We start from the raw sequence: 72,089 nt of genomic DNA, 5'->3' as shown, positions 1-72,089 counted from the left end.
ACAGTATACCTTTAAGGTACACCCAGTGGCTACCGAATACTGATTACTCTAAACTATTTCCCATTCTACTGTACACTTCAATTTACTTGATTTTTCCTCTTGCCTATGAAAGCTTTGCTGTAAATGGTGGTGTAAATCAAAACTTCTGATATAATTAATTAATTTTGCAAGCCACACAAACCTACTTAGAATTTGTAATTTTTTCATCAGAAAAAAAACAACTTTTAGAATCTGGCTGTCTTAGATAACATCGGCCATGGCACATGAAGTGCTTTGACATTGTTCTTCAGATCCAAACCAACCAACTAAAGATAGGTTCTAGCCATTGTCATTTGCCAGAAACTACTCAACAATAGTTGGATGTTTTATACCTCTCAAATTTTAGATTTTTTGTTCATACTGAGTGTTTACATTTCTTGCATATTTCATTCACAGAATGCCAGCACACACGGGTGACTGTGATTGAATGCCGTTATCTGGTACAAAAACGATAAATCTTTTTTCACTATTTAACACGATTGGAACTAATTTGGGATAATTGGATAGTGAAGTAATGTCTCTTTAATGTAATGTAATGTCTCTTTAATGTAAAGTCGGTTTTGAGGTAATTTCTTTCTAGATTCTGTTGAAATCTGAACATCATTGAGTTTGCTAACCAATTTTCTCAATGCCGTTTTATAGAAGTCAAAGTCTTATAAATTTTCTAACTTGCAGCATTGAGATCGCCAGGAGGTCAGACCAGGAAAATTCTTCATATTCTGACCATGGCAAATTATAGCACGCCAAGGAAATTCCGAGATGACTGTCATGAAGGGCACGCTCAGACAAATTAGATATAAAATTAGTATATTGTTCTAGCTGTCACATACTGACACGAAATATGTTTTATGGGGTTATTATATAAATAAAATACTTAAATAAGCTAAGAACTTCTGACCGTTTTCGATGTATAAAACTGGGTATCGTAAGGCTTTCAATAGGAACAATATTCTTATGTTCCCGTAAAAGTTGTTACATTTAACCAACAAGCCAACGGACGATGTACAGTGTTGTAATGAAATTCCTTCCCATATTGGCTGGCGGTAGGCATCCCCGGTGAAAAGCTGAGCAGAAAATGATGATTGATGTGAGATAATGGTTGACACTTCATCTCACTTTTCTTTTTCTTTGCACTACTGCCTAAATCCAAGCACATTTGTTAAAACTTTAGCCGGGAGAATCGAAGCAATATTACTCGCGTCAACATTGATAGAAAACAAGATCTGAGCATTAGCGCAGGCTATGATTAAAGTAACTGAATATATTCAATCAACTGCGCAGATGTCTAAGTTACTTGAGCTGACCACAGTCTCTCTATCCACTGACCTTTAGGCTGTGCTAACCAAGCATTCACACACAGTCCCTCTATAAACAGACTGTGATTCAAAATATGAAGAAAGCACCTCTTGGATAAACAAACTGATAACAAAACGTACTGACAGTTTCTTTTGAGTTTTTTCGCCTCTCCCCAAGGACGGAATCAACAGAGTTATGCGTTATTGTGAAGACTGAACTAAACTTCTTGGGCTTACTTTTTCACAAGTAATACCTCGACTATACGTCTTGGTTATAGGTGTACATGTTTGCATTGCTTCCTTTCACAAAACGAAGTTGCTACTGTTGAGCATTGTAAGTAACGTGTACATCTGTTGGTTTGATTATTTGGTCCAATATGTTTCATCCAAGTTACTTCAAGGATTTTGATTATTATTATCAAATTTTTCTAGTGTTGGAACTGTCTTGAAACAATTTAACTAAGGTCGGCTTCAGAACAATGGTTCTGATAACTAACTATTAAGTTTACAGTAACCTTGACATGTATTTCCTGGACATCGCTCTTCAGTATACAAGTTAGACAGTTGAAGCCCTCCAATCATTCAAACGTTCTTATATCAATGTGAATGATTCTAAAAGCAATATGTTTTCGATACTGCAAAGGCGTTCTGAAGCAATCTTTAAATGCAACTTTGAACAGCTTGCCCCTACAAACATCAAAAGATGTTAAATTGACAGTTAAAACCAAAATAAGGTGTTGCGCAATGCTCAGTTAATTACACTATTTACTTTAAACAGTTATTTCAACTTTCTTATGGCCTAAACTTGTAAACCTTTAAGTTGAGCGTGTCTATTTTAAATAAACGTGTTTGAAAAGAAAATTACAGACATCACTATTTTTTCTTACATGTAACTCTTTCGCAACACGACGTGCCAATATTTGGTCAAAATACATCCCGCACATTATTGCGATGCACGTATGTGTGTAAATATACATGTGTGTGTGTGGTGTGTGTGTGTGTGTGTGTGTGTGTGTGTGTGTGTATGTATGTATGTATGTATGTATGTATGTATGTATGTATGTATGTATGTATGTATGTGTGTTCATATGATTGATCCTCATTACCAAAAACCGATCCTAACTTGGTTGCCTGTGCGCGAGACCCTGTTGAATCCAGTAGTGGATCCTTAGGCTGAAAGGTTAGGCGATGAGTTTAGCCGTCTTAATCACCATGCACCATCCATGCACAACAGAATGAAAAATGTTCTCCAGAGGGGAATGTGGATCGCCCACATTGAGCCTGCTGATCCATTAGCTCAGTTGGTAGAGCAACCGAAATGTATTCGGGGGTGTGGGTTCGAGTCCCGACATTCGTCACTTTTCATTCGTCAAGGTATTTCATATATATACATATATATATATATATATATATATATATATATATATATATATATATATATATATATATATATATATATATAGATAGATAGATAGATAGATAGATAGATAGATAGATACGCTTATAGTTCAAGATCACGTGGAGTAGAGTGCTCGATACCGAATTCGAAGCAAAGCTAGATAAATTATTACTTTTAACAGTATAAACCAGTTTACATTCCCACCACAAATTTGTTTCGTATAGTCAGCAAAGGCTGGCCATACTCGTCAGGTGGTTGTATCAGACTGATGAATTCAAGGTACTAACTTGCATATGTTGTCTTGAGATATTTGATCCTTTAAATATGACGATATCAGTATATCAGTCTAGTATATACAACCTCCAATTGAAATCCAAGCAAGTGTCAAAAGCGTTAAACAAAAGGGGTATTGTTAAGGATCCATTTCCCTGCTGCATGGACCTGTCCATAATTTGAAAATCAACGAATTCCTGGTATTTGCTCAGTAGGAACTGGGTATCCTGATGCCTTCGAAAACTTCAAAAATCTTTCGTCACAGGTTATAGGTCATGTGTTGTTACAGTAAAAGCTTCTACTAGTAGGCATTGGCAGGTGGGTCTGGGGCATCGATGGATTGAAAATTACATGTGAAAATGATGGAATTGCAGACTGAACATAACCTAAATATATTTCCTCGGGCATATCTTTTCAAATCCTTGTACATTTGATGAAATATCGGACTTTCAATGAGCCTAACATGACATGGATGGTGACATTCCTTCCGCGCTGCTCGAGGTACGATTAAAATAACTGAACATCAATAAAGATTAACAATACCGAATATAAAAAGATATCCTAAAGATCCGACACTGATTACACCTTGCGTGTTTTACACCATAGTAAGATTTTAGAACGGTAAATCTATTCCCCTTTTAGTAGAAGTTCACAAAGCCATCATGGATTTTTGTAACAATACGTTTAAGTTGCATTTAGCGTTTCTTTCAAATTATTAATCGCTTTTAAGAGTAGCTGAAAAAGAAACTCTGTAATCTTCACGGTACATTGGATATTTTCAGTTGTCCTAACATGTTTACCTAAAATCCCCGGGGAAAGAAAAAAAGGCCTGTAAATTAATCAAAACCTCCTACCACTGCGATCAGTTGGTCGATAACATTCTGATGATGGCCTCCACCGTGCATCCCGCAAAGAGCGAAGATACAGAGGTAGGAATATCCTACTTTTATAATTGTGGTATTTCTAATCGTTTAGAACTTAGAAGATACACAAGAAGGTTGCAGTGTATTAATGATTAAAAAACTGCACGTTTCGAAAATAGCCGTCTAGATGCGCAATTTTTCATCATGTCGACCGACCGCTTTCGTCAAAATGAATTAAATTTGATTTATTACAGAATATATAAGGTCCGTGAGACAGGTTGGTTTCAAGATAAATGATTTATTATTTTTTCAAATTAAAAAAGTTGAAAATATGTCTTGTAAATGTTGACGTAATACTTGACAGAAATTAATTCTGTGATTTCCTGAACCAAAAATGCATTTCTAAGTTAACATACAAAGACAAGCACATCTTTAATAACTGAACCACAAACCAATGGCGTTAAAACGTGGCTCTTAGAGAACACATGAACATATTTTGTTCCGTATAGGAAGTTCAAAAACAAGCTCAATGTTCAATGTTATCAATCTTTGGTCTCTCATTTTAAGTTGTTAACATCGTATTGTAACATAAAACCAGACCTTTGCACTTTCGAGGGAAGGCCAATGTGTTGATGGTTAAGTTTCATGATTTTAGCGAAATTTGGAATACATTTAGATTACTTAATCGCAAATATAGAAGTGATCTTCATAATTGAATAAGTGAACAGGCTGGGAGACTGCTGGAAACTTAATTTGGTCAGTTTTTAAATTGAAGACATCTTATATTGGATAAATATACTCAGAGATATACATTGAAAATCAAGGATCCAATAAGAGATAAAGTTATGTAAGCAATGGGATTACTTTTAACTGCAACTTGAAGATTTTCCGTATTAAACGAAAGAGGGAAGAAAACGAAGGAAACATAACAATGTTGGATATACGCTTGAGCAGGAGTTGGTAACTAGACAAATTCATTCTCGTAGACATTGCGCAGTAGATAAATTACTTGACTAGTTGGCTCGATCTCTCATGGAAATTGTACACTAGGATTAAGATATGCTATTTAACAGATTTCAACATGTTTATAACGTATTTTACATATATTAAACATACATACTCACGCCACTATTAAATTCTTTTTCTCTTCATCTTCTGCTTTGAGACGCCTGATGAAGACAAGAAACGAAGGAGAAAGTTCGCATTTATACTAGGATCAGTGGGTCTGATCAGCGCCGTCGCAGCCATTGCAAGTGCCTCATCTTTAGCGACACACAAGGGTGACACACCGACTGAGCCTGGTAGCCTCTTTCTGAAAAATATATTAACCACCAACGCAGGTAAAGATGTCCGAAATATATTGGTACCGTCCTTTTTAGCAGGTTTATTTCAACAAGAGAAATTTCAGCAGGAAGGACAAAATTGACATTTAAGATATAATGATGTCATCGGACAAGATTGCAGATACTGTATTTTAAAATTACAAAAACATTCCACCCTTGTGCAGTTTTTATATATATTTAGCTTAATATTGTTACAGAATAGGATTCCTCTGCCGTGAGAATTCCTAATTACTTACTTTTAGCGAATTTGAATTATTGCTGTATTCCATCGGAAGTATAACTGTTCCTGTCGAGCCGGACATACCAACATTCAAAACGGACATTTTTGACCACAGGAAATTAGAAAACTTGACAATGTACAGTTTGTTCAATATGGTCACATATTTTCAGTAACGATAAAGGTTTAGTGAAAAAGTATCAGATAAATCACTTTCTGCATATTACTGACTCTTTCATGCACGGACACACGTACATACATACATACATACATACATACATACATACATACATACATACATACATACATACATACATACATACATACATACATACATACATACATACATACATACATGCATACATACATACATACATACATACATACATACATACATACATACATACATACATACATACATACATACATACATACATACATACATACATACATACATACATGCATACATACATACATACATGGTCAAGTCTATCAAGATATATATCCCAAATTACAAATTAAAGTTCGTTTAATATGCAAATTAGCAATTATCGTTCTTGCCATCCGCTTAATATCTTTTACGGCGGATATATCCTGGTATTATCTACATTTATATCAAATCTCATCAAATTGTGAGCCGTCTTTGTCAATGTATATCCGTTTTTTTCCAAAATCATTAATTATGCAAATGTGCAAAATGTATGCAAGCCACATCCACCAAAAACTAATCAGTTCTTGCCATTTGCAAACTTAATCTATGGGCCGAATTTGATTCTGATCTGATGAGCGTTTTTGAGATATCGGGCCAGCACACAGACAGACAGACAGACAGACAGACAGACAGACAGACAGACAGACAGACAGACAGACATCGCTGCGACATCAGCTCACGTGTGTGAACACGCGAGCTAACAAGACGAATGTAAATGCTGCCTTCTCTGTTAACAACAAAATCCAGATCACAATTTATGGTGAATTCTCGTTGTTCTACCTACCATAAATGTTTGGTATCCGGTTTTCTCCTTGATCAGTCCTGCTTAATTGCTTTAAATATGGGAGATATAAAGACTTGGCGATATATATCATATTATGCATGTTTTTTTTGTTTTTTGCCGAAGCTCCAGCTCCGTATTCCTGTGATATTGACAATGGAGGATGTGAACAGATTTGTGTCCAAGAGAGTCATCATGAAAACACTTGTTCTTGTCACGAAAATTATGAATTAAACGAAGACGGTAGAACTTGCAGGCTCATTTGCCAAATATTGGAAGGTGCGGCCAATAATGATTCGAATGAATGACTTTGATTGACGTTTTATAATTTCTTAAATAACAGTGTACCATATTGTGTGACTGTTTCAACCTCCAAGCATTTACGCACATTCTCAATGAAACACTTGACTTTCTCTTAGTCACTATTCATGTCTCAAATAATCAAAGATTATAAACTGGATTAAATGTTCTTGCTTATGCAGTCAGGTTTGAAAGTGCGAATCAAGAAGTGTTAGTCAATTGTAGTTTCTTGCGGTCGGGCGTACACATAGATTAACGACTTTTGATAATGCATGATTGAATCGAACAGAGTTTGCGCACGAGATGGAGTTTGAATGAAAGTGTCATTGTTTTTCATGTTGGACGCTCAACATTTTGAATTCAGTCAAGGTTTCACATTCATCATCACGTTCTACTGACACAAATTTTCGTTTACTAGTAAGTACATGGAAAGCTTATTTCTATAACAGTATCTTTTATCTTTAATAGTAAATGTTCGGTACATATGAAGTGGTGTCAAAGCAAAATGTTATACCAATTTGTTGACAAACGGGCTGATATAACGTTATACTGAGCAGATTTTAGCTTTAAAAATTTGTTCCTATGTACATTTAGATGCATTGCTCATGGATATGTCACCCCAACTGGTTTAAATTGGTAAAGGCGCCACGAATATTTCTTGTCAGCCGTAAATTTCCACAAATGCATTTATAAAGGCATCCTGACGATTCCCTCTATCAGCGTGTATGATGTTCAGCACTGTGAACAGTAATTTGCCTAATGTCAATCATAGTTCAAAATGTTTAGCAATTTACATGTAATTGCCCAGTGTCAGAATTTCGTTGAATACTCGTAAATCTGCATGGAATTCCATCTTGCAACTTGACTTCACTGCACACATTTATCAAAAAACAATAACTTGACAAACACGCTTTTGTGTTCACCACAAGCATAGTTGGTCTAAATCGCCTCTCGCAATTTCATTGGCTAATTTGTATGACATATATGTAACGTAGCTGAATAGATAATTACCTTGAATAAAGGAAAACATAAACAAATTAGCATAGAGCGTGTGCTTCATACCCGGGATATAGATGACACAAGTTTACCTAAAACCAACTCCACTACCTCGTCCCACTTGTATGTTTACAGGTCAGCCGCCGGCTGCCGTTGTAAACTGTAGACGGTATGTGTTCTTCGAGCACTTTGCATCCTGGTCAATGGCAGTATCGAATTGCCAAGGTTCAGGTGGCGTTCTCTGGAGCATTATGGACGAGGTAACCGCTCAATGCGTCACTGCCTTGATCGACCGTGCAGGAACAAGTGATGTCTGGGTTGGATTAAAGTCGAATGGCACCGTATACATTCCCACAAGTTATGTATGGCTAGCAAACGGGCAAAATCTACAGAATGACAGCTATCAGAACTGGGCACCCGATGAGCCTAACCCTGGCGAACAATACTGTATGCAACTGTGGCAAGTACATATATTTCGTAAAACATGAACACAACTAAGCGTCATCATCATATTATTTGTGTCCGATGTCGTATAAATCGATTGGGGTTTTTTCCCGGTCTAAGTGATATAGTTATTGTGAGGTTTGTAAATATGGCTGCTGCATCTACAACGCAAAAGTACATTATAATGGAAGTGATTTCAGGTTGTTTCGGGGGTAACGCCTATTAATGATATGTGTAGAGGTATATCAACTTGTCTCCCTAGGCCCTGTGCTCCATCATGGAAAAGATTACACCTATTGCATGCATCTAAATCTACAAAATACTTCATCTTACATGTAGGTAGATTACTCCACAGTTGTTACGGGCTTCCCACCCGTTAATAATGTTTGTAGAGCTGTATCGACTTGAACGACGAAGAAATGACGTTTAAAACGAAAGTTTTCTTTCAATTTGCACGGTACTGATATGAGATTTCAGGTGATGACAGCAACTGGAACAGCTGCCGTATGTTGACATATTTATCTTATACGCAATTGCCTTCACTTCAACCTGTCCTTACAGCAGTAGGCCTACGTACTTATTGTAAAAGTGATTTGGACGACGGTGATTAAACTGTCGACTCTAAGAAATAACCCCTGTAAACAATAGACAAGTGGAAGTACAAATAGAGAGGGTTACGCGGTTTTGTTTGTTTTTTCGGGGTTGCTATCGTCTTTTCGTACCAAAGTTCAAAACAAGCATTATTGAACCCTATGCCGAACAAACCATGGAAGATATACTTGTATTTCACTGAAACGACAATTTATTCATTGGTTGTGTACACTGGTCTAACGACTTAAATAACATTTTGCAGGGCGTATATGAATCATCAATGGGACAATGATAATTGCTTCAAGACTAAAAAGTACTTGTGTGAATACCAAGGTATGATTGGCTTGTTTTACCTTAAAGGATTTTGTTCAAATACACCTTAGGACGACCAAGACCTAATCGAGATTTTTACTATTGACGTTACTATATTGTTCTTTACACTATTCTCAAAGCCGCTCTTTTTTACCTTTTGTGACATAAAAAACATGGATGTCTAATTGATCTATGCGTTGTGCAACATGATGTTATACGGGTTCATGGGCGGACAGCAAAATGGCGTCCCTCACTGAATCGGATGTTTGAAAGGCATACTTGTGCATTTCGTTCACTATTAAAGGTATACTGTCACCTGCTCCAATTTTGCCACAGTTACCATGAACAGAGAATTAAAATCTAACCAATCACAGATTTTAAGCGGATGGCCGCTTTTTAAAAACAGCGCCCTCAAATGGGCATTTTGAATACCAAGGAACCCCCTTGGACCATATATTGGCATATTTAGATTACAAGTTACTGTATACCTTTAAGCATTGCTTGTTTAGCTAATAACCCTAAAGAAAGTATGAACATGCATTGTTGCATACGCTTTTACAAATCTGGATTACAGTCTGTGCATTTACCGTGATTAACAGCATCCGTCCAGCTGGTCGAAAGTAAACTGGAATACCTTTTCCTTATGATCTGCATAACAAATACACCCGATCAAGAAATATTAGTTAGTCCGGGGGTATATTTAATTAATTTAATTTGATCTTTCTGCACGCACTAGGTCATTCACTTCTTTTTAGATACATGTCAGTACAACTTGAAATTTTTCCATGAACTGCGAAGTTACTTCCCAATGCGACGTGTATCAGTTGTTGCAACACTTTTGTAAAAACTATTGACAATATTAGCGTTAGGCAAATGTGATATTTGTTGAACGTGTTTCTTCGATCGTGAAAAATGTAAAGATAGATTTAGAAAGATCCGTTCAGCTGTCGCAAGATTGATATTTCAATTTCATTTTGTTTACAGGTTGCTAAAAGGTCGATTGAAGATTGGAATGAGATCGATGTTACTTGACACCTCGGCTCATGCTTCGTCTATTTGTCTATAGTTTTCATTTTAACATTTACTGCAGTGATTCACCGTTTGTTGTGTGATTTTTATGTTTATCTTAGTTTAAATTCTGAAAATGTAGGTCGTTTGACATCATAACTATTCGACTGCGCAACTAATTATTTGAAATACCATTGTCATGTAAGAAGCGTCACCTGTTGTATTTCTGATAAGTTATAATCACTAATCATGAAGTTTTACCGTGGAGAATTTGATGAACACTGAAGCTCACAAAAAAGCATTTAATCTGTACAAAGAACATCTCAGATCAGTCCGGGCAATTGCATTCTGGGAGAATTATGTAGTCTTGCTGTAAAAAATGGATGCATCAACGTTTTCCTTTGTTTTAAGACTTGTTTTGCATGTTGCATTGTCAATTGTACGATGACAATCGAGACTTGTATTTGGTACTATTTCAAGTGGTAAAGTTACAAAGCTTCTGAGTTACGAAAAAAGTACTATAGCGGTTGTCCAAGCAGCACTTGTCGCTCCTACAACAAGTAAAATTTATTTACACGAGGAAAAACATAATTATGCATTCGTGTTTGTGATCAGTCGAATAAAAGTGACGCAGAGACAATAAGGTGTTAAGCTTTTTCTAACGTTCTAGCTACTATATTCTAAAGTAGTACGATAAAGCAATAATCTCGCCTCAGATGGGATTGCACGATATTTTGGCGCAATGCGACACATACAGCTCGAGCTGCTAGGCGGGTGCTATGCGAAGCGTATCATATGACAGTTTGAGAGGAGAAGACGTAAAAAGTGAAACATATGGATTGGCAAACTGCGTATCAAATGTTCCAATGATGTAGTTCTAAAACCAACAACGTAAACACCGGTGGGTGCTATAGCCAACAATTTTCATGTACGTAATCAACCAATCGGTTCTCCTATGTTTTGTTTTCGTTATCTAAACACTCTATATTTGACAAACCTTCTATGATAGCTCTGCGTCAGTATTTATCATAATGGACATCCGATTTTGATACAATAAGCGACATATATCACTTGACTGCTGTATGGGGTGAATTGTACCCAAATCGATTCCATACCCACCTGTCGAGGGCGTATTTGCTATTATCTTATACAGAGTCTGTGTTTCTGGTAGTTAAAATTTGGTATCTCGTAGTTTGATCACTCGAAATGGAAAAAGCAGACCATAGCGTCGAAAGTATTTTGTTATATGGGTTGACGGTGAGTTTAACGGAGCCATACAAGATTGGGAATCAATCGTATATGTTAATCATTTACAAATTGTATACTTTCCTTTGTTTTGTAAACTCTCCCCAGGGTAGGATTTCCCACTTTTACATGTTATTGTGATATCCATAGTGTACAAATCTTCCCCCTTAGGCCGCTAGGCAACACATTTTGTTCATTGAAAATGTTGCCATTGTTCCTCGCAGAATGCCGTGTACTGTAAATTATCATCCCTCTAACACGGTACTTTTCAGCGATTGCGTGAACACATATCGTAGCTCAGCAAGCGAGTCTGCTTTCCCACATGACTACCTGATAGAGTCGATGAATTTCCTATTTAATGAGTAGGTTGGCTATACAAATAAAGAATAGGAGTTCACTTGTAATCTAAATATGCCCATATATGGTCAAAGAGGCGTTCCTTGGTATTCAAAATGCCAATGTGTGGGCGCTGTTTTTAAGAAGCGGCCACCCGCTTAAAATCTGTGATTGGTTAGATTTTCTCTTTCCATGGTAACTGTGGCAAAATTGGAACAGGTGACAGTATACCTTTAAGGATGACCGAGTCACTTGCTACGTCATCATAGTAACTGCAAACAATAGAACTCACTACTCCACAGGACCGTGCTCACTCAAAAAATTACACCGTGGTTTTGACGAGTACCTTTTTCTCATACACCTTATTGTTGTAACCTCCACAAATGTAATAATCTCCACAAATGTAATATCAACCACAATTGTAATAAAATCAACCACAAATGTAATAAAATAGTCAACCATTAATGTAACAACCCGCAACCACAAATGTAATAAACAAATTAACCATACATGTAATAAAACTCAACCATAAATGTAATAAACTTGAACTTGCATATGTGATCATTTGTTTATCAATGCCCTGAGTAAATAATAACTTTAATAAGACTAGTGTAATGTTATTGCATACTTTCCTGAAACTAGGTTTCCTTTCCGAAACACAGAATAGAATACTTTGAGAACGCTATCAGAAAACGGCGAGGTACTGATCAAACCGTTAGATAATGGAAGTGGAACAGCAGTTCTAAACACTGATAATTACATAATAAGGAAGCGTCAAATAACTCGTCAGCCAGTGATACCACACAGAGTTTATGACAGATGACTCAGAACAAATAACAGAGAAATATAAAACCTTATAACAGAAACTTACGACACAAAACATGTTGACGAGAACATATATTTCAATCTGGTAAAAAACAATACGAACACTACCTTGAACACGGTAGAACAAAATTAGACATCCTGGCATCCTAGTGAAGGAACAAACTTCAAGTGGGACAACATAGGAATACAGACAATCTATCGATTATTCCACACAATTTATCCACTGAAGACGAATTTGAGGAGATTGATTAAGAAAGTACGGCAATTTTCGAAAAAACGGCGTTAAAGGATCGTAGTGTTATACAGTCTTCCCCACTCTGGAGTAGAGACTGCACTGACACTCAGATTACAGCTGTGTCTAGCCATGGCCAGTCAGTTCTGTACACAAAACAGGGAAACGTAAAATACACTTTCAAATATGCAAAACACACTAAACGCAAACAATTAAGAAATGAATAATGTGTGGAGTTGCTTTCCTTATTACATAAATCAATATTTAAGGGCTAATTCCTCAATTGCAACGACAAAATAGATTTATTACATTTATGGTTGACAAGTATTACATTTATGGGTGATTTTTTTATTACATTTATGGTTACCATTTATTACATTTGTGGTTGGTGTTTTTATTACATTTATGGTTGATTTTTGTTACATTTATGGGCGATATTACATTTATGGGTGCATTTTATTACAATTGTGGTTGATATTACATTTGTGGAGATTATTACATTTGTGGAGGTTACAATTGTCAGAGCTGTTAGCATGTAAGCGGACGTTGTTAGTGATGATTGAATGATCCGAGTTGTAAGTTTTAAGTGTTTGAATGTTATACCTTTACAAAGTATTTAAAAATCCCAACACAATAATTTTAAAGGGACATATTTCTCATCAAATTGTGATTTTTCTCAAAAAATGATGTTAAGCGATGTAGGATTGTAAATAGGCTGGTGACCCCATATTTTTATTTGATGCATATAATGTGCAATATCTGAACAATAAAATATGTGAAAATAAACAAAATTGTTGGATTGGAAATCTAAATAATTCTACAAAGTGTGGATAAGGCGTGGTCATTACATTTAAATTTGCAACAGCTTTAACTGTTTTTCTAGAAGTCCTGAGAAGTGATAATTTAAATTCTTATGCACATGTTCAGCGAAAAAAATGACTAAAACTTTCATTTATTATTCAATGTGGTTCACATATAAATAAAACAATTGCAGCATTTCAAGAAAGGAACTGAAACTTAATATATCGGGTTGGGCACCGCTTACGGGAGAATCATATTTCTGTCATTCGAATAGGATAAATTGGTGTATTTCAAATCTTTCTGGCTGCCAAATTAATCTGGTGACATGTTGATTTTTTGTCGTAATCTCATCCTCACATATAAGTCTTACTGCTAGAGACAAATAACGAAAATTGTTGGTAAAAAATTTAGTTGCTCGATCACCCTTAAGTAAAACTCTTACTTATGCTCCTGAAGCATGTGTTTATAAATGTATGAAGATATTGGTGACCTATTCATTTCTAAGGAATGTGTTCGAGGATTATGACAGTCAACTATGACAGGCCAAGCTGTTCGATTATCTCCCACTGAACGTCAGAATCGGCGTTATGCAGCACAAAATATTCTTGTCGGAAAATTACAAGGTGCCTCAAGCTAGAAGTACTTTCTCTGTGCCTTATTTCCTTTTTTTTTCTAGAGACCGATCATTCAGGAACCATCCCCTGGAGGAAAGTGATCTTTCAAAAGAAACACCGCGCTTCTTCTGAATGAAATACATGGAATGTTGCTCACGGGGGAGCCAATGCTGTATAACGGTGTCGTCATTCAGTCATCAAAATAGTAAATACTTGTAGATATCAAAGCACCGAGTTCACATTATCAACTGAATGTATTAAATAGCTCAACATATTCGGATGAAGAAATAGACTACCAACCCTTCCAACATTCGATGTGGTGATAAGAGGTTTTTTTTGTCGTCGCCTTTGTTGTTGTTGTTGTTGTTGTTGCTTTTGCTGTTTGTAAATTACAACCTTTCTGGATTTTTTTGGAGTGAACAAGGAAGGAACCGTGTAAATATTTTTATAAGAACAAAAATAAGGAAATTACACCAAAACTTACGATGGAACTTAAACTCTGACAAAACCCGTCAACAATGCTTGTATTCATGTACTCTCCTATGTTATTGTTGAAAACTATATTCAAGTTCGGCTTTAGTCCAGATACTGTCACTGTAATGTTACATTGTTTTCAACCCGATTACTTAAAGGTATGGAAATCGATCCCAGGCCTAGGAGTGGCACATGTAAAACAGTGTGTATCTTTGCGTTAGAGGCGGAATAAACTATGAGTGTATCTATTTATCTAGGAAATCTTAATCCCAACTGCTATGTTTGTAGGCATACAGAGCCAGCCAACGTTAGGGACACAAAAAACAACACGGGGAACAAACAGGCAGTGGCTTTGAACAAAATCAATGTACCCGGTACTTCACCGATATTCGTAGCTTGACGCACTTTGAACATAGCTCGTAACAAGGGACAGAGGAAAGCCCATGGAACTACGTGTACAACTATAACAGCCACTCATGTAGTTGGTGCACAGTGGAGATTTTTTGGCTCAACAACTTTGACGGATGATGGACTGACCTTTCCCACTGCAAGCCACTTATTATCTTACTCGATTCAACACAAAATTTTCGTATTGACTGTTGACGCGGTGTTTACAGTTGTTACGTGGTGGCAAATCCTAGTGGAATCGACGACTGCTGCGTAAACAGTCCGTGAATAAACTGTGCACGCATTTACGAGCACTGGGTATTTTTACCGTTTTTAATCGAAAACCGTCCGTATACGCGTATGACGGTGACAAAAACAACACAAGGAATCTGGCATACATTGTTACTGAATTACTTTGACCAAAAAATTCACCTAAATTCCCAACGATATGATCATACAGAACTCTGCACGTTTCCGGACAAAGCGACCCCAAACCGACCGGATCTCAGTCAACTGTACCGGGCTCGACGTCTACTCTGTCAGCGTCAACTCAAACTTTCATTCCAGACAACTTTACCCAACAAACTGGCAATATACTAAATTTACGTTGAAAAAATTCAAACTGTGTATCGTATTGAAAAAAAATCTTACGGGGCCACGGAGCAAATTAAAAAGCCAACAAATCCGAACAGAAACATTGGAATGATCATTAGTGTGCAAGGTCGCTGTATTATATGTCAGGGTAAAACAATTCTAGCTTTTTCAGGACGGTGCAAAAGGCGGGGCAGAATTAGACAAGATTACGACCAATGTGTTACCGCCGATGGTACATAACGTACTGTTGATAGCAGGTAGTTCGGTGTCCAGTGATAAACACGATTCCTAATATACCACGGCTGTTGATTTGAACTGCCTCCGATCGAAAATTGTCAATACAAAGACATGATGTCAATAATTTTGCGAGATTATAAGTACCCGCTGTCTTCTCGCCAAATAGCTGCGATCAAGATTATTATGATAGAAGCAATTGACCGCCGAACACCTGCTTGCTCTTCTTATACACAACGTGTAAAAATGGGTTATTCCTGCTGAGAAATACGACAGCAAATATTGCAATGTGAACACTATCTTCCTCGCAATGATTTTTTCATCTGTGTCTATTTTACCATGGTTACTGGACGATTTCTGACGATTTTTACTGACAAGAATCAGTTCACACTTATCGTGGGAACACATTGCAAACACGTTCAAAAAAATTTCATCACATGAAAGATTACCGTAATCCCCGTTCCAAAGATGTAGGAAATGTATAATTGGTTGTTTATCATGAACAATCCCGAACTGCAGCCTCTAAAAACAAAATGATTTTTCTTCTGAACACAACTGTTCCCGACAACTGTACAATCGCACTCCGGTCATCACATGACGGTTGTAACCGTACATGTGCTGCCGCCAATGGAGAATCAAAATACTTCAAATCAAAAGTCAAAAGTATAGAAAAAAATATCAATATCCAAGCAATGTAAAACAGAGTAATTTTGATAGGGTCAATTTATTGTATATTATAAAAAATCTCCAGGCCACTCGGAACAGCGTAAGATTATGATCTCACTCGTTCGAATACTACACTCACACGGTAGGGTAAAACTGGGAACTCAGATCGTTATATACTGCTTCCGCCAAGCGAATCCGCTTAGCTAAAGATGGTAAAACGACCATAATTATTATTGCTAGTCTCTGTAAATTTTGCCGACTATTTGTTAGTAGTTGTCGAATTTCTTGAGTGTAAGAAATGTGAAAGAGGCTCCCCACCTAACTATCCAAAATGTTTTTGTGTCGAGTTTGTGTTTGATTCGTTGCAAAAATGTGTTCCTACATTCTTATCCGATTGTTTGTGTTAATAAAATGTTTGTTTCGCCTCGGATATTTGTAGGGAAGTTTGGATTAGTGTGTACGGTAATGTATTGTTTGTGTGGGGAAAGCTTATGGCGAGACGCAGCCGGACCTATGGTGTTACAATGTTGATAGAGTGGCCCTTTGACGCTTGCGTTTCGAAACCCGAGTGTGGTTTCTCATCAGTCGCAGTGTAGATTCTTTCCTTAGTTTGTGTTTGTGAAAATTTATTTTAATGCATTTAAGCTTTCCCCACACAAACAAAACATTACCGTACACACTAATCCAAACTTCCCTACAAATATCCGAGGCGAAACAACATTTTTTATTAACACAAACAATCGGATAAGAATGTAGGAACACATTTTTGAAACGAACCAAACACAAACTCGACACAAAAACATTTTGGATAGTTAGGTGGGCAGCCTCTTTCACACTTTATACATTCGCCATAAGCTTTCCCCACACAAACAAAACATTACCGTACACACTAATCCAAACTTCCCTACAAATATCCGAGGCGAAACAAACATTTTTTATTAACACAAACAATCGGATAAGAATGTAGGAACACATTTTTGAAACGAACCAAACACAAACTCGACACAAAAACATTTTGGATAGTTAGGTGGGCAGCCTCTTTCACACTTTATACATTCGATATTACTACTTATTTCTGCCTAGCAGATTTAAGTCGAAAGTGGGCAAACCCGAGAATACCCTTCAGTATCCCTCATCTATCATCACGAACGCAATAACAAACCATCATTACAACAATACAAAAAAGTGGCGGGAAAACATGCTATGGCTATGCAAAACCCGAGTCACCTATCTTTCCTTAAAACTAAAAACAAACATCAGGATCATCGGATCCGACACACCAACCAATCAAATCACTTGAAATAACAACCAATCACACAGAGCCTTGATGTGATAACCGACCAATCACAAAACACTCCTATAACAATAGCCTTCCTATCTATCTACCATAAACTGAGCAATAATTTGCCTCCTCCGACATACATTCGCTAGAATGTAACTGAATCAACTAGATAGACTAAACCGATCCTCGGATGACGGAGACCCGACCCTCATCCCAGCAACTCAGCCGAACTGCAGAAACATCAGCAGTAAGTCACCAATTTTAACATTCTCAAACCCTTGTACCACCACAGATCGTGTCAGCAACGAAATCTACAGCCACATGAAAAAACAAGAAACCTGCTTCAACAAATGTACATAAACCAACACAACATCGAACAACAACTGGCATCAATCCATAGTTGTCTGCAAGAAATAGTGGTCCCACGAAGCTTGCAATTCAACGTAAGAGCACAACTACCGGGCCATAAACCAGACGAAGCTCTTACAACAAAGTGGCGTCAACAAGAAAGACACAGTGGTTTTAAATTTGTTGAGTCAATCAACAACTATCTCCCACTGCATCAGGAAGAAAACAACACACGAATCGACAACACGATCCAGGCAGCCAACGATACAATCAACGAAATCAGCGACGCTGGTGAGAAGAAAAAGGCAAAACAGCTACTCACCAAGCACATCGAATCAGCGAAAAGAAGCATAAACAAGGCACATCGCCAAAACAAACGCACCAAGAGTTAAACAAAAACCCATACCAAACGGCCCTTTTCAGGGCCACCAAATTCTCCAAAAAGAGAACTACCGAAAAAAACAATAAATAAACATCCATTCGAAGAAAAGTCAAATTGGACTCCACGAACAACACACAAAAAACAAAACTTGAAAGCTATCTGAAGCTGCTAAACTCGCACTTCTAGAGATACCCTTTCAAACAAGGAAATAAAAAATTTCGTGTGCCCAAAGAATCGCGATAAACCAGCTTGCAAACAATAGACAAATTACCATAAAACCCTTCGACAAGGGTAGGGGTATCGTCATTGTCAACACAAAAGATTACGTACACGAATGCGAAAGGCAATTACGAAATTCAGTATTACACACAACAAAACAGTGACGACACAGAACAAACAATAAACAAAGTACACGAACTATTTAACAAAATGTACGACAACAAACACATCGATCATGATACGTAGAAGTGTCTTGATCCATAAAACATAAAATCCGTACCCCGCAGTGGTACTTATTGCCCAAAAAATCACAAACCTCCGACAAATCTAAAAGACACACTAGTCAAAAACAAAATTTACAGAAGTAAAGAAACGTAGAACAAACAAACCGAACCACTAAACGGATTCACAGCGAGATCCAAAAATTAATATACTTGCCTCGCTACTCGAAGAGCAAGACCACTAAAATGCATTAAAATAAATTTTCACAAACACAAACTAAGGAAAGAATCTACACTGCGACTGATGAGAAACCACACTCGGGTTTCGAAACGCAAGCGTCAAAGGGCCACTCTATCAACATTGTAACACCATAGGTCCGGCTGCGTCTCGCCATAAGCTTTCCCCACACCATGGATGTAAAAATAGATTTTTTACATCCATGCCCACACAAACAAAACATTACCGTACACACTAATCCAAACTTCCCTACAAATATCCGAGGCGAAACAAACATTTTTTATTAACACAAACAATCGGATAAGAATGTAGGAACACATTTTTGAAACGAACCAAACACAAACTCGACACAAAAACATTTTGGATAGTTAGGTGGGCAGCCTCTTTCGCACTTTATACATACGTAATATGTTGGAACAGTGCTTTAATTTACACCATGGTTGTTGAAAGCTCCAGATTTTCGGGAGCATTCGTTGACGCTGTTACCATACGCCACTCATATTGGATTATGAATGCCCAGGGAGATAGGGGGTATTTATAGGCTCCCCCTGCCTTTAACGAAATGGCATTTATTTATTTATCGATCGACGTTTAATCTTGAAAGTTTTTGTTGTATGTCTTTTACATTTCTTCGACATTGAAAGTATACCTTCGAGCAATCTATGAAACGCAAGACAGGGACGTGTTGTGTACAAAAGAATATGTTGGATGTCACTGAACCCCAAAATTTTTTTCGTATTTGCGAAAATTGGCCGCGGGTATGTGATGCATACATTAATAAAGTATACGCGGCTTTTTTAACCTATAAATCGCAGTAAACCCCCATTCCGCGACAACTTCCGATTATTATTGCAGGATGAAGTCGACTGTCCACCCTGAACTTGGAAATGAAAACGAGGTATGTGTATTTCAAGAAAAGTCCCTCTAAATTCGCAATTCTGATGAGAAGCGTGTCAACGATGACAGCTGAACGATGGGGCTGTAAATACTCATGCATCTATGGCCGCCTCTGTAAATGAAGATATGATTTTCTGGCAATAATCCCTACTCAGTTTGGACACGCTAACTTGCTTCTTTTTGATTTTGTCATATCAGTAGAAGTGAAAAATTGCGGCAAGTGCCATACATGTATGCCAACAGCAAGCATCGTACAAGAAAACCCCAAAATAATGAAAATACTTTAAAAGGGGAAAAATATGTAGCCCTGCCGACATTTTACAAAAAAGTACCTAATTTTATATATGAATGTAACATTTAGCTTTATTCTTGAAGCCAGGTTGATTACTTATCAAGAAGGATTCCCAGGCCTTCAAATAACTCAATGACAAAAATTTGACATAATCACCTTAAACCGTTAATGGATAAGAAAAGTATACAAGAAATGGCTTATACTTTTATCATTTATTTTCAAATTCCTAACTTCTTTCAATGGCAAACGGAAGGCATTACTGGCAAACTCCACCAATAGCATAGCCATTCGGTTGATGGCATGACAAGACAATATACCTTATCTGTCTATTTTCAGCAAAGCGAGGGGGACAGAAAAAGAAAGCGGAGACGTCTGTTGCTTCTCTTCGTCTTGCTAGGCTTCCTCATCGGCATTGCTGGCTTCACTGCGAAAGTGCTGTCAGCAAAACATGGGCGCCGTTCTTTGGAGACACGGAACAAAAAAGATGGCATAGAAAGCCAATCGGATATCAGCTCTGAAGGTATAACATGTGCCTCATCTTTTCAACTTTCCACATTGAATAATTTCAACGAGGGAATGTGATTATGAAAAAAGGAAGAGAGAAAGAAACACGACGCTCTTGTAAATCCGAAAGTCGTATCATATCTGAGAGAGATAATCCTATACCTGTGGACAACAGCGCAATTTTTAACCAATGACATTGACAATGTCGGTGGGATTCTCTCCCGGAGTCGTAATGTTGGGAAAGAATTAAGAGGTAACCAGATGCAGGAAAGGGATTAATCTTAACTGGACTTCATCATATTCCCGTAAATGTATTTCCATGTGATTTATCGTGGAACCTTGAATGGATGAGAACCACACCTTAGTTTCTTCTTTCATCACCTTCGTAAACATGTCACCTTAATAGTAGCACTTAATATTTGACCTTGCATATGAGCGAACCTTGTAATTTTGAAAAGGTATTGATTGGGGCTTACAGCTGCCCTCAGGTGCGGCCATATTAATGTTAAGGTAGTATGCTTCTAGACAGTGAAAGACTTAAACTTTTGCTGAAACCAGGAATCTTTCAACTATTCGCTTTCAAAAAAGGGTCGCCGTGCAAAGTTTGATACCAGAAAAAAAAGTTGCCCAAGATTTACAAATATTTGAAATTCAAAACATCGCCATCCCTGTGTAAATTCTCTGGAGAAAAATAAACATTTCAATTTTAAAAAAGTGATGGTGAAAGTGTCGCATTCAAAGGGCTTCAAAATGAGCCCCCCTCCCCCCAAAGTGGTAGATCAGAAAAGAGCTGAAAGAGTGCCGTTTATGAGTCAAAATATCTGTCCCCGAGGTGCATTCTACCTTAAAAATGAATCTGCGGGAAATGAGGAGATGCTGACTAAGCATCTTATTATAATTCGTTTGATAAATATATCATTGTGTCCCTTCACTGTTTTACCAACCCACTTGTGTCTTCATGCTTTCAAGAGTCATATGAGAATGAACCTTTAGGAATCTACACTTTAGGAATCTATACCTAGGGGACATGACAATACTTCAGTCTTAATCAGACTCCTTACTTTTTTGAAGGTTGAGATTTTTCAGAAAGCCATATCAACAGCAAAAAAGGGTAGAATGTATTTCTGTGTGAGAAATCTCAAAAATAAGACAATGGTTTCGTCCTATATCTTGCCTTGTCGCTTCTATCTTCAACAAACTCAATGACAAATTAAAGAAAAACACTATATCCTGAAATCGCGTGGTCTCTATCTTAACGACATACTTATTACTATTACAATTGCAATACCTCTAGTCTGAAAGTCCTTTGAACTATTTAAACGTCCAAACTACAACCTACTTACCTACTTTAGGTCTGATTGTCTGTCATATATCTCTTCCTCCCTCCTCAGATTCAGACGCAGTACATCTAACAACAGTCGACTTAGAAGATGCGACAACGGAGCTCTCATTCTCAAACGATGACTTGTCGACACCTGGTGATAATTACATTTGTTAAACCACTGCAAATGATGATACGATCATGCCATTTTAGTTTTCTAATATTACATCTGGTCTGTCATAAACTGAGCAATATTTCATTGATCTCCTTATTCTGTCTGATATTTTTAAGGCGGAGCTGCATGTTGCCAACACATTTTTCAAAGCAATATTTCTCATCAAAGATGACAAGTAAACCCCTCATACTATACATTTTCAAAAAGCAGAGAATCTAAAGTTTAGTATGGTAGCAGTAGTTTACTCGAAGGATGAAGTGGGTGTGTATTTGGGGTAAAAACTTCAATTTTGATTTTAATGATAAAAATTAATTTAAGTAAAAAAACTTGACGATATTTTCAGAAATGTAATATTTTACTTGAAAGAAGAGTATATTTAGAAAAAAAACGACTATTTTATTTTGCATAATCTATCCTCATTCTAAATGGCAAGGGTTGTGACACTCAAGAAAAGTGATTAAAATCATGATAAGCACAATTAAAAATGCCTCTTATTCAAAATGTAAGAATTTTATTGCCAAAAAAATAGTCGTTTTTTTATATAGCATTTAAGGAACATAATGTTGGGTTAACAAATCAATTAAAAGTGAATAGATATTTGAAAAAAGTTATTTTTGAGCAAAATATGCCGTGTTGGGTGCAGCGCCCCCTTAAACCTGATTTGTTCAATAAGTTCATATGGCGTTTGATACTTCCTTGAATATCTTTTTTTAACTGTATGGAGGGTAATCCCTTTCGAAATCGATTTTAATATTCATTTTATTCTAACAGCTTTTAATACTATTTAACATCCTCCTCTCCTTTATGATAATTTGCTTATTTTTACAGAGCCACATTCTTGCCAATTGAATAATGGGGAGTGTCAACACGTGTGCGTCCAGGATGGCCCATCTCGGACCAGCTGCCGTTGTCGTGAAGGCTATGATTTGAATGATGACGGCAAAACGTGCAAGCCCATTTGCCAAACATTCCACGGTATGACGTTGCTATCTTTCGGGAAAGGGTAATGTATTTGGGGCATAATTATGAAAGCAAAGTCGAAATTGCAGTAGAAGGTCGTCGTCAAAAATGTACTAATGAAAGCCATAACGTTTACCAAATCTCTAAGATACTGCAACAGAAACTTTCACGAGAAAAGTTTCACATACAGCATACTGGCATGTATGTCTTTCTCAAGTATTGTATGTCATTAACTTTTGTATTCATTGGTTGACGGAAAAACAAAATAGGTTTAAGAAGAAAAACTTCATTTACTGTATTTGCTCAGCATAGTGTGTTGTTGTTGTTGTTGTTGTTGTTGTTGTTTTTAATTAAACTCGAACTTTGGGAGTTAGATTGAACAAAAATGGCTTTTGAATATCCTTACCTTGAAAGTGACCGGGCTCTCTGTGGTTCATAAAATAATTTCTCGTGATATCCAGCTGTGGAAATGACAACAAAGAGGCGATTTATATGCATGTTCTGCACGAATAATGTAACATATGTGTGCTCGTTTTGCGTTATAGTACCAAACGATCAAATCCTATGTTAGTCGATTTCCTCTTTGATGTCATGGGTCTGTTTCATCGCAAGGGTTAAATACAAACTCCTTCCAAAATGCCCTCCTTGCAATGTCATTGCACCTTACAAATTATAAAATATCGTCAAGTCAAATAGTTATGCAGTATTTTCACAAGTAGCTACTGAAATTCTCAACAAATAATTCTTCAATTAATACGAAACTGATCGCCACTTAATTTGTAATGAACATTTTATTCAGAAGCCTCTCTCTGATTGAAAATTAAGCTTACGTGTAAAATTTAAAACATAGGGCCAAAGTCCCTGAAGCTACTATAGACAATGGATACAAAATTAAGTATTTCCTGACTGTATGAAATTATCTCACTAAGGTCATCCTAGGGACATGTAAACCAAATATTAAAGCTGTCTGACCAGCAGTTTTGAAAAACAAGCGACTCAACAGTTGACAGAGCTCTGCTGTGTTATGTAGAGAATACCTTTTGTGACACATGTATTGATGAAAAAGGTGGATATCTTTGATAGCTCATTTCAGGATGGCCTGACCAAAAACGGAAAAAATTCCGTAAAAATACAGATTTGCATATTTCATCAGACTATATCAGTCTATAATAGCAATAAACGAGAGTTAATTACATTCTAATTAAAGTAAACAAGACTTGCTCAAATCAAGATTTACGTCATAAAAAAACAGCATATCTGTCAGGTTATAAAGAATCTTGAGCTGGTTATCTTTTAATTACATATCAGTATTTTCATCCTATTAAACCAAGCACATTTTAACTTTCAAATTAACATGTAAGTAAGTTCTGTTGAATCAGTTGAGACTGTACGTACTCAGAGAAAGCACACTGAAGAGACAAATGTTTGAAACTTAAGAAGTTCAAGGTCATCAAAAGCATTACAAGGAATCATGTTACACTTTCATTGCACTGTTTACACAGATTGCATAATTGCTATAAATAGCACATGAGGAATCTTACAGCCCAGCTTTACCATAAAAACCCTATCACTTTGACCACTCTTTTAATTGACCACTCTATTTTTTTCCTCAAAAAGTAATCTTATTTTATCCTATCACGTCAACCATAAATGGAAATTAGAACTTTTTCTATCTCTATTTATTTGACCACCCTATCATGACAAACTATTATGAGCAATTTCTTTTAGATAACATAAATGGTGGTTCAGAATATATCAAAGTTGGGATTCAGGAAAGTTGCCTTTACATGTTTTAATCCTCAATTCACTATGAACTGTCAACTTTCTGATAATTCCACACTAAAATTATTTTGGCTTTGATGATTCCTAATTAATTTAATTATTTAAAATCATATTAATTATTTTTTCTGGGTGAATTGATAGGGTTTATACAGTACAAGAATTACATACAATGTAGAGTCAAACTTTGACCAAAAATGACAAAAAATTCCTTAAAAATACACATTTGCATATTTCATCACAATTTGAAGAAATCTAAGTTGGGTTATCCCTAGGGACCTGCATACCAAATAACAAAGCTATCTGACCAGCGGTTATGAAGAAGAAGATTTTTTACCAAAACACCTTTTTTGGCATTAATTTGCCTATTTTCAACAATATCAAAAATTAAAAAAAACAGTTTCTCAAAATCATATTTTTCATCTACACAACAAATATCAAATCAGTAAGTACTGCGGTTCTCAAGATATTTGAGTGGACGGACGCCTCACAAACGGACATACATACATACATACATACAGACAGACTGACGACGGACGCCGGACGGATACCCATCCCAATAGCTTCTATAGACTATATTCTATAGTAGCTAAAAAACCCAAAGTTGTAGATTGCACAATTTAAATTATAGTATCGGAATGAATGTTAAGGTAAGTTCACGCCTTCAGAAACTTAGAGACACAATTTTGTTTAACTCTATATAGGTCATCCACCATATGCTGTAATTCGCTGCGCACGCTACACATATATCATTCAGGCGGCAGACTGGTACACCGCGAATAATAGTTGCCGAGCTTCCGGCGGCAGCCTCTGGAGCATTAGAGACAAAGAAACCGAGACATGTGTCACTGATCTCGCCAAGTCTACATGGTGGGGTGACGTGTGGGTTGGATTAAAATCTAGTGGTTCTCCCTCCGTCCGCAAGCACTATGTGTGGAGTGTCAGTGGCCAAAACCTATCGAGACGCAGCTATCAGAACTGGGCATGGCAAGAACCCAATGAAGAACTGCAATACTGCGGGCAGCTGTGGTAATATCGTCAAGTGTCATAGTAAGGGAGCCGTCATTATTTACGGCCTGGGGGTCGGAGAAATCTGAGGGTGAGTCACCCAAAAAATTGAAAGTGACAAGCGGGTTGTTTAAAATGTGGAGATAAAGAAGGGGGTAGGCTACTTAATTGCTGGTTCTAAATAAATTGAAACACCGCTCAGAATGCACCATTGCTCACAATTTCTCACAATTTTCGATGCGAGACGTTGCTCTCCACCGAGGGGTGTTCTCTAAGTTTTACAACCAAAAAAAACCAAACAAATTGAGAACTCCATTCAAATAGCACCAGACTGCAACCTTACACATATCACTTTCTCAAAATTTTCGATGCGAGGTGGGACACCCCCCTCTCGTGCTCTCCACCATTGGGTGCTCTCTACGTTTTATTATACATAAACAAATTGAAAACACCTCTCAAATTGCACTAGACTGCACCCTTGCACACATCAATACATCAATTTCTCAAAATTTTCGCAGGGTCTAGGACAAACGTGAACTGTTGTGTCATCCTTTATAATCACAGAAACATATATTTTAATTGACTTCAGTTCAATAACCATTTTGACATTTAACCATACCGTGTTCAGACTTTCCATTAGAAGCTGGCAGCTTGAGAAATTGCTCGGCTGGCGAGGTTACAAACAAATAATGAATGGATTTAAAAATACTGACTCTAACTGTTGTTCTTCGCATATCGTTTAGAGAAATGTAAGATTTTGCAAATGTCGCAGATTTTCCATTCCATCTGGCAAACTGAGAATTGTTTTTTACAAAATGTATTGTCATTGTTTGGTGGTTGAATATTGTGACTCAAACACTGATCGAAAAAAAATGTAATAAACATATCAGTGTTCAATGTCATTTTCAGACAGTTTTACCCAGTGCAAAATAAATTTGCACTCATCAATTTCAGAAAACTTTCGATGCGAGAGAGGGGACACCCCCCTCGTGCTCTCCCCGGGCCCTTTGGGTGTTCTAAAAGTTTTACTTGGTAAAAAAAAATTAAAACACAATTTCTCAAAATTTCCGCTTAAGATATAGGACACCGCCTCTGGCACTTTTCCCCATCCTCTTGCGTGTTCTTCCCCACTGTACTTTCAAGTTGTCCCCTGTCAGATATCCTAGTGAAAACCTTATCATGATACCCATCCAAATTAAACAATACTAACACGTGGTTGGACACTGGTTGTAGTACGAGCTTTTATATCTATATTTTGTTGTCACTTAGTTTCTCATTTTGTTGGTTTCACCTTTTCCGGCCTCATGAGGCAACTAATGATAATCTAGCGGGGTAAACCAGGATTTGAAAGGTCTTTACTATTGCTGTATTTTTGTTAATTTTACAAATACATGTATTGATATTTAACCTTTCTAAGAGGAGGGTCAGTCCACATTTCTGTTTTAGGGAGGGGATCACTCAAATTCGTCATGGTTAGCAGGGAGTACTCGAAGTTTCAGAGTTTCCGATGAAATTCCTCCGACCCCCCCAGGCCGTAAATAATGAGGCTCCCTAATACGAGTTTTGCCGGGGTCAGGGAAGTGAATATATAAATGATTGAACCGAGTGAAGGTGTCATCCAAATCATCAACAGAAATCTGTTCGTACCAAAGCAATGTGCGATGTTATAAAAGACCCTGAAAATTGACACTATGTCAGCAAGATCGAAATTACACTGATCTTTTTATTTTACTTCAACGGTCTTGACAATTCTGACAGCATACGTTGAAGTCTTTCCTGTCTAAATATTGGCCATGAGCTCATCAGATAGTGGAATGCCATCTATTGACCAAAGCTCTGACTGACTTTATGGTATAATTTTAATAGTATAGTATGTAAGCTTATGTATGTATGTATGTATGTATGTATGTATGTATGTATGTATGTATGTATGTATGTATGTATGTATGTATGTATGTATGTACGTACGTACGTATCTATCTATCTATCTATCTATCTATCTATCTATCTATCTATCTATCTATCTATCTATCTATCTATCTATCTATCTATCTATCTATGTATGTATGTATGTATGTATGTATGTATGTATGTATGTATGTATGTATGTATGTATGTATGTATGTATGTATGTATGTATGTGTGTATGTATGTATGTATGTATGTATGTATGTATGTATGTATGTATGTATGTATGTATGTATGTATGTATGTATGTATGTATGTGTGTGTATGTATGTATATGTATGTATGTATGTATGTATGTATGTATCTATCTATCTATCTATCTATCTATCTATCTATCTATCTATCTATCTATCTATCTATCTATCTATCTATCTATCTATCTATCTATCTATCTATCTATCTATCTATCTATCTATGTGCATTTAGGTTTGTAAGCGTGAATGCATATATGCATGTATGTATGCATGCATGCATGTATGTATGAATTCATTCAAGGTACCAAGTTCGTAATGGCAAGTCTCTTCGTCTTTCAGGGCAGTCCGGAATTACAAATGGGACAACGACTATTGCACATACGGTAAACCATATGTTTGTGAGTACAAAGGTATGTCATTTATGCGAGTCAAACCCAAAAACTGATGACCGATGTTTACATTTAATTGTGAAAAACTAGCCTAAACTCGCGAACAAAGCAATTTTGGTCCGTTTCTTACATACAGCGTTTATAATTGTCGGTGTTTCGTTTGGCATATGGTGAAATTACGAGTATTTGAATATTTCCGTTGGTTTATACTGACACGGTAATATAATCTTCGATTATGAGTAGACATGTCTTATTGACCAATCGCAAAAGAGGGGAATCAGTGCTGTTGGTATGAATTTGAATTATGTCCAGCCGTAAGATAATTAAATTAAAAGCTCACAGTAAATTATAGGCCAATAAAACTACTACTTTACCGCACTGCAAGATATATTCTTCAAAAATACAGAACCCTATACTTCAGCACAGAGTGAACAAAGTGCTCGTCTAATATCCAACATTATCTGAACTCTTGATATATGACATGCATTGGTGTCTTCGTTAACTAGCTCAAACACGAACAATTTCGAAGCCCTAAAGCTTAAATAGTGAAAATGATCGTGTATTTCACTTATAAACAAAATTAAGGTAGTATGCACCTTGAAAAATAAAAGACTTGAACTTTTGCTAAAATTGTCCTTAAGGTATCATTCAACTATTCTCATTAAAAATCGGGGTCACCGTGCAAATGTTGGTACTAGAGAAACAAATAACCAGATTTACCGTTATTTGAAATTAAAAATGGCCGCCATTCCTGTGTTAACTCTATGAAGAAAAAATAAGTTGTCCAATGTTGAAAAACTAAGCCGGTGAAAAGTTTTCTTACGTCAAGAGCTTTAAAATGAATCCCCACAAGAGATATGTCAGAAAAGAATTGTAAAAGTTTGAGAGTCCGAATATCTACCCTAAAGCTTAGTCTTAATCATAAAGACAAAATATATCTGATCACATTTCTTGGCACCCGTTGTGCTACAGGTACGGGAACGTATTTGATACACACATTTGATATTGTCATTACTTGGGAATTTATAATCACGGGATTCTAAGCCAATAAAGCTGTAAATAAGATAATTTATTTAATTGTATCGATTTCAAAATGGTCCATTCACAAAAGCCGATGCATAGGGACGGACCATTAGATCTTGTAGGGGGTCAAAAAAGAAAAAAAAATTCAAAGAAAAAGGTTAGGGAAAAAATCTTCAGACTAGTTTACAAAATAAAAAAAATCGAAACAAAAAAAATTAAAATCTGACAGTTTACTTAGAAACAAATTAGCATATCATGACTCACTTGGAAAAAAATTCAAAAATCAACAATTTAAAAACATATATGTATTTACAATCTGATTGTGACCACTCCCACCTCCCAAGATCTAATGGTCCGTCCCATAAGTCTTTGAGCTGCAAATTCTGAAATGTTATTTGGGCAGGAACTGAGAATACGTTATGATCTTCATTGAGGTTTTTTCCTGTTTTTTGTAAAGGTTGTTGTTATTTCATTTCAAGAAGTTTGAAATCGAATAAAAGGATCTTTTTAATTGAAAAAAATTGCCGCAAACCATGAAATAACATTCTTTCCCTTCCAAAATAGTCATGGCTTGGTGTGACCAGCAGTTACCATGGTTCGACTTATTTTTCGATCAAGTTTTCACTAACACATGAGTTCACTGAAACTGAAGTGAGAGGGGCTTTTTACTAATTCCTGCTTCTGATACTGATAGGATGCTTTGTATCTGACACCATCACCGGTGTTTTTTTTTCTCTTTTGCTGGATCGGTACGCTCTCAACAGGCTTCTCTCAAATTTAATGAAAATGCACATTATCGCTGCATTGGTGAATGAATACAAAAGGGTCAGCTTATACTAGCTTAAACTAGAGAATGAACACCATCTCTGACTTTTCATATGAAATTTTACATAAATTGACAGACCACTTTAGGTATATTCAAACTTATCCATACACTCTTGTCGAGGTGCAGTAACAAGCAGACAAACAACTCTCGTTAATTACAACTGTTACAAAATAACACAACTTCAAGAGTTAAAGCAAATGATAAAATTGAAAGAATTATTTGGAAAATACAGCCACTGATTAATTATGATGATGGAAGAAGGCATACCATCCAGAACTGTTTTACAGTAAAATTTGTCATCGCGTCAAAGATTGTAAACACTGTTTTGACTATACTTAAAATATTACAGCTCACGATTTACACGGCTAGGCACAGGGGACCCAGAAATCTGGTTTTTGTTGTGGTTGTTGTTGTTTTTATTGTCGTTTATGTTTATGTTAGTCGTATTGTTTTGACCAATAAAATTCAACAAACATAACTATTGTTGTTGCTGTTTCAAACGTAATGTAGACGACCCAAAGAGTTGTTTAAATGTTTGTATTTATGTTTATGTTTGTATGAGTCGTGTGATTCTTGACCAATAAAATTCAAGAAACATAATTACAGTACTGTTGGTGTTATTTCAAACGTAATGTAGACGTCCCAAGAAATAAAGACGCAATAATGTTTGACCCAAATCTCTCTCTAAACGAACACTCTCTGTATATATGTGAAAAACATATCATAATTGTATAAAACATGTTATTATTTGAACATTTTGTAATTTCAATTGGGGCAGTGTACCCAAGGTGGATGGGATACAGGATAAATTTTAGTGATTTAACTTTAATGCCATTTTCGTTTTTTGTGCGCTCTGTTGATATTTTCATGATCGAACCTTTGAAAAAACGGCCTTGGTAGGTACTCTCTTCTCTCTCTCTCTCTCTCTCTCTCTCATATGAATGAATAAACTTGTTTGTTATGTGAATATTTGAAGCAAGTCAAACTGTCGTATGTCTATTTATAACGCTCAGCTATTTGTAGATTTCAGCAGGAAAAGTGGGACTTTGATTTTTCAAGACCTACAACATCATGTCCACGGGCGAAAAATTTCGTCTTTGCAAGGAACTACAAGGGCAAAAATGATGCACTCGAAAACTATAAATGGTTGTAAAAACTAAGAAATTTTGTGACGCAGCTGCTATTTTATTTTGCTGTCATGTCTGGCAATCGTGATGAAGTCAAGAATTTGTCTTGACCCAGTGACGAGAAAAACCGAGAAGTTGTTTCACAACTTGAGTGGTTATTTCAGAACTTTTCATGCTGAATTCTCGAGACCAGTAAAGTTAAATTAAATTATCAACACCATAGAATAATTCAAGGATACTCATATTCAAGGAGATGGGCTGGGGCAATAATAGACTGAGAGATCCGTCGCTTGAGGGCGCTCTCTAAACTGCAGCTCGGATGAAATTACAAGGAGCCAAAAAGCTTTATTAGCCATTAAAAAAAAATACAAAAATTATTAAAATCATTCATAAGTTTATAAATATGGACAATTTTGATACAAAATATGGTGTTCTGACATTAGTGTAAAGTTACATAATATAAACATCTAACTCCACCGCAGTCTATAGTTGTCACATTACACGGTAATGCGCAGTCATACGAATTTCTTGGCTGTCTCCCTGAACATTAGAAAATACGTTTGCTCTACTTTTCAGTGAGCAAATTGGATAAAGTGCGCTAAAAAACACAAAGTGACTGGCCATATTGGGGTAACATCAACACACATTTGTTTCCCTTTGACCAGAGAGTCACCAAAACAGTCTGTGAGGTCTAATGAAACAGTTTTTTTTTTACAAAATACGCTGGTGAAAACTTTCATTGCTCCATGAGCTTCAAAATGAGTCCCTTCAAGTGGTGGACAAAAAAGCATTGTAAAAGTTTTTCAGTCTGAAAATCTCATTCCATTGGTACATTCTGGCACCTAGTAACAGACAGAAGTTGGCTCTGGCATATTCTGAAAACTTGCTCGGCACTGATGTACTTCAAGCTAGGCTAGAATGGTATTTTAAGATTCAACTTGCATGGCAATTTAATAGAAAGATGACATCTGTTCACTCTCTCTGCTAAATTTACAGTGGTTTGCTTTGACGCATTGCAATAATAGACGAACTAGCACATTGTCTAATCAAGGTGTTGCCAACACTGTCAGGTGCAAGTATCTGCTAAGTGGTAATATGAGTCAATCAAAAAGGAATCAACACTGCAAAAGTTGAAACATTGTCTAGCAGGAGGTCAGACGCAGTCAAACACCACACAAGTCCAAGCACTGTCCAAGTCATATCACTTGCTTTCAGGTGTAGTTGTTTTGAATACGTTTGACCTCCTGCAAAGCAATATTTCAACTTTGGCAGAGTTGATTTCACTGTGATTGACTTGAATTACTGCTCAGCTGATAATTACATCTGACAGTGTTGGCAACACCTCAATTTAGACAATCTGTCTATTTCATGTAATGCCAACGTGTCAGAGCAAACCACTGTAAAGGTTTTATGATTTGGTACTGTTGTAAGACCACTATTGCACGAAGAAATTTCTCCCACTCAGAAAATATGTCCCTCATTCCATCTGCAGATGTAAAAGTTGCATGAACAGATTGTAGATTGTTAGAAAATCAATATATTAATTATGTGCATATTATTCAAAATACCTTATACCTTGATAAAAATTGAGTAAAATCTTTTCAGATACAAATACTTAATGATTTCAGTTCACAAAATTAAAAAGTTTGTTTGTCAACTTACCCTGAATATCCATCAATAATGTGATAATGTACAATATTCTAAATCTTACCCTGTCCGTCTCAAAGTATTCAGTAAATTGACTTTATTTTTCATTCTGAACTTCACATTCTTTGCCACTCATGTAAAGTTAGTCTGACAGACTGCCCACCGGACATATTAGCCATCAAACTAGTTTGAGTGAGGGCGCTTTACCAAACATGGACGACTTGGCTCAGCTCAGTTGGCCCAGCCATCTGAGGGACTAATTATGCAGCTGTTGCTATCAAACTGTACAACTTGTTGGACACATCAAACTGGCACGGAAAGTTGCCACTGTATAAAAATCCATGATAGTTTACTATAGTAAAATATATCAATTATATCCTTCTTTGTAAGGCCACCATTGTATACAATACATCGTTCCTTGAACTAAATGACTGCATTGAAGGTTAAAATCATAATACCTGATATTATGCAATGAGTGCTTATTGAGAAATTAGGTTTAGAGAGTTCTGGTTACAATGTCTGCTTTTTCAGTTCAACATAGAAGTAAAATGATTGTCTTTCGCAGCTTCAGTAAAAAAATCACGGTCTTCTTTTCCACAGAGTTACCGTTGCCTCTTTCTCGGCTCCTTTTCCATCCAAGTAGTGAAAGGTCACCGTCTCAAGATGGGCCAATCTGTGAGGGGAAGGGAACAAAACAAGAAAACATGTCATTCTCGTACATTATGCAATGGTCAGCGCACATCAGCGTTATATTAACCCTTTGAGTGCTGTATTTTTTCCAACCAAAATTTCAGCGCAACATTTGAACAATTTTTATGAATTTTTCTGTAATTTTTTGATAATTTTGGATCAAATGGACACAACATTTCATTGGCTACAGTTGTTCACCAAAATTTTGGCAAAAATTTGAAACAAATTTGACTGGGGCACATTTTATATAAAGGTGACAAAAACTGACTCTGGCACGAACTCATTTCAAAAATTTGATTTCTTATAGATATAGACAGGAGACAGGCATGTATGTTTGGCAATATATGGTGTCATTAACAGAATTTCTGTTGGGAGGACAGGCTATACTTATGAATGACATTTGAATGATATTTTGTTTCCTATACTAGAACCTAAATAGTCATTTAGATTCAGTAAGGAGGATACTCAAATTGCCCATACGGCAGGTTGGGAAGATGGATAGAGACAGACAGAGAGTAATTAGATGTAGAAGCACGCATACATATATTTTAAGGGAAATTAAACAATAAGAGAAGGGATGTATATCTTATTCCAAGATATGCCATGGAAATCGTATGCAATAAATTCTCACTGGATTGAACCTGGAGAGTGGTAATTTTGAACATATTCAAATGTATGTACATCTTGATGGTTCATGTACAAATCCTATATGAGACTCTTAGAGTTCCATGTTTATCCACAGGGATTACTATATGGGACATTTTAGTCATGGGACACACCTGGAAGGAGGAGAGAGAGAGCGAGAGAGAGAGACAGAGACAGAGACAGACAGACAGACAGACAGACAGGCTGACATATAGACAGGGAGAGAGCTAGACAGGGCTGACAGACAAACACGGATTGACAAATCAGAATACTTCACGGTCACCTTCTTCCTACGATGGGTTCCAGTTTGTCCTTGTTCCAGTCAGTACTGGAGACAACAGCAATCACTCCTGTTGACTCGGCGATTTCCCACAGACGAACCAGCCAAGCTGAAGCAACAAAATACAAATATAAATTATCTTCTGAACAATGTATGATCAAAGCTAAACATTTCTGAGAATTGCTAAACTAGCTGTGTGCTATCAACCAACTTTTCACCATATAGTCCCCAAAATGTCACTAATGTTTATGTATATAGACACCTATTGGACGTATTTTTCCTGTTCTTTACATGCAATTATGTGAAACTACCAGCACAGAGATGCCATACATTACTGTGTTCTCCAACATTATCAAAGTTACAATCCTATGCTGTCCTCTACAAACTGCGGCAAACTTTCAGTTAAAATTTCAAATATCTAAATCATGGACATGCAGTGGAGCATAAGAAGGACTTGCTGCGGATCCGTAGCCCTACCACTCCCTTTGCTGGTTGTGTTGGGGACAACCAGCAAAGGGAGTGGTAGGGCTACGGATCCGCCGCAAAAGAAGGACATGCAACTGCAGCTGGTATCAAAGGGAAACCACAGCATTTGATACAAGGCCTTTCTTTATAGTAACAGGTTATATACGTAATGCCTTTGTGGTCGCAACATGCACAAATCAAAAGCTATAGGTAGCCCTCTTGAGTCGTACGTGTGTTCGCAACATTTTGTTAAGTTGTAAATGTTTTGCAAGAATTGCTGCGTTTCTGCTTATTCATTATCTTTGTGTATATCATTCTACCAACTATAACTTAATTCTCATTATGCAAGGGTACTTTAACTGATTTTCATTCAGATCAATGCTTTTCTTCTCCTCAGGATGAAAGTTATAACTTTATCAGTCATAACAGTTATAACTTTGCAATATCCATGCCGTGGCATGCCTCATCATTGTCAGTAACAGCTGGTGGTACACCAGCAATATACTATCGCCGACAGGGAGAAAGCTGTTCCAAATTTACGGGTTTTATGCACTAATGTTTGTCGGAATCATGACGATGACAACAATTGTTACTTCACAGAAAAATTGCCACAGTTGCATATGTCCTTCTTGCCCTCCATTGTCTATGTCTTAATGAACGATGACACACTCCGTCAAAAGGCAAATGAGTGGAATGTAGAGTGATCATGAACATTAGGAAAGAGATATCCTGGTAAAAAAAACAATACACAGAAAATTAACAAACCCAGAGATACCTACCGAGTGTCATAAAGAAAATTAAATATTATGTTTAGTTTATTGAATTTAAATATCGTTATTGACCACTGACTGACTACTCTGCATAATAAAATTTTGAGATTCAAAAGGACAGGACTATGCTTTTCATCCACTGCAACCAATATGTGCACACCCCAAAACTGGGCACTATAGCTGTTTATTAAGGCATATCCAACTTATCTGATATAGACAAGTCGAATTGCCAACGACAAGAATCAGATCAGAATAAAATGAACGATTGCTACCTATTCTTGTTGTATGTACTGCAATTCTGAGACTGCATGCATGGTTTAGCATCTAAGAGTTACACTGACTTGCTTGCTACAGAGATTTTAATCCAAGATAGTTTAAACTTGCAGGGTAGATGGAACTTCTTGCCATTCCTAGGATCCTAACTATCAAAAAATTTGGTAAAAATGATAAGAGGGAGGGACAGCACAGCACGGCACACCTGGGAGTAAACCTCTAAACACATTTCAATTAGTCTGAAAAGCATATGCTTCTTTGCTTCGGCTTTGCATTGAGGTCTTTATAAGTTTACCTGCTCATATTTTCTTTCTGTTTATACACCATTGGCAAATATTACAGAACAAAAATCTTTGGATAGTGGACTATTAAAGAGGAAGTTCACCAAGGCTGACTTTTACATATGTGCTAGTTTTGTGGTTGCTTATTCCAGAAAAAGCCATTTTCGCCATTTATAGCTTGCGTGACTTTTTACAAAAACAGACAAAAATAGTGGCAGTAGTTGCAGTTTAGGGCTTCATCAACTGAATGTATTTTGAATCATGGGAAAAAAGCGCCAAGCTTGGCACTTTCATCATGTGATATGGCAAATGCAAATACACACAGGTTGATGTGAATGTGAGTGAGTGGACAATGCCATACCAACCAGAAAATGTTCCCTGCCATATATATCACATGATCAAAGCGCCACGCTTAAGTGCTCTTTCCCATGATTCAAAATACATTAAGTTGATGAAGCCCTAAACTGCAACATCTGCTTCCATTTTTGTCTGTTTTTGTTGAAAATCACACCGATTATAAATGGTGAAAATGGCTTTTCGGGAATAAGCGACAAACCATTAGCACATACCCTATGTAAAAATCATACTTGTAAACGTCGCTTTTGACAAGGCATTTCATGGGTTCTACTTTGACCTCTATCCACCACCCTGTACCTCTATACTATAGGTTCCAAAGCTTCATAGTGACCCAGTGTTACAAGCAGTTGACTAAACTTCACTTTCCCCTTTCAAAATCATGCAACACTGGACCAAAAAAACTCACATAGACACTTGTAGCATTTTGAAAAGCCATTAAAACATGTGTAATGAATTCTTGGTAGTAACATACAGGTCAGAGGCCACGGCCATCACATGTGGTCAGCTGGTGGCCCTTAAACTGGTAAAATTTTCGAGCTGTCAAAAGCTGTACGATTCTTTACTGTTTTGGGGGATATGAAACTTCAGAGAAAAATTCAGTCCAGTGGCTTGCATTGAAACTTGAAAGCTAATCTGCTTGTATCAAGCGACAGAATCCATTAATTAACTATACACAGATCGAGCTGTGGTTCATGCTTGCTTTGCAACTTAATCCTGGTCTTGGTCAAAAGCATGCTTTTCTAAACAGAAATTCAGTGGATGGAAACTCCACTTTTCTGAATAAAATCAAAGGAAAAACTACTTTGTCATTACCGGAAGTAAAATATTTGTCTTCTAATATTGTCACTATTGTGAATATCAAGAAGCCATTACACACGTGACATGTCTGTGTTTTTGATTATTACTAAAGAATTAAGGGACATGCATTTATAAACCACATCCTAAGGACATGCAAATGATGTATTTGCAAATTATTCTCTGCTGCATTTCTCATGCAAACATTTGTTTACTCGATGTTACCTGCACTGATACGGCTGCCTTTAAGCAAGGTTACACCCATGAGGGAGGACTAAGAAGTTTAAAGCTTGCTAATAGGTTTAAACTTGCAGGGAAGATTTGACTTTTTTCAGTTAACACACTGATTATCTTCCTGTAAAGAAGACAAGAAAGATGAGAGGTATAATGATAATGAGACAGATTGTATCGGTGTTGTCTCACAGAGACTCAACTGAAGTGGACGTATTCAAAGTGTTCATGAAAGAGAAAGGAATCACCATGGATACGAGAAGGCTGGTCATCATTGGGCAAACGTTGCATCAGACACTGTCATTGGTCACAATAGAACAGTCTGATGCTGACTTCGTAGATGTGTCAATTCCATGTTTAAAATGTTGAATTTTCCCCATTCTATTCAGTCTTAAAATTCACAGTATCTCTCACATAAACTTTGAGTACTTTGATCATGACAGCATTTTGATTACTTGAACCTTTTCCTTGATGATACTCAACTTTTGAGGTTATTGGAGGTCACAAAATGTCATTTAGGGTCACCTTTTGCTGAAGAATTTGAACGGTATAAAACTGCATGATGGCATATATGTGCTCTTGATTCCAACTGATTCCAGCCTTTGAACTGAACAAACTTCTACATTACAATGTTTTTCCTGAACGTTTTTTGCAAATATGACGACTGATTTTCAAAAGGGTTTATCTAAAGAGACAGTATAGCAGTATCCACCACCTTACACTGTAGATCTGTACGACTTGTGTATGTATGTGTACTTGTATACTCAGTCTGTGAAATCAATAAGTTATTCGATGATCATCTGTACAATGTGAGGTTTCACTCGAGTTCAACAAATGACGCCTTTGTTGTAGAGGGTTTTTCTAAGGCCAACTCAACATTCTTCAAAACAATGCAACTGACAAGAATTTGAAAAATAAAAAGTTGGGCAAAGAAAAGTAAACTTGTCAAGTGTCTGGTGAACATAATTCTGAAACAGAGTGACCTAAAAGCATGCAATAGCTAAAACAATTGTGTACTTTCCTCAACTTTTTTATCTGTTGTAGAAATTAATGTTCTATTTTTTGCCAATTTTTTATCAGGCAATTTAGCATCATTTTGCCATCACAACTTGTCATCGAATAGAAAAATTTTAAGATATCTTCATCCTGGAATTGCATCTCTCTGAGTAAGACATTTCGAGTTATAGAAAAGACAGTTTTATCTTATGATCTTCATGTTGATCACACATTATGACAAAAAAACATAATTTCTACACATTTAAGTTGTAAAACCTTCTCAGCATGTACATTAATTCCATTTACTATGCTTATTGCACCATTTTTGAAAATTGAACTCCAATGAAAACTCACATTGCCATGGTGATAAGCATTGCATCATGGTCTTGAAGAAGAGAGATGGTATAATGGCATGCATTGGTAATAATGGACTGAACAAGTAAACAGCTGTCAAATATCATTAACTTAGGGGGTCCACTTCAAGAATAGGTAAAATTTGGCATACAGCTGCCTGGTATTAATGTAAAATGGATCCACAAAAGATATTTGACAACTGTTTTCAGTTCGGTTGACTGTTCATTAATATTATCCGACTTGTGGAGAAAGTTACCTACCTTTAGCATTGGAAACCCTGTCTGTCATATCCATGACAGTCAAATCATATCCAAACAACTCATTTGGAATCCATGTCAACTGCCAAAGAAACAGAAAATACTTTCACATGGTCATTTTCTTGGTTATCTTTCCATTTTTCAAACAATTTCTTCCATCTAAATCATTTGATATTAGTTAACTTTGTACACATCATTTGAAATTCAACACTGGACAGTTACGCTCCATATATTTGCAGGATGTTCGATGAAACTTGCTGAATTTGATGCTGATGCTCCCTTTTATCAAATGCCTTGGTCCACTAACTATGGTGATCAATAAGACCAAACCAAATTGTGGAACTCTCACATCAGTTGTGTGTGGGTTAAGCATGAAGCCTCATTCACTTAGCATATCTTGCCCGGTGACAGTCACAGAGAAAACAGGAAGAACTTGAACTCTCACAAGGTTGAATTGGTCTAATCTTCAAAGAACATTTTCAAAAGTCCTATATAGAATAACAATTTAAAGACTCCCTGAGTTCAGGTAAAATATTAAAGGGCTGTAATAAAGAACCGCTTTTGTTTTTATTTCATGTTAGATTTGAAATTACTTGAATTCAATGCAGGTATAGTTCAGAAGCTTAGTCATTCTCTTCAATGCTTAAAGGTATACAGTCACCTGTAATCTAAATATGCCCATATATGGTCAAAGGGGCGTTCCTTGGTATTCAAAATGCCCACGTGAGGGCGCTGTTTTTAAAAAGCGGCCAACCGCTTAAAATCTGTGATTGGTTAGATTTTCTCTTTCCATGGAAACTGTGGTTAAACTGGAACAGGTGACCGAATACCTTTAATCTGTGATAGTGTTTCTCGCAATTTCTGCAACATGCACGCAATGTTGGAAACAACATTTATTAATTTGTTTCCATCACATGGTATAAGCTTTGTATAGGGGTCTTCACATTCATGCTGAAATAGTAATCGAGGATATGTACTCTGAGAAAAAAAATGTTTTTATCTACAGTGTACAATACCTGTTTGAAGGTGACTTTCTCTCGGTTGATTTTGTCATCCAGTTTCACTTCAACTGACGTTTCAGGTTTTGCTTTTTTTGTCCCGTTCTGTAAAGGCAACTGATTGTCATATGTCAGAGATCCTCTGGCTTGCAGTGTCATGGCAGCATTGATAAAACAACCACTGTAATCCACAGCGATCACCTGTTGTTTGAAAAAAAAAATTGGAATGTCATTATGAATACGGTATACTCTAATCTTCCTACACTTATGGCTTCAAACAACAGGGTTGGAAATTGGCTTTTTGTAGAAGTCCAAGAGGATGACAAATTCCAGAAATTTGTAGTCCAAAGAAAATAATTTGTAGCCCCTTGCCACATGGCTAATTGTAAAATTAGATTACAGTATGATAATCATAAATTGGGGCATTTGTGGGGGCTCAGGGAAGACTCCATAGAACTACATGTATATACATATAAAATCATAGATTTTGCATTCTGTAAACTTCCTAATGCAATATCAACCTGATTTAATTGTATCTTACCTAAAGCACTTTACAAATATGAAACATGCGAAGAGTCATTGTCATATTAACAGAGACTATGGAGATATGGAGAGATGCCATATTGTGTTGTCATGACGCAATGACATACTAAACTGAATGCCTATGCAGTGGGTTAGGAAATCTTGTATTATCAGGCACACAGACTGTGCAAAATCTAGGTGGTTCTATCCTTACCTCATCAAAGGCAGCGGTCAGGTCAAAAGCCAGTTGACCTGGCCCACATCCAAAATGAATGGCCGTCTTCCTTCCAGTGTTGTATTTGGCCATGGAGTTCAAACAGATCTCCTTCAGCTGGGTGACGTAGTTGTGGTCAGTTACAGTAAACTGCATTCCAGTGATCTCGTGCAGATGTTGTTCAGTATCGTAGTGGTACTGGATGTTGGTGCTCGGCACAAATACCTTCTCAATTTCTGCAGACTTGATGTTGAGCTGGTGCTCTGTGTGGAAATTGGCAATTGTGAAACAAACACTTTCCCCTCCTATAAAGTGAGTGATTAAAGTTAAACATCAGTCCAGAGAGTGCATTTCCATAAGTTTGAAAAATACTGAGACATTATTTGGAACACGTCACATTCCTATTTTAATTTCCAACCAAGTGCAAAAGGTCAGACAGCTAACACTACATGCAAGATTAAACTGTAAGTCGATCTGTAAAAGTTTTCCGAGTTGGTCAAATCACAGTTCATATGGAAAGGGATAAGAATTAAAGAAAACAGATTTTCTTGAATTGGCGCAAGTCTCAAGTCATTGCAGAATCTGCCGTTTATAATAGACATTTAAACAAAACTGCAAACTGCATCATTCTTTAAGGTCTAGACTGATTGTCAACACACTTACATTCAAAAAAATAGAAATAGATTTTGAGAGGGTGATGTACACTGCGCTTGAGAGGAGCACTTACTGGTCAAGCCAAGTCCAAGTACAAACACTGGAGTACTGACAAGGCGTAATGGAAGTGGCTCATCCGTATTAACTGATCTGACCATACGGAAACCAAGGTGTTGAAAGAAATGCCGACGGAATGAAAATCTGGCAAAACGAGAGGCTTCGTCTCCAGTAGAGACCCATGAACCACCCTGGAAATAAAAAAAAAATAACAGATTGCGATAAATTCATATGGTTATAATGACACTATTGTTGCTGTTACAGTAAAATGTTTAAGTCACAGAGTCAACTGTCATGTGCAAGCTTCTAGAGTGTCCCGGTATTCACCTTTTCAGATCAAAGGCCATTACCAAGTGCGCAGGCTCCCTGGGTACAAGATGGCATGTCTTTTTATGTGCACACTGGAATATTACAACAATCAGACCATGGCAGCATTCCATTGGATCGAGACAGCACTTGCAATGAATATTGTATGGCTGCTCAGGTAGTTTGCACTGATTGTCACAATAAAATGAGGCTGTTGTCTTTAAGCCAAGGTAATACTTGCCTGCATCATGGTATGTTTGCCATCAAAACACGGGCTGGAGAAATCATCATACAAGTAATGGGTTTCTGATCCCGGCAATCCATTGAAACTGTCCTCAACCCATTCCCACACGTTTCCGTGAACATCATGGAATCCCTTCTCAGTCGGTTTGTACATATTCACAGGCTGCGGAAAGACAAAGGAAGAATATTAATATTTCCGTTCAGTTCATTAAAATGATGGATTAAATAGTAGAAACTTTTGTTACAGGATCTATAGCTCATTGTACTTTTGCAACAATCTTCGAAATGTAGAAGTGCTTCAAAACTTTTATCAGGCCAACTATTAGGCCATCTGACAGGCATTTTTCTGACATGACGGGCAAATTCACAACCAAGTATATCACAATGCCATGTCCAACCTGGCAATGTTGCAACTTGAACCTGTGTGCCTCAAGATTATATCAGGATTAAAGTTATGTATTATTCTATGTATTTCAAGAAAATTCCAATATTCAAACAGAAGAAATTTTTCTGTGAATTTCTGACTGACTTTGTTTGGGGACTTCTTTAAGGTACATGTGCCAGTATGAATTGTCTTAAAGCAATTTCGCGACAAATCCGCAAAAGTTTTGAAAACTGATGTTGATGTTCAGCAAGACTGCTGTATGGAATGCGTGTTGGGCATTTTGGTTAGCAATTTGTCATCTAGATCTCAAGAAAACCCCTTATACTCACAGTTGATGATCCGTACACAAGATTCACGTTGGCTTCTATTTCATCTTCATAGATGATGTCAGCTGCAGTGCCAAGACTTGAATCTGTCTGCAACAAGGACATAATAATTCAAGCGCTTTGATTATTGGCATTTAAAACTTATGCAAATTCTTCTCATACACAAAACTTTGTGCTGTTAGGCTGGTGATTAAATAATGTTGGTATTATGACCTTGAAAGATGAGTATCTGCACCTGTATATCAAATACAAACATTTCAAACTCTGAATACCAAATGTAATACAATAAAATAAACTTTGCCCAGGAAAATACTCTCAGAACAAGAAGTCATCGTTGATGACATAGTCCCCGCTTGTTAATGGGTATTTTGATTACAGGTCCTCAGAGAGGATAGAGTCCTCTTCATTAGGTCTGTGATAAAAATACTTTTGAATGAATTCGCTTGATACATGTCTGAGTTATGGTTCAGGACATGAAAAAATCGTAACAAAATGGTCGCACAGTGGCCATATTGGATCGTATCACAAAACAAATTGATGTGCATAGCTATGACATTGGTCGATGTCCTTGTACCAACTTTGAATAAAATCGGTTGAAACATGCGGATATGCCTGAGAAATGGCTCTGTACATGAAAAAATCATAATAAAATGGCCACCTGGCGGCCATATTGGATCGTATCACAAAACAGATTGACGTGCATATGTATGACATAGGTCAATGTCCTTGTACCAACTTTGAATAAAATCGGTTGAGATATGCCTGAGTTATGGCTCTGTACATGAAAAAATCGTAATAAAATGGGCGCAGAGCGGCCATTTTGGATCGTATCACAAAACAAATTGACGTGCACAGGTATGACATTTGTCAATAACCTTGTACCAACTTTGAATAAAATCGGTTGAAACGTGCCTGAGTAATGGCTCTGTACATGAAAAAATCGTAATAAAATGGCCGCCTGGCGGCCATATTGGATCGTATCACAAAACAAATTGACGTGCATCTGTATGACATAGGTCAATGTCCTTGTACCAACTTTGAATAAAATCGGTTGAAACATGCGGATATGCCTGAGAAATGGCTCTGTACATGAAAAAATCATAATAAAATGGCCACCTGGCGGCCATATTGGATCGTATCACAAAACAGATTGACGTGCATATGTATGACATAGGTCAATGTCCTTGTACCAACTTTGAATAAAATCTGTTGAGATATGCCTGAGTTATGGCTCTGTACATGAAAAAATCGTAATAAAATGGCCGCAGAGCGACCATTTTGGATCGTATCACAAAACAAATTGACGTGCACAGGTATGACATTTGTCAATAACCTTGTACCAACTTTGAATAAAATCGGTTGAAACGTGCCTGAGTAATGGCTCTGTACATGAAAAAATCGTAATAAAATGGCCGCCTGGCGGCCATATTGGATCGTATCACAAAACAAATTGACGTGCATCTGTATGACATAGGTCAATGTCCTTGTACCAACTTTGAATAAAATCGGTTGGAACATGCCTGAGTAATGGCTCTGTACATGAAAAAATCGTAATAAAATGGCCGCCTGGCGGCCATATTGGACCGTATCACAAAACAAATTGACGTGCATCTGTATGACATAGGTCAATGTCCTTGTACCAACTTTGAATAAAATCGGTTGGAACATGCCTGAGTAATGGCTCTGTACATGAAAAAAATCGTAATAAAATGGCCGCCTGGCGGCCATATTGGATCGTATCACAAAACAGATTGACGTGCATATGTATGACATAGGTCAATGTCCTTGTACCAACTTTGAATAAAATCGGTTGGAACATGCCTGAGTTATGGCTCTGTACATGAAAAAATCGTAATAAAATGGCCGCCTGGCGGCCATATTGGATCGTATCACAAAACAAATTGACGTGCATCTGTATGACATATGAAGTAATCCTTGTACCAAGTTTGAATGAAATCGCTCCAGGCATCTCTGAGATATCTGCGTGAACGGACGGACGCACGCACGGACAGACGCACGCACGCACGCACGCACGGACATGACCAAACCTATAAGTCCCCCCGGACGGTGTCCGTGGGGACTAAAAAGTTTGAATATATTTGCATAACACTAAACAGTGTGCTCTTTAACTCAGAACATTTCTTATTTCTTAAAGTTAATATATATGGTAGAGCATCCGTAATGTCTACGGGGGGTGTGGGTTCGAGTCCCGCATGGGTCACTTTTCATTCACCACTGTATATATATATATATATATATATATATATATATATATATATATATATATATATATATATATATATATATATATATATATATATATATATATATATATATATATATATATATATATATATATATATATATATATATATATATATATATATATTATATATGTATATGTATATATTATATGTATATAACATGTAGAATTCTCTTTACAGTGGTGGTCCAGAATCAGTTTTTCAGATCAGCATCTACTCTGCCTAATCAGACACAGGTCAGTTTCAGTGTTTATTTTGCTCTATTGCTGTCTTTGGTGTACGTGAAAGAAATCAGATACCGCACAGTATCAAATCGAGCACGGTCCTAGAAAGCACTTAGCCTTAAGAACACAAGTCATATGTGCATTGAAATTCAGGAAATCAAGGATCACACAGGCTCATGCACTCCTAACAGAACACAGTATTGTTCGGTAAGAGAATCTTTTCCCATACTTTCCCTTTTATAGTGCAATTCGTGTTCAAATCTTGACTGCCTACCATCCCACTCTTTTTCTAATAAATCGGCTTCAAATGTTTTGCAAATTTTGAATGTCAGAGGACATTTTTTAATACTTATGCAAAACTGACTGAAATTAGATTGTAAAAATACTTGTGAAAACCTGGTATTCATTGTACACTGTTTGGTATTTCTATCATGTGAACTGAATTTCCTTCATGGTCTCGTGTAAATTTCATCCTCAAATTCTTCCATGGGACAAAATCTGTTCTATTCCATCACTTGAGAGAATTGAGTCAAGTGCTTAAAAGCAAAAGAAACTTGAAAAATATTTACTGTTACCTCTGTGTCTCTCATGGCATGGTGTTCCGCTTCCGTCGGCAGTCGAAACTCGGGTCCCTTCCATGCGCAGTATGCCCTGGCTTCGTGGTAGTTGACGTCTGCGGGCCAGTCCCATGGCATGTCAATCACACTGAAGATAGCGCGGTATCTGGAGGGAAAAATATCAAACAGAAAAGTAGATGTTCACAAATCAGCCATGTTTCTTTATCAGAGGTCACATTGCTTTCATGTGTTTCATTGAGATAAAATGTGCCTCGGAAACAGATATTCAAACTCTCACACTTTTATAATATTCATTTGGCCTACAGCTTTTTGGGGCTCGTTTTGAAGCTTATGGAATAACTAACATTTTCACCAGCTTAATATTTTTAAATTCTTATTTTTCCTCGTAGAGATAACACCTGGGATGGCAGCCATTTTGAATTCTAATATTTCTAAATATTGGGTAATTTTTTTCACTAGTACCAAAATTTGCCTGGTAGGTCATAGACCCTCCAAAATGGGTCTATAGGTGGGTCAAATATCACATGAACAGATACTGCAGTGAACACTACGCTTCACATTTTTTCATGTCTATTCATTTAAGAGGTACTCAATTCAAAATGGTGCACAAATCTTACCGATCGATGGTGTACATTCTGTAGGACCTCTCTTTGTAGTTATTGCACATTATAATTTGGTAGTAAAATATTAATACAAGTTATGAAAATATCAAAAGAAACAATAGCAAAATTTAAGCATTATCCAAACGAACTGAGGTTTTCATTTCAGAAACATCATTGAACTTGAAATATCTTTGAACTTTCCTCTTCCATTATACAAAACACTTGAGTAGAGTATTCAAAAGTGATCAAATACATCAAATCATTTTACCAGGTTTTGCCAGCCGTGCTCTGAAGTTCTGCTTGTCAGTGTCAGCAACTACTTCTTCCAAACTGTGAGGAATATTTACCTGTACTCAGCATTTTCAGTCCCATTATTCACACCATTGCTGCCATTCACAGAACGCTGATTCGTCGAGTTGTCACCACTGTGGAAGACTTCAGGTCTACATGGCGAATACCCGCCAAGAACACCACCGCAACCACCTTTACATCCTGCCAACAACAAAAAAGAATGGGAGTCAGGACAAATGCTGCACCCAAATATGCATGTTTTGGCTTGTCTATACCAGCAAGAAAGCCTGCACAGGATCTCCATTGATGTCGAAAACAATTATGTTCAAACTCCATTTAGGCAAGACTTGTATTGATCCAAGACCTGCTTTATTGCGTGACAATAATTTTCCTGCCTTCCCAAATTAGTTTGAAAGATGATATTTAAAGTCAAGGTATTATCACCATCAGAAAAAGTCATAAGTCCTTTCTGCAGAAAGAAATATTCATAATATCAAATTTCCTTGGCGAAAACTCTGCACAGCGAAAAGATAAAAACAAATGTATAACATTTAAAACTGTAGAGGGCGCTATACAACAGCCTTTCTCACAACTCCGGAGGACCGAGGGGATACTCGATACTCAACTCATCATTGCTCACTTTTCACCTTTTGTACAAACCCAGAAGGTAGGGTGGTTGGCCTGTCTGAACTCCTTCCATTTCCAGGCCTCTTCTGTCCAGTACTCCTGGTTGGTGTACCCACCAGCTTTGACAAACTCATAGAATTCCCGGTTGGTGATCAGATATTTGGTGGCTTCAAACGGAGGGACACTGTTGACAAATTGAGCATGATATGCAGAAGAGATAGCTACAGTTATTGGACAACTAGCCCTGGTAAATGGCATATTGTAAAGTAAAGCAAACCACGTGCTCCTAATCACTGACTTGGATCAATTCAGGTTACAGTTTTCAAAGCTCTGCACCGTGCAACAGAGGTTTTGAATTCCTGATTGGTATGCAGCTAGTACTAGTATATAGCACATGTTCAAATTCCTCTTTTTTTGACTAACAATAATATTTTAGGGTTGTGAGCATGTACACAGAATGACTTAATATATACAACAAACCTACAGATCCAGGTCAATAAAACTGTAATCACATCAAGTACAGAAGGGTTGAGTGCAGTACAGATGTTATGCCTGTTTTGGGACCTTTGACCTTCAGAGAAATCTGATCAGAACTGACTACAGAGGGCAGTCTACTAGCTGTGCTCTCTTCTGTTTATCAATTCTAAGCATATACTCTAGTGTGGTGCATTGAAATCTGAGTTCATGATACATCCATTCGCTTGGAAGTGTAGACTGAGTAGTATATCAGTGTTGACATCTGTCTGTCTTGTTCAACTTGTCAACTATTATGTCCAACGTCATTGTTGAAAATTCACTTTCCTTCAATAGCATGTACAATTGCCGTTTTGCTTCACTTTTTTGCATTGTTTCAGTTTTTTGCTACGGTGATTAAGAGCATTACCTGACTTTCAGTTCTGGATACTCGTTGTCCCATCCATAAGATGGAAAATCGAATGGTTTTCCAACAGTCACGTCACACTTATCAACGCGGATTAGTGTATTCTTGCCCAAGCCATTGCCTGTCAGAAATTATGACAATAGTAATATTAATTCAAACATTGTCTGTTCTTGCTTTGTAGCCAGCAACCCATATTTTTCCCACATCTTGTCAACAACAATTTCAGCCTTCAGGGAGACAAGTAAAGCACTTGTCATTTGAGTTTGAGGTTTCACTGATTGGCACACATGGATTTCTTGACTGTAACATACAAGTTAATTGTTTTACTCTGACACACAACATCAAAAGATGTGAAGATTGCCACATGTTCTCTTCTCGTGCTTAATGTTTCTAAATAAAAACACTGTAGCAAGAGTTTTTACCTCGCACTAAAGCACCGGTTACAGTATGATACTGATTCAGGCGTATGATTGGTTCAAAACTGAGCAGCCTGGTCAACCCTTGGAGCTAGCTCACAGAGTATGCTACCTCAATGGTCAACCATATACCATTAGGTTCGACCATTTTGCATCAAGGGGTTTTATTTGTATGGATAAGTAATTTTTTGTTGAGAATATCAAAATTAATGCAAAATTGGAGCTAGTCGTTACGGAAATGACCAAAATTACATGTGCACTGAACCCGAAAACGTAGTTCAAGGCGTGCTTCTACTTCGTTATAAGTCGTTACCGACAGCTCATCATCAGTTTAATAATTGGTGGCTGCTTAGCCTTATGAACCCAACATCAACATTCATTGATACTCATTGTCGACCACTGCAATGCAGTTGTAGTTTCTTTGGGTGAGTTAATTGCTGAACTGGTCCAGCAGAAAAATACCGAAATGTTCTTTGCTGTTGATGCCAACAATCAAAATATCTCTCTTTGCCATTTGTACGTATGATCTACGAAACCAATCACCTTATCACCACCAATGTGTCTTTGTATTTCGTGAACTATCAATTGCCAAAGATCACTGTGGGTGCCTTTCCACGAATGTATGCTCTTCTCTGTGTTTCTTTCGTAGTAAAACCAGACTGAGTATTTTTGTCTTCTGAGATTTTTGGCCTTCCCCCATACTCCGCCGAAAATCTCCAAAGGCAAAAATACTCCATCCAGATTTACTAGACTGATTCTTACGATGCATTATGCCAAGGCAAAAAATATAAGAAGGCATGACGATAAACTGTTGGTCAAATGTCTCATGGACATGTTTTCGTTTTGTCTAAGACTTGGTACAGCCGAGACACACAGAGACAATATGCATGGGCTGACCAAGACTGCGAAGTTTTGAGCCAATCATAAAGCCTGAAATTAGAAAAAATTTTTTTAGAGAGTTAAAAGTCCTGCTACAGTGTATTTATATTGTATGATAAGAGAACTTGCGGCTATCAACACATCCTTTGATGTTGTGTGTTACAGTAAACCGACTTGTACTTCACAGTAAAGAAATCCATGTGTGCCATTAAACACTGACACTAAAAACTCAAATGACAAGCACTGTATATCAGATCATTTCCTCCTCTGAGTTTTGCTTGATTTTAAGTCTCCCCAATAGTTTTAAATTGGCAAATTTAATTCTACTCTTCAGTATTGTTTAACCTGTTCAAATTATCCATGGCAGAGTCTGGGCAGAGTCTGTAGTATGCAGTTCTATGCATCAATTCAGATGTAACCTTGTAACGACATATGCATGGTGCATTTCACACAATGAATTTGATCATCATATAAGCAGATTATAGCCAATGCAAGTTGTTGCAAGAATCGAGTCACATTCTTGCTGAATGCTGAGCAATATTTTGCATCAGTCAACATGAGATGGTCATGTCATAACATATACATGTCTACATCTGATCTGGAAATTCTGAGTCATAATGGTTATAATTAACAATTCTGATCCACATTGAAATTCTAATGGAAGAGGAGACTTGCCCCTCAGAAACAGAAAGGGGGTGCCACCCTCTGTAGTCTGCTTAGTATGGCCTATGCAGTTGATCTCTCTTGTATAACTGCACTGTCTTATTATTCTCCAATGTTCATTAACGGTACCATGTGATCACCTGAGCCAACAATTGGTCAAATCACCACAGCAAACAGAAAAGGTTTTAGTACCTGACTCAGCGTTTATCTTATGATTACGTCTGTTTGTAAAGGCTTTCAAAAACAACACTGACCTGGCAGAATCAATATTTTTTAATCCCTCCACATTTAAAGTTGATATTCAAGCTAAACTCTAATGGGCCCTGACATTTACATCTCAGTGTAAATATATACTTTGACTGATGGTTGCACTATGGTCTGTGGAGGGGCCATGGTTGCATTATATCTCTTTATCTGCACGCCCTGTGTGGCATCACAAAGGTCACTGTCAGGGAGATATTTGCTGGAGCTCAATCAGCTTGAACTTGAACTATTTGCAATATTACCTCACTTTTAAATGTGTCAACATAACCTGTTCAATTTCTGAATGGACGTTTCCATGACATTGGTACAGGGTACATGCCATTGGTGATTCATATTGTTGTCAAGCAAATTAACCAAAATAGGCAGTGTTTATAAAATTTCTGGTATTGATAAATTTGTTTTGTATTTAAATAAAGTGTAAACATTTTGAAACTGCTCTGATGTGTCACCAAACCTCTTCAAATTTCTAAATGGCCATTTCCATGACACTGGGCAACTGAAACAACAAAAATGCGAGCTTCGGAATCACCCATTGAATTCTGCTTTTGCCAATTTTGAAATCTTTTATTTCAAATACCCCAAAAATAAATACTTCAATAAATACTTCAGGGCAGAATAATGAAATCACCGTTTGGTATTTGTTTCTATCAACTGATGTAATATATTACTGGCATGCCATGGCATTCAGTGTTATAAACTTATTAGAAAAAATTCCAACTAATCTGGGGAGTTTCTGAAGATTGGCTGAAACTCTTGGTTGTTACTGAATATTTCCATTCTGCCAATTAGTTGCAAAATAGACCTACTTTCAGACTCCCTAAGTTGCTGTAAATAATGACAATCTGTCAATCAGAAACCTTCCAAGCCATTGTACATTAGCAGACACAGTATGTAGAAATGAAGGAAAAAAAACACTGAGCAATTATCTTCCAAAAATTTTTCCTCTTCATGTGTCAAAACATTGATGATGGACATTTTTGTACTTTTCCTGATGTGCTGTCTATCACAAGGTAGACTGAAAGATCCGTCTATAAGAGGAAGGGGAGTGTAGAGAGCATCCTCAAGCCACATTTCCTTTAACCCTTTGAGCGCCAAAGTCAGTTTTTGTCACCTATATTAAATATAACTTGGTCAATTTTTTTCAGATTTTGGCGAAAAATTTTGATAAAAAACTGTAACAATATAATATAATGTCCATTTGGTCCAAAATTATAAAAAAAATGAGAGGAAAATTCATGAAAATTGGTAAAATGTTGCACTAAAATTTTGGTGGGAAAATTACAGCACTGGAAGGGTTAATCTGATCACAAGGTCGATCAGTGTAATATTTTGAGGTGAAAGTTGAAATATCAAGGTTTCAAAGAAATATCAAGGAAAAGTGACATTTCTCATGCAAAGAAATCGATAAATTGATTATAGAAGATGTTGATGATTTCACAACAAAATCTTTTTGGCTTCAAGTTCAAGCTGAATATCATATGTTTTGTACAGCTACATGAATCATATCTTCTTTAGTTTTCTTTTGAGTCCCCTTGAGTATCAAAAGCTGTTGCGTACAGTATGTGAGAACTTGGGTGACCATCAATGTCGACAATGGAGGCCTATACTGCAGATGTGTATACAGGTATGTATTTACACAATTTGCTTGCAGTAAACATTGCTAAAGCCACTGCATACTCAGCATACTGGCATGTGGTACAGAGGGAGTAGGTAAATATTAGCTGCTTCCAGCTCCACAAAAACCAAATCTATCCCTACAAAAGCTGACAAATACAGTTTAACCCTTTTCCTGCCAGACAGTATTAGGACTATTACTTCCCCATCAGCCAAGTCAGTAAAAAGCGGTACTGAGCCAAAACATGACGTATTTTCACCCGCTTGGCTTGGTCTGTGATAGCATCTTTAGTCCAAAAAAATCAAGTTTACAGTATTTATGTTTTCAACAGCCTTCAAATGTACAGTATTATGTTAAAATTATTAATACACCATATGGAATATGTTGTGTTTCATTAATTTTAACCATCTTGACCTGGTGGTGAAATATGGACTTGGCAGGAAAAGGGTTGAGGATCAGTCAAATCACAGTCTCTGTGATAGAGGGAACCTGGTCAAATCAAACGAGGAAAGTCTTTGATACAAGACCCAGGAAGGAAAACACTGTGGTCAAAATCCTGGCCAATGAAAAATAATTATAGGAAGTAAATTTACTCGACCAGTAGATATCTTGGTGCCAATATATCTACAGAATTTTAAAATTTTTCTGATCTGTAAGTATACCATGTAAGGATCGACCTACATTGAAGGCACTGGGACAGTACTGAAACTGCAGCATTATCATATTTTCATCGAAGAACGATTTATTTTGAATAGTACAGTGTGAATTGTAACAATCTATAAAAAGTCTTCAAAATCTGACAAGAATTGAGATAATTTTTGTCGGTACATCATAAAAAATGTGTGTATGCCAAACTTGAAAGTCATATGCCATCAGTGATTTTAAATTGTCAACCAAACTGAAACATGCGGTTTATAAAATTTCCGGTATTGATAAATTTGTTTTGTAAATAAAGTGTAAACATTTTGAAACTGCTGTGATTCTCCCATCTACTAAATGACGGACTGTTATATAAACATTTCAAACTATATCAAGAACATACCTCTTCATCGAACGACCATAATTTTGCTTTTCATGAGTTTTCTAGGTACTAGTCCCTTACACCAAAAAACTACTCCCGGGAAAATACATAAGTGTTCCACATAAGCCTTCAATTCAGAAAATTGTGGGTGCACATGCCATATACGCTCATCAGCGCCTCACAGATACATGCTTTTTAACAATTAAGTGCGCGCAGTGTTCCCGATATTCTGTATAATATGTCAGATCTGTTACGTGGCTTTCACCACGGTTAGGCCTAACTCTGTTGTTTATAACAGCGAGCTTCACGGACCTGTGTACATGGCATTATGGGGTGAAAGCATCAAGTAAACCAACATGATTGAAGTGGCCCTTACCTGAGGACATTGGTCCGTATTTCCAGTCTCTGGGAAGCTGGACAAGCTCCAGTGGCAGTTGACGAATTAGCACTGAAGAAGTCTCTATGTGGATTCTCTCGTGCTCAATTCCCATCAGTAAAGCCCACTACAGTTGAACAAAAATACAAGTTGTGAGACTTCAAAACATGTGTGTATCAATATCCTTTTAACCCTTTGCGTGCCAAAGTCAATTTTTGTTGCCTTTATAAAATATACTCCAGTCAATTGTTTTTTCAGATTTTGCCAAAGTTTTGATAAAAAACTGTAGTCAATGAAATTTGATCTCCATTTGGTCCAAAATTATCAAAAAATTTACAGAAAATTTATAAAATCTGATAAAATGTTGCACTATAATATTATCATCTGATAAGTTCTTGTATTTTCTCTGAGATCTATGAACAGCAAAACAGTGTAACATACACATAATGGAGCTACAGTACCTTATAGTGATCAAAGTTTACAGGTAGTAATTAACTTGTTGCATTTTCGGTGACTGATGCTCAGGTTGAAAACTTCAATATATGGCTATACCTGCAGTCTTTGAAGAGCTCGTGATATGTTTGTTGTCTTACACTCATCAATATCAATGGATTTTTCACAAATGCCAAAACAGGTGCAACTTAAGGCTCCTTTCAATGCCTCCCTAATCAATCATGGTTTACCTTCCATCATGCACCAGTCATAGTCTACCAACCCATCATACATCAGTCATGATTTACCTTCCAATCATGCAACATTCACAGTCTAACCTACCCAGGGACAATCTTGGTTGATTGGCAGCTCCAGTGGAGTGTCTTCGATCACTTTCAGGATAAGATTTCTCACTTTTGACGATAATCAGTCACGTCCTTGACAGATGGCCACTTAAAACTACCACCCATGCGATAATTTTCCTGTGTGAAAAATGAATAAATAATTGAAACATCACAACAGATTATGGGAAGAATAAATTAAGATGAAGATCTTCCTCTAACAGTAGAATGAAAATATGATCCAGATTTCTTTGTCTAAATCACTTATTTTCTTTATCAGTTTACTTACTGTATCATCCCAGGACATCTCATCAACACCAGTCTCAAAGAGGGTTTCAAATTCAAAATTCACGCGTTCCTATAGAAACAAGTAACAAATACAATGAAAATAAATAATGCCACAAACATTATAGAAGATAAAGATAACAAAATTATCAAAAGTTTGCATTAAGTTTAAGTTCTGAAAAATTCAGGAGGGGTATTAGGTTACCATAAACATATCATGAAAATCTATAAATATGGATTATGATTGCAACAGTTTGTCAGTTTTTCAAGGAGTTTACTGTCCTATGCAGATAAGAATGGACAGTGAAATTGATCTAAATGTTATCACACAGTGACACTTGCGTAATTGGTTTGTAAAGTTGTTTCAAACTTTACTACAGGATCGGTAACTTAAGTTGAGTTGCGGCAAACTAAAGACAGATGATAGTGTTGTTTCACAGTAGGCTTCTGCTGTAATTGTTGATAAAGCAATAAAGTAGACACTGATTAGTGTCTGTGTGTGTAGGGTAAAGATTTCCTGACTTTCTATCCCCGTACATTTCGACAACTTTCTCACTTACTACTTCTGGCGTATGTCACAGTCGCTCGAGAGTTATTCAGCTCTGGGACTATTCGCCCCATAGACGAGTATACAGAAGCGAGAAATACCCCAAGTCTGGAAACAGAATGGCTATAAAAACCATACCATGTCACATTCTGTGTCCGATTTCACTGTGAAAATTAGCAAGTTCATCTATCATGCAACCGTCGATCGTTCCCTACCATTCTAAAAATTCATACCTGATACTTTATCTGATTCAAAAACGCTCGTTTCGTGTGATTTTCGGCCGAATTCGACGGACAACTCGCCAAAACCTGGGGTGAGCAACATTCCGGTCACCTCTTGGGTACCTCCACTTTACTGACGTTGGCGCAGCCTACCCATGAGGGATGACTGGAATGTTGCTCACGCTTATGTTTTGGCCAGGTGTCTCTTGAACTCGGCCGAAAATCACAGAAATGAGCATTTTGTAAGCAGATGAAGTATCAGGTATGAATTTTCGTGTGATTTTCGGCCGAGTTCAGAAGACACGTCGCCAAAACATAAGGCATGAACAACCTTCCAGTCACCCCTCATGGGTACGCGGCGCTAACGTCAGTAAAGTGGAGGTGCCCAACGTCCACTGTGAGGTGCCCGGAATGTTGCTCACGCTTATGTTTTAGCGACGTGTCCGTCGAATTCGGCCGAAAATCACACGAAACGAGCGTTTGTGAAGCAAATCAAGTACCAGGTATGAATTTGTGATTGATAGGGAACGGTCGACGGTTACATGATAGATGAACTTGCTACTTTTCACAGTAAATCGAACATCGAAGTTGACATGGTGGCAAAATCCCTATACGAAATAGTCATTCTGTTTCCAGACTTGAGGTATTTCTCGCTTCTGTATACTCGTCTATGGGGCGACTAGTCCCAGAGCTGAATAACTCTCGAGCGACTGTGCGTATGTACACCTCTTTTCCTGTGGATCATGATTTTTTTTGCCAAAGAACTTCATACAATGCAAAGGCAACAAGAGTCTTATGACAACTAGACTCTGACTTGGCGGTGATACAATGTAACTCAATGCAGCGGTATATAAGAAATGTAATATGATTCTGTGTACCGGTATGTGAAGTGCACGGCAAAGTGTACTCCCTGGTGTGTGTTTATTATGGATCTATAAAAGCTCTTTGATTTTCATCGCAGTTACAACAAGTTAGTGCAACTTCTGAAGCAAGTTTTGGAACAAATTTACAAACCAATTACACAAGTGTGGCAACATTTAGATCAATTTCACTGTCCATTCTTATCTGCATACCAGTGTAAAATAATGGCATATATATATATATATATATATATATATATATATATATATATATATATATATATATATATATATATATAATTACTATATATATATATATATATATACAAAATATATATACATATATATAATATATAATATTATATATACATACACAATATCTTTTTCTAATTTATAATGAACAATGATCTTTACCTTAATAAGCTCAGCCAATAACAGCTTATTGACATAAACAGTGGCTGTATGAGCATAATAGAAGATCAACGGCAGACGTAGCCTATCAGGACATTTGTTGAACACTGACTCATCTGGTGAAGAAAAGATAACTTAGTTTTTAAGAAATACTGAGCCACGTTGCAACGTTTATCAACACCAGAAACACAACACCGATACGCGAATGATATTGGCACAGGCAGCTGTCTTGCATGAGCTGTGTTTTTCTTAACTGAATTATTGATAAGAAACACCAATTTTAAGTTAATTGGCACAAGTTTGATGAATAGCGACACATTTTTTTCAAATCTTGTGTTGGAGCTATCAAAAAGATTTGAATACATGTCTCATTAAATCTGAGAGAAAAAAATGTTACATAACAGAAACCTTTACAGTATCAAACATTAATCATTCATTATCATTATCATGTGTCATGTCATGGCATGGGTCTCGGTGGAAATGTACATACCCCACTTCCCAGGCTATTGTGCGTCAACATTTTCTCTTTTCTGAAGGCAATGTGAAACTAAAAGCAACACATTCAATAAGGGAGCCTTCAGTAATTACAGGGTGGGGTGGGCCGGGGGAATTGGGGGGGAGGGTCACTTTTTAGAAAACAGTTCAAGGGGGAGGGTCACTTTTTATAAACCTAGCTTTGGGGGAGGGTCACTTTTGACAGAGGCTGATATTATGGCCAAAACTTCGATTGTCTGTGTGATATTTCCTGAATAGGAAATCACCAACAAAATACGCACACACTTATAGACCCCAATGCATAGTGAATTGACATTTTGGTGAAATTCCAAAATCAATTTTCATACACAACCATAGACTTGTAACAACTCTAGTCTAATCAAGAACAATAATCTTAATAATCAAGCATACTTAAATGCACAGATTTATCTAATTTTGTACTGAAAAAAGATTATTCATAGTTTCATCATAGACCCCAATGCATAGTGAATCAACATTTTGGTGAAATTCCAAAATCAAATTTCTTGCACAACCATAGACTTGTTACCACTCTAGTCTTATCAAGAACAATAATGTGAATAATCAAGCATACACAAATGCACAGATTTATCTAATTTTGTACTGAAAAAAAATTATTCATAGTTTCATCATAGACCCCAATGCATAGTGAATCAACATTTTGGTGAAATTCCAAAATCAAATTTCTTGCACAACCATAGACTTGTAACCACTCTAGTCTTATCAAGAACAATAATGTGAATAATCAAGCATACACAAATGCACAGATTTATCTAATTTTGTACTGAAAAAAAAATTATTCATAGTTTCATCATAGACCCCAATGCATAGTGAATCGACATTTTGGTGAAATTCCAAAATCAAATTTCTTGCACAACCATAGACTTGTAACCACTCTACTCTTATCAAGAACAATAATGTGAATAATCAAGCATACACAAATGCACAGATTTATCTAATTTTGTACTGAAAAAAAAATTATTCATAGTTTCATCATAGACCCCAATGCATAGTGAATCGACATTTTGGTGAAATTCCAAAATCAAATTTCTTGCACAACCATAGACTTGTAACCACTCTACTCTTATCAAGAACAATAATGTGAATAATCAAGCATACACAAATGCACAGATTTATCTAATTTTGTACTGAAAAAAAATTATTCATAGTTTCATCATAGACCCCAATGCATAGTGAATCGACATTTTGGTGAAATTCCAAATCAAATTTCTTGCACAACCATGGACTTGTAACCACTCTACTCTTATCAAGAACAATAATGTGAATAATCAAGCATACATAAATGCACAGATTTATCTAATTTTTACTGAAAAAAATTATTCATAGTTTCATCATAGACTCCAATGCATAGTGAATCGACATTTTGGTGAAATTCAAAAATCAAATTTCTTGCACAACCATAGACTTGTAACCACTCTACTCTTATCAAGAACAATAATGTGAATAATCAAGCATACATAAATGCACAGATTTATCTAATTTTGTTATACAATGCAAGATCCGAGGTACATGAATATTCCACATTGATTAAGGGTCATTAGCATAGAATTTTAATACCGAAACAATGCTCATTAGTGTAATCTGCATATTTGAATATCATTATACCTCGCATCTTGCACTAATAGAATTTTGTACTGAAAAAAAAATTATTCATAGTTTCATCATAGACCCCAATGCATAGTGAATCGACATTTTGGTGAAATTCCAAAATCAAATTTCTTGCACAACCATGGACTTGTAATCACTGTAGTCTAATCGAGAACAATAATGTGAATAATCAAGCATACATAAATGCACAGATTTATCTAATTTTGTACTGAAAAAAAATTATTCATAGTTTCATCATAGACCCCAATGCATGGACATTTTGGTGAAATTCCAAAATCATATTTCTTGCACAACCATAGACTTGTAATCACTGTAGTCTAATCAAGAAAAATTATATCAATAATCTAGCATGCATAAATGCACAGATTTATCTAATTTTGTATTGGAAAAAGCTATTCATAATTTCATCATAAACACCATGGACATTGAACCAACTTTTTAGATGAAATTCAGAAATCAATTTCTTGTACACAAATGTTCATTTTACTTCCCTATTTAAGCAAAGTACAGATATAGCATGTTTTGTGGGGGTAAATTGTCAATAATTTGCCTGATAGACTCCATGTATGATTTGATATTTTGGATGAAGCACTAAATCAGCTACATCTTGCCTTCTTATAGTTGCACACAATATGGTGACCCTCCCTAAAATGTATGAAATACCATATCTCTTCAACAATTCTTGCGTGATAAATTGCGACTGTTCCTCCAAAAACACCAGCCCTCCCCTCTGTAATTTGTCCCTAACATAACAATTGAACCAATTGTTATGTAAATTAGCTGATACTGTTTTAGTTATTCCCGGGGAGAATACCGCAGTGGTTTGGGGGGAGGGTCAAGTTTTAGAATGTCGGATAAGGGGGAGGGTCACATTTTAGACAGGAGGATAGTGGGGAGGGTCACAATTTACGGTACAGGTGTTCGCGAAATTCCCCTGACCCACCCCCCCCCCTGTAATTACTGAAGGCTCCCTAAGCATTACCCAAGGGGGAAGGTTATTCACCGGCCATCAATTCATTCATTGTAATGCTTGGCTTTTTTTAAATGAATGAAAGAAAACTGGCTGTGGGGACTTATACCGAGAAATATAATTGCTTTTCATTGTAGACATGAAAATTGTACCATAGACTTTGGAAGGAATTGGTGCTCAGGGCATAGACATGAAACCTAACAAGTGAGGCAAATATAGTCACAACAGCATGTTTTTTAGCTTGCTTAAAAGCATGAATAGTGGTTTTCTTGCTGCTGTTTGTTTGTTTGTTTGTTTGTTTGTTTGTTTAAATCTTCAGTACGCTGGATTGCTGAAATCAGAACGCATTTCCAGCTACAAAATCCTTTGTATGCTATAGATCACCAAAAAATGCAAGAAGGTGTTCATAGGTATGAAAAGAGATTTCTCAGAGTATAAAGCCAACAGAAACCAGTGTTGACAACTAAAAAACTAACAAAATAAAACTCTTATAGCCTGACTTTGTTGATCGTAATTGGTTCCACCAGCAACCCTTAGCTAATGCCATTACGTCATCTCCAGCAACCATTGTCTATTCCTAACTATTCGGAAGAAATGTTGACCTTCAAGTTCATGCCGATTTTTACATTGTCATTTTGAAGACTGTGAAAATGCCCTTCCACTTGCATCATCACAATTTTTTATTAATTGAGCAAAAGCTCTTCTTTGAGATGTGTTAGCAGAGTGACTTCGGATCTATTTTGACAGAATTTCAAAAAATAATGATATTTTTCATTTCAACGCTAAATCTCCACATGTGTTTTAATTTCACTTTCGCTTCAGTTTCTGGTGAATTGTCACTTCTTTCTCTACGGTAAGTTGAAGTTTGCTCTGCAGGTTTACTTAAATGTTGTTGATTCTTTCACTGTTTTAGTTCGTGTGTATGAAGAGCAATTAATGCAATGTTGTCTAATCTCTAGACCATGATTATCTAACCACTCATTTCTTAACTGTCAACACAGAATCTTTACATGTAAAATATGCACTGCTTTTGTTTGTATGTGAATTCCTAAAATTCTGGCCAATGCACAAAACAATGCTGTTTCATCATGTACAGACTCATTTGGCAAGCTAAACAATACATCTGAATTGCTGAAAATGTTAGAACGTTAGCTGGAAGGTTCATATTGATGCTGTTCATAATAGAGTAAATATGGTTCCTTTTTCCCCAAGTGTTCAGCAAAATGACCTGCCCTAGTCATGACTTATATGCATTGCAGCCGGTGAAAACGCCGTTGTTATCTATAGGGTACTCTGCATGTAAGGCGCTGAATTACTTGCGTCTGTAACAATGTAAACTTTAAAACATTAAAGCAAAACTTCAAAAATCTAAAACCATACAATTGAAGTAAACAACATCAAGATTATTTGTGTATTTTTTAAAGTCAGTAGCTGAAGGAATAATAATCTCCAAGCGAGCGATTGACTCGGGACCGGTGAATAATCACAGCCGGTAAATATGCCATTGTATTTGTATGGGCTTGGGAGTAATAAATTACGTCGCCGAATCACGACAGTAAAATGCAAATTTAAATGAAACCAACGCAACAGGAAAACATCGAAAATAATACCCTTGTAGGACAGTATCTTAAGATTACAGAAGTAGATTTTTACATACATAGCTGAAGTAATAAGTATCTTGAGGCAAGCGATCGGCACGGTAGCGGCGAAGAATTTATAGCCGGTAAAAATGCCATCGCATTGTACTGCGTGCGGGAGAGAGTAACGTACGCGTACGTCGCCAAATCACGAGAGTGAAATGTAAATTTACACGAAACTAACGGAATATCCAAACATCGAAACTAACACCCTTGTAGTACAGTATCTCAAGATTATAGATTTAGATTTTTACATTCAAAGCGGGTGAAATAAATATTTCGAAACAAGCGATCGGCACGATAGCGGCGAAGCTGGTAGATCATCAGCGCCCATTGTTTTCTATGGGGCGCGAGTATGTGTGTTGCCGAACAACAGAAGGCGGTAAAAATGTAAAAATACAATAATTTAAGCCAATATTTAAAAATCCAAAACGATACGATTGTAGAACGACACCTAAAGATTACGGATTTAGATTTTTACATTCGTAGCTGATGAAATAAATATATTGAAGCAAGTGATCGGCACGATAGTGGCCATGAATTTGCTGATAGTATATGCCATTGTTTTCCTATGGGGCGCGGGCAATGTGTTTTTTGTCGAACTACAGACGGCGGTTCAAGTGTAAAATCACAAGAATTTAAGCATTTAGTTAAAAATCGAAAAAGATATGATTGTAGTACGGCATCTCAAGGTCTCAGGTGTGAATTTTTGTATTTATGAATGAAACATTAAAAAAAATTGAAGCAAGCGATCCACAAGGTACCGACGACGGCGCAAAAACCATTGTACTATGGGAATTTTTCGCATCATTCATCCGCACTTGCAATACCTAAAACTCGCCGGTTCAATTTTTTCATTTTTCGCACGAAATGGAAGAAAAGACACAGTCGTTCGGATGTCCGTCGTAACAAAAATCGTATCGTTTTCGAATTCAAAATTACGCTCTACTTTTCTGGTACGAATTGGTTTCAAGGCTTAATTAGCAGTGGTGCTGTACGCGATTCGGACATAACCGCTTGTCTGTGTCAGCATAATTTTGGCAAAATTTTCGTAATTTATTTCATGTGTAAGTAAAATACTTACATGTACGTTTTCATGTATATGTATACTATATATTTAGAGAATCTTTAGGACAATGCTAGCGTGAAACGGCGGCAATAGCGTTATATATTTCTGTCGGGCGTCAATGTCCATGAGACAGCGTGTCGCTGGAACAAATGGGCTGGCAAAAAACCCGTAGTGTGTGTATATATATATATATATATATATATATATATATATATATATATATATATATATATATATATATATATATATATATATATATATATATATATATATATATATATATATATATATATGTACTCAGAGTTTCACGCTACATGTGTTCTCTGTAGCGATCATCAGACAAAAAATGGTTGCTACAGAGAACACAAGTAGCGTGAAACTCTGAGTAACACCTAAGTACTGTTTTCTACTTGTTATCAATTTTTACCGTGTATATATATATAAATATATATATATATATATATATATATATATATATATATATATATATATATATATATATGTGTGTGTGTATATATATGTGTATATATATATATATATATATATATATATATATATATATATATATATATATATATATATATATATATATTGTTAAAATTGATAACAAGAAGAAAACAGTACTTAGGTGTTACTCAGAGTTTCACGCTACTTGTGTTCTCTGTAGCAATCATTTTTTGTCTGATGATCGCTACAGAGAACACATGTAGCGTGAAACTCTGAGTAACGCCTAAGTCCTGTTTTCTACTTTTTATCAATTTTTACCGTAAATCTCTCTGCCATACAGGTATTGAGCACTCTTTTACACCGTGAAGATTTCCAACATTACAAGATATATATATATATATATATATATATATATATATATATATATATATATATATATATATATATATATATATATATATATATATATATATATATATATATATATGTATATATGTACACATATATAGCTTCAAGCTGCACAATGAACTCGGCTTTAATCAGAGCTGAGAACTTCTTCTCTGTGTGGTACATTTAGGATTACACTGAACACGGCACGTCTCACTCACCTTTCAGTCCAGTAAATAAACTCTCATTGATTTCATAAGAGTTTTCAAAGTACGCCCTGAGCTCCCTGAAAGAGAGAAGGTGGTTCATAGAAATCACATGTGTCATAGCTGACAAAAAAAGTCCAATTTTACGAAGCTTGAATTGTTTTCTGCTCTGAAGCTGCCGCGGCTCAGAAACGGTACAATTTCCCTATGTCACTTGCGTAAACGTAAATATGAACACATTAAGTGCGCAGTACATGAATATTTTCCAATGATAATATCTTCATATGAAGTGGGGCATGGATGAGCTCCTGATCATCAGAAGAGATGAAAGTATTATGGTCAAGATCCATTTTCAGACTACATATAGTGTTTGAAACTGTTGCTTCATGCTGGCTCTTTCTAAACCTGGCATGCAAACTTTGTGCGTCAAGGGCCAGCACCTGTAACTTTTTGATGATTTTTTTTCTGTGTTTTTCATGTCAATTGCAAGTTCTTGTTATGGTTTACGTTTGAGTTCAAGACCAGAATTCACTTGTCAATGTTATAAAAAATGCAGTCTATTGTACATTCTGAATTGACCACTAAGTATCTCAAAATGCTTTGGGGGTATAGAACAAGAAACTGGGGGATTGCCATTCAGAAATGAGGGAAAAAAATCATCAAAAAAATGTGGCTACCAGTCCTTTAAGATTATTTGGTGTGTACTTGATATAGATGGACTCTTATACATTGCGTCAGCTTCACATTGCAGTGCGTTTTTTTCTCCCGAATTGCAATCACCTCTCGTGTAGAAGCACTAACATCTAGCTCTCACATGTTAAATAATGATTTCAGAGTTTTTCATTGGCATTCTAATTCACTAATCTGGATGCTGCTGCAAGAAAAAGAAACAGTTCTCAAATTTCTGCAAAGGGGGGGGGGGCAAATAAATGCAAACAAACAAATGAAAAAGGGAAGTAAATAACTCACTCACTTCTTGTTTGTATCGGACAAATCTGGTGGTTTCATGGACTTCAAGCAGTAATTCCCTGTCAAAAGAAGTTCTTCCATTGTGACTGGAAAGAAAGAACACACCAAGAAGTGATCGCATTTGCAGGTGTATACGGTGTTACACTTGTTCTGCAATTAAGCCCCCACAAGGCTCAAAATAATTTGTTTTGTTTATATATGCATATTTTTGGGGTCATGTGTTCCTGTTTTTGAATGTATAATATGACACTTGTTCTGAAGGGCTCAAAATTATTTCTTTTATTTGTATACACATAATTATTTTAGCCTAATTGTCCTTTTTGTTTATGTAAAACAATATGACACTTGATTGGAAATTAATTCCCCAACTGAGGTCAAAATAATTTCTTTAATTTACATGCAATTTTTTGTCAATTCACTCCTGCTTGTTTATATAATGTTTGGAATGCTGCTCAGTATGGCTTCAATTAATTTGTTTTGTCAATATGCATAATGGGCCTAATCAAGTTTTGATCAAAAGGCTCCCAGGCTTTCTGGCGCGTGTGGTGTGTGTACAGTGATTATGTTTAAATTAACATTAATTCTATAACAGTTGAAGATCAGCATTGTCAACATTCCTACATATTTACACTGTATGACATCATTAAAGGGCCAGGGACTAATTATGTTTAAATTAACATTAATTGTATAACAGTTCAAGATCAGCATTGTCAACATTCCTACATACTTACACTGTATGACATCATTAAAGGGCCAGGGACTATAACTGTTGATGATTTTTTTTTTGCTATTGTACCCATCCTTTATGCCTAATATCCAATTGGTGTTTTTAGCTCATATTTGGTATGTATATAAATACCAAAAAGAGCTTATATGGTGAGTCGGTGGCGTCTGTAAGTCTGTGGTATGTATGTATGTATGTATGTATGTATGTCCGTCACACGCAAAAGCTCCCAAACCGCCACACCTACCATCACAGTATTTTGTGTACAGGTAGACCAAGGGGTTGAGATGTGACATTGTGCAAATGAACATGTAAGTGTCAAAAATATGCAAATGAGGTAAGAAAAAGGGGAAATCCTGCAAATGTGCGGGAGTGGTGGCATTAACTGAGACAGCCCAATCTGAGTCCGAGCTTCTATGATCTCTAACCTATTTTTTTAGGAATTTACCACCTCATTAAATTTACAGTAAATCTTCCGCAAAGCATTAACCGTGTGAAACATTTTTCAAATAATATTACCGAGAGCAGGATCGTATATCAATCATATCTTAGCAAAGCTCAGAATATGTGCAGTATGATTTCCCAGTGTGCACAGCGTGACCATAGAACCAGTGGTATGGAAAGAAACAATCTTTTCCCCAAAGTTGAGAAAAAAGAGTCTCCAAATATTTGTGAGTGCAAATTTCACCATCATCTGGATAAAACAGTGACCCCATAATATATGATAACATACAAATCAAATTAATTTCTTTTGGATAAGCAATCACAGAGAAAAATATTGGACAAAGGTGAGCAAAAAAAGAGAAAAAAAACTGTCAAAAATTGATATATACAGTTTATGCTAATATTAAATAACATTGTGTACTACAGGCATCCTGAAATGAGAAACTAACCCTTTAAATTTGCATATTCAAATTTCATCATTCGCATAAAACTGAATGAGGTTATCGCTGGGATTTTATAAATCCAGTTTGATTGACTGGACAATCAGCTGAGAAAAAAATTAAAGAAAATTGAGCAAAAACTCGTAAAAACATTTTAGTATACAAATTGTACGTTTATTTTCATATCACTTCAATAAATTAATACAACGAATCGCAAATGGAACAGTTGACAAAACTTGAAAAAAAAATTCAGTATACAAATTTTATGAGTTTCAGAGAAACAATTTCAGGAAAAGCATGCAAAAAATAAGAAAAAAATATTTAAAATTTAACTATGCACATGAAATGCTAAATTGTGCTATAACTTAATGACAAAATCCCGTAGTGACCAGATCTTAAATTTCAAATGTGTATGACCACAATAAAAAAACACATTTTATGCAAATATGCTCATCTATAATGGACCAATCAAAATGCGGTGAAACAAGACCAACAAAGAAAAGGTTTTGTTTTTCCTCCTAACACGGAAGCCTTTTATTTCACATGTTTGCTTTCAAGGTAGTATGCACCTTGACAGTGAAAGACAAACTTTTGCTCAAACTTAAAATTTTCTCAAGGAATCTTTCAACCATTCGCTTGCAAAATCAAGAATAAAACTGCTCCTTGGGGAAAGATGTTCGGACTCTCAAACTTTTGCAATTGTTTTCTGATCTACCATTTATGGGGTTCTTCTTAAAGCTCTTGGTGTAAGAAAACTTTTTTCTACCTTATTTTTTTTCGAAAATCAAAAAATTGTTTTTCCCCATAGAGTTACCATTGGGACGGTGGCCATTTCGAATTTCAAATATCGATTATTCTGGGGTAATTTATTTCTCTAGTACCAAATTTTGCAGAGTGTCCCCCCCTCCCGGCCAGTGTTCCCGCTAAAGCTTGGGCCCCCGATTTTTATCCCTCATTTTGAAAGTGAATGGCAGAAAGATTCCATGGGGAAAATTTGAGCACAAGTTATTAAAGTCTTTCACTTTCGACACTCTCTACAATTGACTATTTGTAGGAATGGATGAACTCAACTTTGTTATTCCTTCAACTTTCGCTGAAGTGTGAACACGAACCCAATCAAAAGCAACAATCAAGGGAGTTTTCTTTGGTTTTTGGATGGAACAGCCCCTCTGTAGGGCCTTCTTTGGGGGTCATTGCTGTAAAATTGTGGCAGTATGGCTGCACGATCCATGAGTCCTACCTGTGGTTGCGTTATGTTTGGAAGAGGCATGGATGTAAAAAATAGAGGCTAAATGAGGGCAGCTACTGACCAGAGCAGGTTTTTTAGGGGAAATATGTTGGCTCACGCAGCGGCTATGAAAGATTTACTATAATGTACTCATTCTGTAGGTTTCAACCACGGACGTATTTTTTTAGGTCCATGGTTTCAACCATGTTTTGAGTTAGAAACGCCAAAGCATACATATACAGCCATCAGTCTATAGATATATCCCTGCCATGACTGGTGAAAATCCATGCACGTATAACACTATTGTACGTTGATGTTGACACAGCAAACAATGAACTTGCAGTATTGAGCGAGGTATTTGCAGTCCAACAAAGGGGGCAAAAATGATGTTTACCGTATTCTCACACAATGCGAGCCATGTCACTGGCAAGTTCTGGGGCATTACTGCAGAATGTTCTCCGATGAGGTGTCCTTGTCCTGTGCTGGCTTCAGCGAGCTATTGTGATCTGTATCGATCGGCGGTTTTGCTTGCATTGCGCCAGTTGCAGTTACCACTTAACAAAACAAAAGCTCTGACTTAGACAGGAATAAACTCGGGCAATTAGTGCAAAACTTATCACACCCTCAGTCGTAGTAAAAGACTAAGCTAAACTCCCGGCTGGCATAGAAGCTCTATTTTAAAGGCCTATATAAGGTGTCAGATTGTCTTGCCTGGAAATTTACTGATTACATTACAATTTCAGAGGAAAACAAAATGCTATGACACCATAATCTTGTCACAGACTAGAACGAACGTGATCCGTGATGCGGGGGAAGTGTTTGCTAGCATAAATTTTCTCCAAGCAGAATATGTACAGGGGAGCAATCTATATAGGGAAATATTTTACAATAACTGAACAGGGTCTTAATTCTTTCATTTGTTGTCTGTGCCTCTAGAGAAAATTATTGTGTTATTCTTTTTACCCAAGCACACAAATCAAAAATTATGAATAAGCGGCTTTTCCCATTATGTTATCATGTACATAGCAATGGCAACGTACATAATAATTGTTCCCGCTCAGCCTGCGATTCATTCCTCACGGAAAGAACACTAAGCTGATTGAATCAAATTGCATTCTCAGTATTTCGCAGCGGAGTGTTCTCAACAGCAGTTTAACTATATGTGTCAGCTCTTATGAAATTATTAGAAGGTACATACCGTAATAGTCACCACTACAGTTAGGATTTTAGAGTTTATTAGTGCCCATAACTACCTCACAAACCATAACTCCTAAAATTCCGTAGCCCAGAACTGTCTGGTACAGTTACTGCCGGGCTTCGCCAAAGCAGCTTGTATCTACATGTTTGTATCTTCATGAATTACCGTAATCACCTGGGCATACTAATAAGTACACCATTCAGATCATGTTAAAATTAATTACGTAACATATTGCCTCCATGGGAGACGGATGTGCTATTTGGCGGTTCGGTCCAATAATAATTCTTTTACACCATTTGGCTGTCAAACACGCACGAAACTTTCGGTTTACTCGTATATCATTCCCAAGAACATGTTTTGCGCTTAATTTGATAAAACTGCACGGCCATACTGAAGTTTAATTTATTATCGTCAACCATATCTTTAATACGTGTACACCGTCTTTGATTTGTGACAGATTCTTTTCCAACAGAAGGAATACCAGGTTTACCGGTACACTGAACTGTGAACTGAGGCAATTCAAAACCTGCCGTTGAATGAATGTCGGACACGCAAACTTACGCAAAGCGCCGCGCGCGAGCTTCTACGGGAAATGCAGCTTTTTGACATTTGAAAATGCATATCTTTGCAAAACGGGACGAAAACAAGTGAGGTACACACGTATGACGTAGACTGGTCATTTAAAAGTAAGCTTACCATGGATGTACAAAAATAGATGTTTGTACATCCATGCTTATACCGACGAGTTGACTTCCTTTATTATATTAGCAACATGTGGTAATACGCCACCAACGCCCGCCCTCGTCTGACCGGGCTATAAAACCCGGAAGAGACCTCGCCGTTATTGTCTTTCCTAGATTTCATGTTCTAATAGAGTATTTGTTCGTGCAGAATAGTCAGTCAGATTTACTCATTTTCTCCTCGTAACGGACATTGTCTGCATTGTACACGACAAAGTTAACACTGCACAGTGATGTCAAGGCTTCGTCTCGATTCTCATTGTAATACGGTACCAGTCGCGCGTGGTTCGATACACGGTAAAAGCCCCTGTAAACTAAGCATTTGTATAACGCTACAATAACCCTATGCACGAAGGGGATTGTGGCCTATGCGATGGTTTAAAAAAAGGCATATTCTGAAAAGGGTTTGTTTCTGGTACATGATCGATTTATTATGCAATACTTCACATAATTTATAAATAACTGTCGACCGCCAACTGCAAACTCCCGTCTTTGCATGGGAGAAGATTACACAACATAATTTATAGTACTTCAATCAGTTGTGGTAATTCTGCCCCTCGGGCAATACGCTGGCTATTTCTGTCGTGTTGGCTTTGCTGTGCAGCACAGGCCCGGCCCAGTTTCAATGTTGCCATGGTCACGCCTTCTCGCGACTGTGCACACCTCCGGTACTTCATTGTTTTGTAAACAGACAAAAGGTGAGCGATGTAACATCTTACGCGTTGTACACAAACACCATTCGCTGTGCACGTGTAAAGAGAGGAATTTTGTAAAACTGCTTACTCACGCCGTCACGGGAACAAGTGGTTTAATCGATAAAGGCAGACTCGATTGAAAGAGTTGAAAGAGGTATTTGCTCCGCAATTTTATAATAGGCGTTTGACCCGGACACGACAATAAGACTATGATATCCGGCAAAGTAGATAATTTCCAGCGAAGAATGTGAAGAAATTTTGAAGAAAACTGCAGAAGAGGATCCAGCAACATTATGAAATGCTCGCAATAAATCGTTCTTCTCACCTTTATTAAAAAGTGGCTGAGTACGCCCAAATTGCTATCAAATTTCCACCTTTTGCAGGGATACAAATTAGCTGTGTTTTTCACACTTTATAACGGAACTCTTTGTAGCGGAAAGCGGGGCAAAGAAAGTGAGACAAAAAGAAATTGTGAACAGAAGAAAACGACAATGCATCGCACCATTTTTAAATAATACAAAGTGGCGACCTGTGTTATGCGGATAACAAACAGTTAGCACAACAAATAGCACGATATTAACTCCTGGATCACCTCGTCTATCCGGTGAAACTCTACGACAGATATCTTTGCAATGCAGGAGGCAATCGAAAAATCCAGCACCACACTGCGGCACCGATGTACGGCCGTAGTTAACAGACATATCGCGCTATGCGCACATGCGCGCTTAATCATTCACTTATCCAATACACGCACAGATCGGCTGTACCACAGACTATCACGAAAACCCAAGACAGAGATTGAAGGACAGTTTTTGATGAAAATCAGCATAATCGTCTCTCACACGAGATACGCGACAAGAATGCCCACCTGATTCCTGTACATAGTACCTACCTGTACTTAGTGAGATCAATGGTGACCTGACCCGAGTCCGTCCTTTCATACAGCTCCCTTCTTGGGAAAACACCGCTTTCGAAACCCGGCTTCTTTATACATGGATTTTAACGTTCCATTCGACCACAGGGGTGGTAGGCATAAAAATGGAGGGACGGAGTAAGCAAGAAGGCGTTTATGAATGCAAAAGAGAAATAAGAAACAGCAGCCAGGTATAACTTTCAGAGCGAATTTAATGCTCATGTTTTGAATGCTTAACAATACTTGTGCCGCAGCAAGACATGTAGCGATACCCGTTCTCTGCAGCAAACCCACCCTACAAGGACTGTATCCTGCCGACTTGTATATTCCCAAACAACTCGGGCTGACAAACCGTGACTTTGCAATATCTAAATATGCCGACTACTCATAGTCGTCTGTTCCTCGATTGTTAGGAACACTGGCGTTAACCCGTTAACCGTTAGTCGTTATTACATGTATTTGACTGGCCCCAAGTTGCTCAGCTTTTCTCGACAGCAGTTACTGGCAGACTGGGGTAGGGGGTGGTGTTCGACGCGTTCCCCTCACGATCTATGCCACAGCCTACCACAAACGCGACACCGTGTTTTTGAAATGCTCAATGTGTTTTGGAATTACATCACAGGCTCATACTTGCCTAAAATACACAGTACCAGCCAAGAATTTCATCATTCAGTTGCATTTTTCGGCGCGTCCTTCGGGCATAT

At 36.9% G+C, this 72,089-nt stretch overlaps 1 protein-coding gene across 1 annotated transcript; it reads right to left on the bottom strand.

Moving 5' to 3' along the window:
• Positions 1-31,953: 31,953 nt before the first annotated feature.
• LOC139138787 (uncharacterized) lies at positions 31,954-71,493 on the bottom strand. Its single transcript, XM_070707316.1, is given in 20 exon segments — positions 31,954-33,953; positions 34,899-35,004; positions 39,678-39,756; positions 40,691-40,873; positions 41,409-41,671; positions 42,136-42,310; positions 42,667-42,831; positions 43,383-43,469; positions 46,443-46,590; positions 47,395-47,539; positions 47,986-48,149; positions 48,849-48,966; positions 54,080-54,206; positions 54,854-54,927; positions 54,930-54,993; positions 55,142-55,210; positions 57,180-57,292; positions 64,050-64,114; positions 65,008-65,089; positions 71,365-71,493. Coding segments are annotated over 20 exon segments (2,370 nt in total). The 5' UTR covers positions 71,414-71,493; the 3' UTR covers positions 31,954-33,859.
• Positions 71,494-72,089: the final 596 nt, after the last annotated feature.

This window comes from Ptychodera flava, chromosome 8, assembly GCF_041260155.1.
Source record: "Ptychodera flava strain L36383 chromosome 8, AS_Pfla_20210202, whole genome shotgun sequence".
In the NCBI taxonomy this organism is placed as follows: Eukaryota; Metazoa; Hemichordata; class Enteropneusta; family Ptychoderidae; genus Ptychodera; species Ptychodera flava.
The sequence above is the reverse complement of the archived record's forward strand: the minus strand, read 5'-3'. Positions and strand labels throughout refer to the sequence as shown.